This window comes from Anastrepha obliqua, chromosome 1 (genome assembly GCF_027943255.1).
Source record: "Anastrepha obliqua isolate idAnaObli1 chromosome 1, idAnaObli1_1.0, whole genome shotgun sequence".
Taxonomy (NCBI): domain Eukaryota; kingdom Metazoa; phylum Arthropoda; class Insecta; order Diptera; family Tephritidae; genus Anastrepha; species Anastrepha obliqua.
This window is the reverse complement of record NC_072892.1, coordinates 68,765,954-68,825,242: the sequence shown is the minus strand read 5'-3', so window position 1 is coordinate 68,825,242 and position 59,289 is coordinate 68,765,954. Positions and strand designations below refer to the sequence as shown.

At 33.2% G+C, this 59,289-nt stretch overlaps 2 protein-coding genes across 17 annotated transcripts; both read right to left on the bottom strand.

Annotated features, from left to right (window-relative positions):
• Positions 1–2,372: 2,372 nt before the first annotated feature.
• Positions 2,373–58,876, bottom strand: LOC129253342 (tropomyosin-1, isoforms 9A/A/B). Of its 16 annotated transcripts, none has more exons than XM_054891673.1 (10): positions 58,766–58,875; positions 48,560–48,713; positions 47,868–47,993; positions 29,996–30,129; positions 29,608–29,725; positions 19,790–19,860; positions 17,888–17,963; positions 16,422–16,484; positions 10,450–10,519; positions 2,373–2,956 (listed from the first exon to the last, which is right to left on the bottom strand). In XM_054891673.1, the coding sequence occupies exons 2-10, from the start codon at positions 48,671–48,673 to the stop codon at positions 2,871–2,873; spliced, it is 858 nt and encodes a 285-aa protein (XP_054747648.1). In that variant the 5' UTR covers positions 48,674–48,713; positions 58,766–58,875; the 3' UTR covers positions 2,373–2,870. The 16 variants fall into 16 exon arrangements, with proteins under 16 accessions (XP_054747648.1, XP_054747650.1, XP_054747647.1 ...); XM_054891675.1 differs by lacking the exon at positions 16,422–16,484 and adding an exon at positions 14,964–15,026; XM_054891672.1 differs by lacking the exons at positions 19,790–19,860; positions 29,608–29,725 and adding exons at positions 20,694–20,764; positions 28,225–28,342.
• On the bottom strand, positions 5,826–7,081 carry LOC129253344 (tropomyosin-1, isoforms 33/34-like). Its single transcript, XM_054891682.1, has one exon. The coding sequence runs from the start codon at positions 6,551–6,553 to the stop codon at positions 5,834–5,836; it is 720 nt and encodes a 239-aa protein (XP_054747657.1). The 5' UTR covers positions 6,554–7,081; the 3' UTR covers positions 5,826–5,833.
• Positions 58,877–59,289: the final 413 nt, after the last annotated feature.

Below are 59,289 nucleotides of genomic sequence, written 5' to 3'. Positions count from 1 at the left end.
ACAGTTAGAATTTTCAGATAATTGATTCTGTTTATATATACATTTTTTTTTTCTTAATGTACATATATTTAAAAATACACACAGAAAATTTAATATCGTTATTATTCATCGGTATTTTCCAAGTTACACGCAAATTTGAAAAGGCATTTCAGAGTGCTTGAAAGTGTTTTTCAAACTTTAAACCCGTTTTTCTCAAAATGGTGTTTTCAAAGTTCGTTACCAACATTACTCGAAAACGGCTAAGCCGATTAGTCTCAAATTTTAACACGAGCTTCTTAAATATATTTTTTAGTAATAATCGAAGATTTTTTCTAACCCATAAATATTTTTTTTATAAACAATTTAAGGCCGAAAATTTAGAAATCCACATTTTGTCAAAACAATTTATTTTGCTTATTCCTTCCATTAATTACCAGATTTAATTTAATTTCCGAGAATCCAGTTCAGAGATATAGTGGTCACCGCAAAACGTCTTTTTTAAGAGGAGCTCCTGGAGATCCGCTGTAGCTCTTTTCCAAATAAATATTTTTACTAATACTAAGTCTTAAAATGCAGTTCAAAGATAACATAATACATATTTATACAAATTTTTAGATCAATAAATTTAAAAGTTTTCTCATAAACCATTCTCAAAAATTCGCTTTTTTCGCCCTTCTAACTGTATATAACCCCTTAAGCTTAAAACATTGAAAATTTATTCTTTAATTAATTAATTCTTTAGATTGTAAACGAATTTTTAAATAAAAAAAATGGAAAAATTTGAAAGCACTCGAGGAGCTACCCCTGTTGTTGTTGTAGCAGCATAAACATTCCCCATACTTATGTACATACGGGGAATGCTGCTGGAGTGACAGTCCTTGGCCGGAATAAATCCGGGTCGTTTCGGTAACGTAGAACCGACTGTCGTGGAAACGAGGAGCTGCCCCTCTTAAGAGCTGGTTGTCATTTCTGCATACTTATCTAAGCAAATTTGTTTTCTTTGGTTGTATGATTATTTGGCTTATGGTTGTGCTTATAGTTATGGACGTTCCTTCAGCAAGCGAACACTATATACTTAAGCCGCAAAAGGTCGAATTCCACAGTCTCACATCATTTGAGACGTGATGCAGTGTTCTTTGGTACTTACAGGTACTTACTTTTCAAATATCTGTCTACCCTAGAAAGCACCTTTTAGCCCTTCCTTTATAACTAATTTGTTTACAAGAAAACACTTTATGTCCTTCAAATGCTTGCGAAATCTGTCGATGAATTTATTTCGCTTTTATTAATCAAATGTTTTTAAATACATGTATATTTGCAAATATAATATTATATGTTTTATTAAAACATTAATTTCCACACATTTTTTATATCATATCAATTTCATAGTTTCTTACTTTTATCTATGCAATATAAAAAGCGTACCATTTACATGTTTGTATATGCAAATATTTGCATTAAGTATTAAACTCAATTTTAATTAAAGACCTATATTCTTCGATTTTAATACAAAAAAAGTCGTTTGACTTCCAAGGGTTAGAAAATAGTCTAACAAGATTATATTTATGTGGTACAGCTTAGAAATACAATAGAAAAATATATAAGTATTTATGCAATTGTTGAGTTTTGTTCAAGTTGTTCGAAGTTTGTCAAGGAATGAAGAATTCAAAATCGTTTATTTTTACAAATGTAGGTACATATAGAATTTGAGATTAAGCACTTTTCAAGCAATGTCCATATCTGCTGACGTAAAAACATAATTGCTGAAGGAATTTAATATTATATGAAGGCTACGTGTTTAATGCTTAAAATAAATTGAGTGAATGTTTTATTATAAAAAATCGTTTATGACACCAATTATTGGTTTTTCTACTTAACTTTGCAAAAAGGCAGTTTATACGTTAAATAAATTTGTATCCTAGGTATTATTTTAACTTTCGTTTTGTAAGATTGAGTATGAGTGGCTGAAAATGGAATGTAAATTAAATGGAATTTATTAATTTTTTCTGTTTCTTGCTTTGCTGGAGAATCATTTGCAGTTACGGCGTTTCCATTTTCCACTTCAGTGGGAAAGTGTACTTTTTTATTATTTTCTGTTATATTGTAAGGGTTTTCTGACTGGATTTCTGTTGTTGGTTTATTACAAATTCTTCATACTATAAGCCTAGTAGTTGTTCAACTCAGCATACTCCAACTCTTGTGCAATGTTTTTGTACTTTTCCAGACCCTTGCTTACTTCGGCTGTAAATTCGATTCCACATGTGACGGAAGACAGGCAAGGCATGTAAAAGATAGAGAAGACTTTTCAGTGAACATAAAATAAGAATTTTCACGCTTTTACCATTTTTTAACATAAGATAACCATTGTTAAAACTAAAATGAAAACAAAATGCTTTTATTTCAACATTTATTTGCTGGTAAAAATTATATTCTTTTTAAGCTCTTTTTTTACAAGAGCGTGCGCATAGGTGTTATACCATATAAATGTATACGAATCTGTAGTAATAATTCAGTGGTGTAGAGAAATGAAAAATATGCAAATAATAAAACTAAATCAATACAAATACACAATCAAAAAGTTTTTCTTTGGTTAACATCATCAATGAGTTTCACAACTAGCCAAATACAACTACAGCTACGAGAGACTACTTAAATCAAATACAAGTCAACACCGCATGAGGTGGTAAGCAGAGCTACAAATATGTTATGTATTGAGAGGCATAGCACTGACTGCTACACTATCAGACAAATTTTTATAGACACGCAAATGTAGTTGAATTTCTGCGGTTTTATGACTTTTGCTTTCTGCAGCCGCTCTTGCTGTTTTTGTCGTGGAGTTGGTTGTTCTAGAGTATATGTTTTTGTTGTTGCGGTTGGATTGTTTAGCGACTCTATTCCTTGAGGATGAGCTCGACGAAAGCGGTATCGAGATCGTCTCCAATATCCTTGTAGCGTTCCTTCTCCAAAACGAGATCGTCTAATGAAGTTATGAAGAGGTAAAATAAATTAATAAATTGAGGAAATTATTAAAAAAAAGGAAATCAAATAATCGTGGTAATAAAACAAATGAGGACATAAAATTTAATTGAAATATATCTGTTAAAGTTTGACAAAACAACTTAAACCGACTCATCTTTCTCTAGCTGGTCAAAGAAAGTTGCAGGTTTCACTGCAATATTTAAACTGTAAGCTATTTACGCTTTAACTTTAAAATCCAACCTAATAGATCTCCATGAGAGATCAGAGTTTATTGCTCTAAAGTCAAAAATTTTGGTTTGCCAAATTCCACAGATACATACATTTGTACACATAATGCAAAATTTAAATAAATAAAATACACAAAGTAACTTATAAGATAAGACACATAAATAGGATCAGAGAAAAAATCACTTTCTAGAATCAGCGCAAGCCCAACTCACAATCAGCTAACTCGAAGTTTACTTAGCACGATTGAAATTTATTTTTATGAGAAAAGAACTTGTCAAATGATCTGCTAAACAGAGTTGATATTACAATGCAAAATTTACCTTTAAAGTTATAGTGCAGAAATGCGACTAGAACTACAATCGTCCAACGGCAAAATCAAAAAAAGTCCGATCTTGAAAAGTTTAGCGATAGTTTTTAAGATTAAATTGGCATTTACGAATAAATTAAGTGGGTCCACTTTGTCCACTTAACTGAAATTATGATTATCCAGTGATATTTTCAAAGATCTCATAGTTTAATGTAATTTTTATCAAAGATCCATAAATGGAAATCTTAAGAATAAATAAACTTTCTAAACAGTGAAGACAAATAAAAACTAAAATTAAATACACAAAATAAAAATTAAATACACAAAATAAAAATTAAGTACACAAAATAAAAATTAAGTACACAAAAAACCGAAAACAACGTAAAACAGAAAATTAAGTTTACCTTCTTTGCTTCATTAGACGGCGAAAGGCTCAAAAGCAGCTTCATTCATTGGCATTGGATTGCTGGCGTTGTTAGTGCGGCAGCCGCGTCACTTTGCGGTATTTGCTGTTATATTATTTAAATTGCGCTTTTTTTCTCAAAAAAAGTATGTATATTATTTAAGCTGGCAAGTTGCTGTTAGCGAAAAATAAAAAAAACAACACAAACAAAAACTTTTCGTTCCTCACAATAACGCAGCCACCATAAGGCTGAATATTTCCTTTCGAATAGCGATTTAAACATTTTTTTAGATTTTTATTACTAATAATAAATAAAGAACAGAATAAACATAACAAATGCATTGGTTTAAATTAAATAGGTATTTCAAAAAGAATTTTTGTTGTGGATCCTCTAAACTAAACGCGTTCATGCAAACAACTAAAACTGGCAGCTTTATGTAGCGGCTGTGTTTCGCCTATGTGGAATTCACGCCCAAAGAAGAGGTTGCCTTTGCACTCCAGGTGCTTGCGCATACACTTATATTATTACTTTTCTTTTTATTAGCGATATACCGCATAAATTAAGCTGTTGGCGCCGGTTCCGGTGCAGCCTCAGCTGCTGGTGCTGGAGCAGCTTCCGCTGGTGGCGCTTCAGTAGTAGGTGCAGGTGCGCCTGCATCTGGTGGAGCGACAGCCGCCTCCGCTGGTGCAACTTCTGTAGGAGCTGCTACTGGAGCTGCAGCTCCCTCTGCTGGAGGTGCAGCTGCTGCTGCTGGAGCTCCCTCTGCTGGAGGTGCAGCTGCTGGTGCTGGAGCTCCCTCTGTTGGAGGTGCAGCTGCTGGTGCTGGAGCTCCCTCTGCAGGAGGTACAGCTGCTGGAGCTGGTGCACCTTCTGCAGGTGGTGCTGCTACAGCTGGTGCACCTTCTACAGGTGGGGCTGGTGCACCTTCCACTGGCGCAGCACCTTCAGCTGCTGGGGGTGCTGCCTCACTCTCGGCTGGTTCCGCTCCTGGTGGTGGTGGTTCATAATTCTTCACGAATGGCACCTCAGCACCTTCGGGCGGTAAATCGATGGAGTATTCAAATGGTGGTGGTGGTGGCGGTGGTGGTGTTGGCTCTTTCGGTGGCTCAACTGGTGCCGCTTCTGCAGCAGGCACAGCGGAGACCCTTCTCTCAGCCCCTTCAACACCTTCGACACCGGCTTCTGCTGCTTCAGCGGCTGCCGCCTCCGCAGCCGCTGCTGCTTCGGCCTCTGCTTTGGCAGCTTCGGCAGCAGCGATTTCCTCAGGAGTGGGTGTTGGCAATTTAGGTGTTGGCGGTTTGGGATTGCGAGGCGTCCAGAATGGTTCAAGTCCGGGTATCAGATCCATGAAGGCCAAGTCAAGACTGTCGCCTATAAGGCAATAGCGCTCCTTCTCAACAATAATATCATCTTGACGGTTATTATTGGCATTTGATTGGCGTTTTGATTTTTATTTTTGTGATTAGAGATAGCATGATCGTTTGATGAGCGAAAATGCAAGAAGATAGCAAGAGCATGCGAGCAGTAAGAAGATTAAAAAATATAATAAAGTGCAATTTAATAAAAAAATAAACAAATAAAATTGCAAAACTTAAAGTAGAGCCAATTTAAAATAGATGAAAGTGTTAAAAAGAGCTATGAAGTGTTGAGTCTAATGAAAGGTGGAACATTTTTGGTTTGTTAGTGGGAATTATTTTCGTTAAACAAGCAAAAGAGAGTTCCCGACGTTTAAAACACACAAATGCAGCGGGTCATATCAGGCAACAAATCAGAAATCGACGAGCAAGTTGCGTATCCGAAACCAAATTTAATTTAGTTGAACGAACTAATAAATATTTGGTTTTAAATTTTATTTCTTTATAAAGTCGTAATCAATCACAGTATTCTATTTTTACAAATAAATTGTCCGGCATTTCGTTTAGGCTTCCGAAAAATTTTACACCGGCGGAGCATCAGCAACTGGGGCAGCGGGCGTTTCTGCGGGTGGCGCAGCTGGTGCGTCAGCGGCCGGGGCAGCAGCTTCAACTGTGGCTGCTGGTGCACTTTCCGCAGCAGGTGCACCCTCAGGAGCTGGGGGTGGTGCTGGTGCTCCTTCTCCCGGTGGAGCACCCTCTGCAATTGGTGCAGGTGTTCCTTCAGCTGGTGGAACACCATCAGCAGCGGGAGCTGGCCCACCATCGGCTGCTGGGGCACCCTCAGCTGGTGGCGCGCCCTCTGTTGGTGCCTCCTCTGATGGTGGCGGAATAGCACTGGGATCGAAATTCTTTACGTATGGCACTTCAGCGCCTTCTGGAGGTAAATCGATGGCATATTCGAATGGTGGTGGTGGTGGTGGTGGTGGTGTGGGTTCCTTCACTGGCTCAGGGACGGCTTCAGCGCTTGCAACACCTTCCTCACCGACTGCCGGTGCACCTTCAGCAGTACCTTCAACCGTTGCACCGCGTTCGGCAGCTTCAGCAGCAGCTTTGGCAGCCGCTTCTGCATCAGCAGCTGCTGCTTCGGCAGCAGCAATTTCTTCAGGTGTCGGTGTGGGCACTTTGGGTGTTGGTGGTTTGGGATTACGATCCGTGTAGAATGGTTCCATGCCCATCAGATCAACAAAGGCCACATCGAGACTGTCGCCTATCAATGCATAGTGCTCCTTCTCTATAATCATCTCATCTGGATTAGTGAACGACGCAAGTGTGTTGGTAGGTAAATTGTGCGTTTATACGTTTGTTTGGTTGTTGGATTGGTCATTTGGTTGGTTGGTTGGTTGGTAGGTTGGTTTGATTGAACGGATTTTTTGTGGTTAAGTAAACGATTATCAGTCAGTAAAGTAAACAAAGCGGCGAACGTGAGGCAAGATGAATAAAACAAAAAAAGACGAAATTAAATTAAGCCATTATAGAAGCCCTATAGCTGATATTTCACTACTGGTAACTGGTGTTCATGAATGATGCCTAAATGTTAACAATTAAGGCGCACGGAAACACAAAGTTCTAGGTAGCCAATAGAGAGTTCCTAATTAATTGGAACACGAATTGGATAAAACAGCAATAACACGAGTACAACGAGCGAGTACAACATTTAAGAAGAGATTTCTCATTGCATTCAACCGTCATTGCATATTCTACGTTTCGTATATAAAAGTATTAGTCAAAATACTTAGTGCATTTTTGGAAAAATACTTTATTTGTGCAAATTGCAGCTGAATCATATGTAAATGTATTTTATGTAAAAATTTAAATAATAAATTGCCTTCGTAATTTAATTCACTTTACGCAAATAAATTGAATTCAAAATGCATACATCATTTTTTTACATTTACTGGAGACTAAGAAATGAGTTTTAAAATTGTTTTAATTTAAACAACAGCAAAGTCAATTTGTTTTCTGGTTTCTTTGTTTGTTTACAATTTGTTACTAATTTTATTGTTGTCTGTGAGTGGATAATAGGAAGTGGAGTTTGAAAGACAGGATAGTGGGGATAAAGGCAGTAGGAAAATTCTTAAAAATTAAACAGATATTACACATAAAACGCTTGAGAGTTAAATCTTTTTCCTTTTTTTTTTGCAGATGTCTCTTACTTTACAATAATCAAGTAAATAGCATTAAACAGAAAATTACATACAAGCGCACAAAATTCAAAATAAAATAAAATAACTAAATTAAAATAAAATTATAAATTAATATCTTCGCGTTCAATGCAACAGTGCAATTGTTGCAATGTTATATTAATACAAATATTTTTTAATTTTAAACTTTTTTAGTTATGTAATTTATTAGCAACAAACGCAACAATCAGGAAGTATACGAGTAAAATAAATTAAAAATAAAATATAAAACTGAAATTAAAACACTTTATAAACAAAAGAAAAGCATATGAAGATATGTACCATATATTATATTGCAACGAAAGGACAATTTCGATATTGATGTCAGGAAAATTATAAAAAAGAATTGCTTTGTATACTATATTTCGTAATAGTTTTAGCACTCTTTGAAGTGAGAAAGTTATTCTAAGACAATGTGTATATAAAATGGGTTTTTTCTCAATAATTGGAATGTTCAAAAATGCAAACGTAAAGTTACAAATTAGTATTATGTTTCAATCGCTTTTTTTAATAAATTTATATAGTTATTTGTTTTTTCTTTAAGAATGTTTCTTTCACTCATAATTTAAAAATGAATATTAGTGGAAATATTTGTGTTTTTGTTTTGTTTGTTGTCGCTTTTAAAAATAAATAAAAATATTTCGTTTTAGCGATTTGTTGTTTTTGTTTTTTTTTTTGTTTACATCATTTGCTGTTGCTGTTGTAGCTCTAGTTAGAGTTTCACTGCACGATTCGCTTTGCAACAAAATGCTTTAAATAACTTGAATTATTTTTAATTATTTTAACATTATGGAAGGATACCCACTCCGCTGACTCGACATCAGGAGGACCATAGGCACCTCGTTCATAGGCAGCAAAGGCACTATCTACTATATTCTTGCATACTTTTGTATTTGTTACGAAGTTGTTGTTGTTGGTGTTGTTTAATGTAGTTCTTTCATTGTAATCGTAGTAAAATAGTGTGTATGTAAGTATTTATGTTTGCATGTATGTATACATGTTTAGGAGGAGGCCACAATCGAGCGAGTGGGAGTGGCAGTGGCGTAGGTGTAGTAAGTGGTATTCACATATTTTGAATATCATGCAGAGTGGCTTCCATTTCTTCCTGCAGCAGTTTGTTCTTATTGCGCTCGTTCATTAGATCATCTAATCCGAGTTTAAATGAGATTTTTTTTTACCATTGTTTAGTGTAATTGTTTTTGATACAAAATTATTGCAAATCGAACATTTTTTAAATATGTTATCATTATCATTAGGAAGTTTAAAAAATTTAACAATTAACATTTTTTTGTCAAAATATAAATACAAACAACAAGAAAAGTCAAATAAATGGTTTTCACAATTTTTTTAGTAATTTTATATAATATGTGTAAACAATATTTTGGCAGGCAGTGGCGGAGCAGGTAGGCGAGCGAGCAGGCAAGCACATAAAATTAAAAAATAATAATACATTTTAATAAATTAGAAGCAAAAAGAAGAGCAAATCGTCGCTAGACTCGAGTAAGAATACAAATATAATTAAATTAAGAGATAACAATTTCATAGTCGAGACGAGTAGCTCTAATAAACAAAAGTAAAATAATCAGTTAAAGCAATAATAAGATTTAACAAAATAATCAAAAATAAATATATGTAAATATTAGATATGTGGTACAATATATTATTAAACAGGCCACCAATAAGTTTTTTTTTCATATGCAGAGACGTTTCCTCATCTAACTGTACTTTTTTATTTTAACCGTTTGCACTCGAGAGCTCCGCTGCGGAGTCATTTAAAATTTGTTTTCAAACTCCGAAATGGAGGCAATACAAATAAGTTTCAGCTCATAACATAAGCACAGAAAGAAATCATATTAACTTCATTTAACTGTAATAACTGTTTACATATTGCAAAGGCAATTTTTTAAAAACATTTGTGGTATGTAACGGTACATGGAACTGTAATTTTACGCTTTACGTAAGAAATCTGAAGCAAATTGAAGTAAGTCCTGTTAGAGGTATTCGAGGAGCATCACATCTTGGAATTGAAATGGCTTCAAATGCAAAGGGTTAAGCTAATTGAAATTTGTTGTCAAGTTTAAGGGGAATTGAAATTAATTAAGAAGATGTAAATCAAAAATCACTTATACCGTCGTGGTCATTATTAGCCTTGAAAATAGTGGATTTTTACGCCAGTTTTGCCGTAGTTTCGGTCTTAGTGTTTTAAACAGTTGCTCTTTTTGCCCGGTTAGACAGTCACTTTATTTTGTAACTTTGTACAATATTTTTTTTCATTCGAAAATATGAATAAGGTGCGAAAATTTATATTTCGAAATTAGTTTCGTCATTTATTTTGCTGTACATTTCAAAATGTGAACTTTTACATTGAATAGGGAAACATAACGCAATAAAAGAATGATTTGTCAACTTATGTATTTTTTTACTAGAACTCGGGTGTTTAGATAAAAAAATGTAGCCTGCGAAATCAATTCATTATTATAAACTTCAGTTATCTTCAATTACACAATATCCTATTAGAAAATATTATAAATAAAAAAATCTAAAATAAAGAAAAACACAATACATAAATTAAAAAATATAACAACAATACTTGAACAATTAAAACTCACACACAATCAGAGCGTGTACATTGGAAAATACCAACAAAAGGATAAAGGCATATGTAAATAATTTGTAAATGCTAAGGAAATGAAGGGAATATACTTAAAATTATGGCTAATAGTTAAGAATATTGACAACTAAGCGCTGCATATTCAAGAAAACTAAAAAAACAAGAATATGGAACTTCAAATACCAGCTCAGATACATATTTTCAATAAACCATACAATGCTAGATTTATTTTTATACATACTACAATTTCATATTACTAACACTAGCACACTGCTTTCATAAACTATGTATGTATTTTAACTTTAAATACGTAGTAATAAAAGAAATAGATCTTTAAAGGACATACCTTCGAGCCTGTCGACTTCCTTCTGCAATTTTTGAACGGAACGTTCAGCGAATTCAGCACGGGCTTCAGCCTAGTTGTTCACGGTTTTTGTATAAAAGCGCAATTCAGAGTCATTGATGAAAATGGTTTTTGAATTACCATTTATGTGAGATTAGGAAAAAATTTAAAAATAAAAATCGATTAGTGTATGTTTAAAAAGAGAAGGCAGTTGTAAATAACATTTTTTTCAAAAGTTTTATTTTGGGAATCAATAAAAAATGGACATAGACAAAATTACAAAATATACAATGACAAAATTTGACGTAGATTTTTCCTGGCTATAATAATTATTGTCATTCATAAGACGTGCTTATGTGCACATTTTCATAAAAAGCAATTGCTTCAACACTTTTTATTAGAAATGAATTTTGCAACGGTTAAATTTTTTGTACTGGTATTTCGATTTTGTCATTGTATCTTCTGTCATTTTAATATTCTTTTCGAAGGGTTAAAGCTTCTCAAATACTACCAAAACCAGCGTTAATATGTACGAGTATTTATATCGAAATTGTTTACTGCGCAACATACTCGTCTCTTTTCTATTTTTTGGTTAATATTTACTTTCGAAATTGTTGTTGGAGAAAAGATTTCGGTTAATTGTGTTAAAATAATTGTTGAAACATTATTATTGATATTATTTTTTATGAATTGATTAATACTGTTAATGTTATTTGCGTTTAATAGTTAAATTTTCAAAATCAAATATTATTTTTAGTTAATCTTTTTGTTTACAATAAAGGAGTGCTAAGTTATACGAGGGCATATTTTGTATTCTCTACAAGAATAAGTAGGGATACACGAGTAGTACCAACTTTAAAGCTTTAATAGCCTCATATGTTGTCCAATTCATTTTGTTTTAAACTAAACAGATTTTAACAAGTTTCATTTGTTAAATTGCCAACTACAGTTGCTACAAATTTTTATTTTCGCCAACAGCAGCATCTACGATGGAAATAAACTTTTTGTGTTGGTCTATCAGAAAAAAACAGCTTCAACGGGGCAAAATCCAACTTACAGTTTCTAAATTAATTTTCATCTGAAAAATCTCCTTTTCGCTTTCTTTTTGTGCTTCACGAGCCTAAAAACATGGACGAATAAACACAGCAAACAACAACGTGATGATGGATCGCCGATGCACACAAACACAAAAGAAAAATATATCATTTACTTTTTTTTGTTTTTGTAGCATATACATATGTATGTATATAACGATTTATTCGATAATATTTGTAGAATCGTTTGCAAAAATTTTCAAATTTGGCACAAAGAAATAAAATATCTACCGAAGAGCTGATTTTATTGTATTCTCTTACTTGTATTATTTTTTTTATTAATTTTTTGATTTTTTTGTCGTTATTTAATTAAAGCTGAGGAAAACTAACACATATTAAAACACAAAATTGTTTAAGGCTATAAAAAAGAAAATTTTAAGTAAAAAGGTGAAACAAAGTAGGAATTGATGTGAATATTGCTATCAAGAAATAATATAGTGGGAACATCATTACAAACATTTTTTTTTCATATGAAGTTATAAAAAGGCGGCAACGCATTTAGACACATATATTTTGCACAACACTGTCGCAGTGATTTTACGCACAGTGCTGAAAAATATTTGCTTCATTTCTTTCAGGTACTTTTACTTTTAACTTAAAACCTTTAACCACCATTGGCAATCAATGCACAAAAAGTTGTTTTCAATTTTATGCAAGTGTACATTTTAGTCTAAATATATATATATATTTTTCAATTTAAAGTAAAAAAGTAATAGTTTTTGGGGAACCGTCTTGGGTATAATGAAATTATGAGAGATAATTTTTAAACTTTACATTTGTGTTTGAGGAATGTTTTTTTGTTCCTTTCTATATTTATTGTAGTTTGGTTTTCTTTTTCCTTTTTTTATTTTTTATTCTTTTTGCTACTTGCCATGATATATTTTTCTGTTGTGTGGTGATCGCTGTTGCTGTTTGGGTACATATCTATATCCGTTTTTGTTTTTTGGCTACACTGTGATTACACTAACGGCAACAAAAATACACTAAAAACTATATATGTATACATATGAATATAGATTACAACAAAAACCAAAATATAAGCTCAGGTTACGAATATTACAAAAATTTACATTGGACACCTTTGGCTTCTATTTTTTATGTATGTACATTAATTAAAATTGAGAATAACAATTTGTGCAATTCGATATTTAAAATTTTTTTTTTTCGTTCTGTTTGCATAAAATATTTATGCAGGTGATATTCACGCGTTTCGGGTTTTGGGACGCATAATAAAACAAAGGCGATGTACAAGTTCGATTAAATAAAGCATTTTGGAACTACACGTGAATACCATTTTTTAAAGCTATAAACGTTTTACAAAAGCAAAATGAAAATTATTTTATAAATGTAAGGAAGCGGTGATGATACATATTTCGACTAAGCAATCTTCTGACTGGGTGGAGTCGAACATATCTCATTAGGTAAACTAATGTAATAAGAACAATACGAGGACTTCCTCCAACTTTTATGTATGGATTATTCAAACACAAAATCTTACACTTGGCAATGAACTAATCATTGTATAAGTTTTATTTCGAGTAGTATCGATACCGCCTTAGTAATTCGATATCTCCTTACTTCCTGACATTTTTACTCACACCGGGTATAGAAAAATTGGCCGAAATCGAGTCGAAAATTTAATACTTCAAATGGTACCATCTAATTGAATATTTACAGAATTATCGACTTATGGAAAGAAGCATGAGTAGGTAAGTAAATAAATCTATAGTTGCGTTCGATGAAAGTGGCACTGAAAGTGTGGAACAGTGCCTGTCAGAGCAGTGTACTGCAAAAGCGTCAATACACGAAAACGGCGCGATTCTGAATAAAACGGTGCCAATTTGCACATAAAAGTAAAATGAACCGAAGGGATTTACTTGAAGAAATTATGGATGACTTGTTGCCTATTGGGACCAATGGTACTGCATCAAGTTATTCATCCCTAGAAGAGGAGCTAATCTATAAATTATATTAATACGAAGAGCAAAATTTTGTCGTACCTTTTGTTAGTATTTATAGTCAGAGAAAAAAGTTGAAACATATACCAATGGATAGCATATGTGAAGACGGTTTGCACAATGTATTAAAATAGATACATAAGTGAATAGGTGCAGGTAAAATAACCACACTATTTTACCTGTATATGATATATCATGTTATAATATGTATCATGATATTATATATATGTATCATGATATAAAAGTTGATGAAACAACTGTAAACTTATATATTGTGAATCAATACTATTATATTCAGAAATTATGATGGTCATGCATTAATTGATGATTGTGTTTTATTATGGTTTTCCAAAAAAAACTAAATTGTTTTTTCCGTAATACATCAAATTAAATGTTTCCAATTCATGAATAAAAAAAAATTATGATATTTGAAATACACAAATATAGGATCGCTTAATACATGTAAATACATTTTCACATTATCTATGTTTTCTATTTATATATGTTTCAACTTTTTTCTATGACTATAAATACTAAAAAAAGGTATGACTAAATTTTGCTCTCCGTATTTATATAACGTCGAATAACGTCGAAATTTCGACGTACGGGCGATCCTAGTCTGTATTATTTTGTGTAGCAGGGGTAATATGCTTTTTTTAGTACCATTCAATACATTGCCTATTTTATTTGTTTCGTTTTTTTGCATCATGGAAGGGTGTATTATATACATACATAGCTGGAGTGCTTTGTAAGAAAAAAAAAATAGCCAAGAAATTGCGCCGAAACATTCATAACGAAAACGCCAGCATCGGCACACAGACAAGGATTTGCAAATATATTTTATGGTGGATCTGGAACTTTTTTTATTCTCATGTGAAAATGCTTGAAATCAGCGATATATTAAAAACAAACTATTGATTAGATGGTTGTCACCTAAATTACTGAAATATGTATATTTTGAATAAAATCGCATGGAATATATATTTTTACTAATGCCTTCTAAGCTATTTTAATCTATATCACTCAAAAGTGAGTGAACCCTTCCATTCGGTGAAAAAACTTAATGTTTTTAAAATTCACACTCTTTTATTCAGTTTTTTTGCTGCCTTGCACTAGATTTGAAGCTACTGTAGTACAGTACAAAAAAGTGCGAGTTATTGCATACTCAAAAACGCAGTTCAAACAATTCAGTGCAAAAGGTTCATCGAGCATTCTTCTCTATACTTAAGTAATCTAGTTCATTCATCGAATAGACCTAATAAAATGAAGAATTCATATGGCAATTGCCACATTTAAATGGATTCCAATAGTTTGTATGTGTGCAATTGAGCTAATACGTCATAACCACTTGAACCAAAGTTTTGCTTAGTAAATATTCTACCCATGAACCATTTAAAAAATACTTGAAATTTACTAAATACAGAGCAGCATTTAGTGCTTTGATTAAAAAAATATTAATGAATACCTCTTTCAACTGATGATCCAAAAGTCTGATTTGACCCTCGAAAGTTTCTTCTTTTTGTGTGGCCTACAATACCAATTTTATGACATATTTTGGCGGCCAACAAAATCAACAATCCCGTTAATCCCCACCAAACCATCAAAATAAAATGTGCAATAATACAGTAGCATAATTTCGCCATGGAGAAAACATTAATTGTTGTCAATAATGAGGACACACATTTTAATGTTGTTTAACGGTGCAATCAGCATGTAGTCAATTATTTGGTTTTTTGTTTTAGTTTCCGTGGTGAAGGCGAACGAACAGTGACGTTGATTGGTTGCATTGATGTATTTTAGGTTAGTGGGTGGGCGTTTGACAGTAGTGTATTTTTTGTTGGTATTTGGTGCAAATTAAATGTTGCAAAAAATAAATAATATACGTAAAATACAACAATAAAACGTGTACAAGCAAGCAACAGTTTGTTTTATTTTTGCTTAGTATTAGTTAAATGCGGGGGGAATTGCAGTCGTTGGCATTTTTTGTTGTTGTCGATTTCGGCGTTTTTAATTTGTTGTTGTATTTATTATTTCCAGTCGATTATTTTATGATTTGGTTGTAGAATTCGGTGCATAATTGCCATTTTTAAATTGCACAACAACAAAGTTTAATTCAACAACAAGCAAGCGAGTAGTAAAACAGCAACAAATAAAACATGAAAATAAACGAAAAAAAGGTGAATATAATTGCTGGTTAACTGGAGTTTTAAATTTATATAAAATTTAAATAAAAATCAAAACAAGTAAAAATGATAATAAAAGAGTTAAAGATATACATATAGCAATAATAAAAAAATATATCGGTAGATATTTTATGTGTTGCAAAAGTATAAACATTTTAAATTTTTATTAGCATTGTTAGTAGCCATAAAATACATTTTACATAAAAATATATATAAGTATATAAAATATGTTAATTATTCACATTTATAAAATGTATGAAACCAAAGAAACGAAGAGCAGAGGTGCCAACGCGACAGCGCAAGTTTTGCATTTCTCAAATATTCTCTTTTAAATAAATGCATTTGTGACGAGTAGAATCACAGCGCCAACAATTCGATTCATTTCTCTGTTTGAACTTAGAACTGACAGCTTAGAGAAATTAACAATTTATTTTATTGTAAACAATTATGAGAATTCCCGTTGCTGAAGACACGCGTAAGGACATTTGTAAAAGTATATACGTGGTATATTAAAAAAATTTGTTATTTCAAAAGTACCAAAGTAACATTTTTACAACTGTCCAGCGCATTTGCTGTACATTATTCATAAGTATGAATGTAGAATTAACGCTGTTAGGAGCATAACTTAAGAATTCTTTTACTGGGAAGGTTTTCCTATTTATTTTGCTGTCATTTGTAAAAGAGGTCCATTTTTTATTCAATTCGCAAGATTTCCCTTTTTTATGCTGCTTAAAAAGTACCTCCTTTAGACGGGTGTTCAAGGTCTTGATTTGGTTCTTGTATTCTTCCTCACGTTGGTTGGCCTTTACGTTGTTCACGTTGGTTTTTTGTTTAGAAACAAATTTGCATTAAACCAAGGGATTCATCAGTTACAAGTGCAAATTTTAAGGAAAAAATTTAAAATATTTATTATGGGATAATAATATATGCATCTATTACTAATATGTATTTCAAAATGACTAAGATATGAGAATATTACAGATACTTAATATACACCTATGAATATACATATTTATATTTATATATGGAACGATATGTATGTGCAACCATAGAAATATGTAGTAAAATTTTGAAAGATGCGTTTAGAGGAAGATAATACTTCGTTTACACTTACATGGTTCTAAATATGTCGAAAGCCTCGTATTGTAATCTGTTTTCAAGTTTATAACGGTTAAATAAATGGTTACAGGACTTGAAACCACGACCAACTAATTTTAACTGCGTTAAAATATAAAAAATTCTTGGACGTTATATTGCAAAGCCTCTACATATATTGTACTTGCACATACCCAAACTATGTTTTACGTCTGAAACAATTTTTTGTTTAAATTCATTTGGACCGTTCACAATTGAATGGAAATAGTTTGGTATCATGGCATTTGCCAATTTCCGTGGCAACACAACAATTGTGAATTGCCTTATATATATATAAATATATATATAATTGGAGGGTTGTCATTGCCTGTCGAGGGGCAGCCGCTATTAGAAAACATTTTTTCTTCATTTTGGTCTTTCACCGTGATTTGAACCTACGTTCTCTCTGAATTCCGAATGGTAGTCACGCACCAACCCATTCGGCTAAGGCTGCCGAATGCCTTATAGTAAAACTAAATTGAGTTTAAAAGAATGTTCATACATTTTTTAATTTTTACATTCGTTCACTAAAATGTAATTGAAAATTAGTTTTGATTTAGTTGTTCGCAAATGGAAGCCGAACTATTTATAATCCGAATAAGTGGAAGTATAATACTTCCAAACTCAATGTTTCAACTTTGCACCGAGGGCAACAAGTTTATGTGACTGGGTCAACCCATGTTTGTGCGTTTGTCTCTATATGTAAGCACAACTTAATGGCTTTTTCAAAAATGTACATAAAAAATGTTTTTAGTCTAAATGGAAATAGAAATACATAAGGCGAGTTTCTCATATCATTCAATTAGTCCTACAACATACCAGAAATAAATTTTCGAAATCAAGTAAAAGGTAATTTAAAAACAAAAATTGTATAAAATATGTTTAAGGGCTCATGACTAATAGACAATAATGAAGCAAAAAGTACAATACATCTTTCAAATCTTATATTTTTATATGAATAAAATTTAAAATTAACTATACGATTAAAACTAAAATATACTAAATTATGTAAATATTTAATATGTAAAAAAACCGAATACTTCTTTTGTTAAAATATGTAAAAAGCACTGACCTTCTCTTCCGAAACTTCAAGGGATTTCAAGTTGTTACCAACAACACGGAGTTCTTCCTCAAGTTCCACAATTTTGCTGATGAAAAAAGTTTTTAAATAATAAATACAATTAATAATAGTATGTTTGTATGTAGTTAATATCATTTCAGAAATTCGGAGAAAATTTGAAGCCAATCTACGAAGTACAACTAATCGTTGTATTAAAATGCAAATTACTGTGTAAAAAGCACTTTTCGCAACAAACAGTTTACTGAGTGCATATAAACAAATTAAAAATTGCTGCCATTAACGACATTTTCTGCTTGCGGCCAACGTCAATAGGTTGTTCAAAGACACTAAAAAATGGTGTCAACAAATCAAATTCCTAATGCTGGCAAAAAAGGAGTAAATGAATTGCCCAATAACTCAAAATAAATGTGTACAAAATATTTTTATAAAAAAATACAAGTGAGTGTGGGATTTTTTTGGAAAGTCAGCAGACTAAAAAATCCACAAAATTTTAAGTCATATTCGCGTGAATGGTTAACAAAAAAATACAAAGCCGTCACTTGAATTTTATTTTCTATTTTGTGGACATGAAATGTTTTTGTTTGTTTGGCAGTGGTAGTCAGTGACTTTCAAATCAACCGACAACAAAAATAAATAAAAAATGAGATAGATTACAAAAGCAAAATGGAGACAAAAATTGTAATTCCGAAAAAACGACATCAAATGACTGGCAACTCTGCAGCAACTAACGAATCATCGCCAGTTGCTGATTATAGCAAAGTGTGTGTATGTGTATGTGACCAGGTAAATATTGAAAGTACATTAACGGGCTGATATTCGTTAGACCTCTTAACGTTAAAAGTTGGCGTCTTACCATTTCGGTTGTATGACAATAAATTTCACTTTCAAAAACAAAACAAAAAATACTATACAGTGCCTTCCCGATTATTGCGGCAACTAAATTTTTACGTCATGACAAATCAAACAAAAAATGATATATGTATCATTGCAGCCTCTGTAAATGCGACATCGACATTTTTTAATGCAATTGAATGAAGATCGACTTGATTTAATTATTGTTTTACAGAATTTCTTACCCTTAAATATAATTTAAGAGTAAATGCTAAAATTTAAATGGTAAATAAAATTTGTCTTTATTCTTTTAGTGAATTATACACGACTCTGGTGTTTATTGGTCGCGAATATCGTATAGTTACTTTAAATGTAAAGAAAAAATGATTGCATCGCTATGTTGGCATCAAATAAGATGACTGACGTTCCCGTGACGGTCGGTTCAACGTTACCGGAACGACCCTGGTTCATACCCGGCCAAGGACTGTCTCTCCATCAACATTCCGCATACATGTATGGGTATTGTTTTTGCTGCTACAACAACAACAATTATTTCAATAGAAGTGCCAAACTGAGTTACTGATTGTTTGTGGCTGGAAATACTTTTACTGATTCTTTTATTGAATAAACACAAAATACATCTTTCAAGTTACAAAAGCAACAATGAGAAAAGGTAAATTTTTGGCAAAGACGTGACTGTGAAAGATTGAATTGAAAGACGATTTTAGATATTTACAGCAGTGCAAAATGTCAGCAATGTATGAATGAATTATTGCCATTATTGGAGGCTCGCACATTTGTATGCAGCAACGGTGTAGTGGAGAAGCCGAATTGAACAGCAGTTTATTGAATATTATTTTCTTTTATTCATGCTTAAATGTGTATATATGGTATAAAACACTAGATTTATAAAAAATTATCTTGACATACTTTTAGAATTGGCTTCAAATTATCTTAAAATTTCTAAACTAATATATATTTTTTTTAAGTATGCATAGGTTAGTATCAGTAATCTGCATAACATAAAGTACGAACAATAGCGCATTTAAAAGCAACACAAACCTTTCGCTTAATTCAACTTTTTCCTCGGAACGTTCCAGATCCTGTTCCATGAGGACTAACTTTCTAGCGACCTTTTTACGTGTTTCCAGTTTCGATTTGCGAGCACAGAGCGAGCATACACAGGGCGCACAACAAAACAGAGGGCAACGAGCGGTTGTGTCAGTTTCAAAGGCAGCAGTGGGCGAGCGAACAATGTTAATGTTTGTTACAACGTTTCGTTTCGGTTTTTAGTTTTCAGTTGGTTAGCATTTAGCGGTAATCATACATACAGAGAGCGGTTTCAAATTGAGGAAAAAGTAAAAATTCAATTAGTTTCTGAAATATGTGAATTTTTTTGTGTGTATTTTTATGGCATATGAATGTGAAAAATGTGAATTTATGCAAAGTAGATGTACGCCTGGAAATGTTTACTAACTTTGAATTTAATTATGAATTTGAGTGATTTGGGAGTTTTGGTATATATATACATACATTTGTTTTATTTGCTATACAAAAAGGCGCATGCATTTCAAATTTTGCAAAATATTGTATTATTCACATTTTTCCAATTCATTTTGCAAACATATTCGACTCTAACTAGCTAGCTAAACGTGGCATTCAGGTTTAAATTAAATAATTTATAAACATTGGAAAATAAAAAATTGCAAAGTTTTAGGTTAGGTTTTTTGCGGTTTCGTGTGTTAGTCGAGTACAAAAAAGTCTGCTTGATAAAATATGAACAATTCATCGCTTAAAACTAAACATTAAATTTATTAGGATTTTTAATTTTTAACATAACTTTCAGCTGCAGACTTAAATAATATGGTAAGGAAGAAAACAAAAGCAACAACAATATGTTAGGGCTCCCATCTTTTTTATTGAAGACAGTGGAGCCAAACTGGATACATTCGTTTTGAAAACATACTTCTCTCCTTGCTCGGCGCGTTCCTCAGCACGTTCCAAATCAGCTTCAACCATGGCCAATTTACGGGCAACCTTTGGATTTTTCACGCGTACGTAGTATTGTGTTGTTGTTGTAGTTACATTCAGTTTTACATTTATTTATGTATAGTGAAAAATTGTCGTTGGAAATTCGGGAAAATCGAGATACAAAAGATATACATAAATCAGTACAAAGAATTTGTTTGTTTTCAAGTGCATTCATTTTTGCGTAGGCAATGGAGCGCAAAACAGCAAATGCACACAGATGAACAGGCAGGCAGGCAAGTACTAAACAGGCAGCACAAAAATCCAGTCCGTTTTAAGTCTGATGCATTGATTTTGCATATAAAAAAAGGTTTGCGAATTTTTACGAGATGTTAGTATTCCTTTTCTTTGGTTAACATTTTAAGACTTTTACGTTTGGCTATGTATGTGTTACGAGTATTAGGCTGGCCCAAAAGAAAAAAAAAATTTCTTGATGTTACTGCCAAAGATCTTAGCTATATTTTTATTTAATATTTAATAGTACCGCCAGCGATTGGAAAATTACCACTGAATTACCATACGGAAAATTCTCTTTGCCGTTTTTATTTCTCTTCAAAAAGGTCCAAAAAATCATAACACAAATAAAAATTCGAGATTAATACTTTTTTCAATTTTTTGGGGGCGCTATAAAAAATAGTTAATATTTTGTTTTAAATAAAGAATAGGGTAGAATTTTTTGTGAAGGAAAATTAAAAAAGGAAGTTAAGTAACAAAACAACTTACAGGTCGTTTATATCATATTTATAGAAGGATGCATTTTAAATAAAAAAAAAAATTAGGTAACTCATTCTATTGTTTTTTTTTTTGCCACTGAACAAATTTGGGGCGGCAGTATCAAGAAGAAAATATTATATACATATAAGTACATATCTTCATTTTTGGCCATCCTAATAATTTTGTATGAATGTACTTGTACTTATACTATTATTATAAATAAAACTTGTGCGCTTTAGTTGCAGAGCATAATAAACCGTTTAGTAATACTCGTATAATTGCAATGGTGAGCGCATCTCATTATTTCTTCGTTGTGTATTAGTGGCCTATATGGTTTTTGTATGGAATATTTATTAAAGTTCCTGAGCTGTTTATGAAAAGTTTTTATTAAAACCAGCGACGAATACTATACTATATATCTTCTTATACTAAGTTTTTATATGAAACGTTTGTAATTTCTCACAGTTTGGCAAAGCGGTTACTTTATAATAGTCGATAGAATTCTTTTAATATTTCTGCTACTACTGTTTTCATCTCAGACTCGAATCAATTTCTAAGAATGTATTAAGGTTTGCGTAAACAGGCGCGATATGGTACGGGGCGGTATAATCCCATCTGTTCGGTCTTTGGCATTTCCTTTAACCCGTAGGTACTTTAAATCCTGACACCTTCAAGTTCAACTTTGATGTTCACGAAAACCTGACTAGCTACATTAGATTAGTTTGCTCATTTTTAATAGTTTAGATGAGTTCACAAAAACTCCATTGTGCCTACTCTAGAACTTTAAACTGCATATCAGCTGATTTCTGTTTACAACGTTGACTACGTGAAGTTTTTGTCTGTTCTGATAATTTTTTTTTTTTTTTGTTTATTATATAGTATTTATATGATAAAAACTAAACAAAAAAGGAACGATATTATCACCAAAGGTAGAGAATATACCCAATGTGGATATGAAAATTTAGAGGGAGTTATGGCAGTGAAGATAAAAAGTAGAAAAAATACAAATGCCGTCGAAGGGAAAAAGGCTCTAAACCCAAAATAATTGTGAATACGTTTTTTTATTTTTTGGCCTTTTAAAATTATGTATATCAAAAGCTTTACAAAACTATTAAGGAATCCCAATTATGTTCCTTGAGATAATTCCTTTTTCCAAATTTGGACACATTTTTGCATTTCTTTAGTGAAGTATCACATTTGTGCATTTATGGGAAACACAATTATATAGAAAGTAGAGTTAGCTATTGGCCGACTTTCAACCTACAATACTGACCGACCTTAAATCAAGAGTAGTACCAACCTTCTTTAAGGCATCTCTAATTAATCAACCACGATATCAATGAAAGAAAAACTTCCTAATAATTTGGAATTAATCTGTGGGAACGAGTAGATTGATTGAGATTATCGTAATCTGGTGGGGCTAATCTTTTATACGTAAGTATAATATAAAACGGCATTGTCATGGGCATCACTGAATACCTTAGGTGATAAGAGATGTATGCACTATACACAGGGTTTGCTTGAAAAGTAATGAGCCTTATTTTTTTAAGCAGATTTATTAAACCTTTTGGCTTAACAACTAATATTCTTCAAAATAGGACCCTTGAGCGTCAATACACCGCTGGTAGCGGTCCTTCCACTGCAGGAAACATTTTTTAAACTCATCCGCCGGAATCGCCTTCAATTCGGCTGTCACAGTTTTTTGGATCGCCTCGATGGAGTCGAAACGCCTCCCCTTCAGCTTTTTTTTCAGGCGCGGGAACAAGAAGAAGCCCGGAAGGGACAGGTCTGGGCTGTAGGGAGGGCGGGGAAGCACCGGAACCCCCATCTTGGCCAATGCAGAGGTGCAGAGGAAGGCGGTGTGCGCCGGCGCATTGTCGTGATGAAGGGTCCAATTGTTGACGAGGTTGGGCCGAACCCGGGCGACGCGGTTTTTTAGCCGAAGGAGCACTTCTTTGTAAAATGCTGCGTTTACAGTGCTTCCTGGAGGTACAAACTCCTTGTGGACGATGCCTCGAGAGTCGAAAAAGGTGATCAGCATGGTTTTGACCTTGGATTTCGACATGCGCCTCCCGGCCTTTCTTGAACGACTTGTGCCACCGTTTTACCTCGGCACTGGACAGAGATTGGTCCACGTAAGCCCCCTTGAGTAGCCCAATGGTTTCGGTACTCGTTTTGTGTAGCTTTACGCAAAATTTGATCGAGTAACGTTGCTCCAACCAACAACTTTTAAAACAGCTTTCACGCGCGGAGCGATTTTGACTGCACCGCTGTTGCCAGCGAACTGGGACCGGTTTCTAGTGGAAGGGGAAGGTCCAACGATCATTTTCCCAAACCAGCCGATTCGGTTGATCGCTTGGCAGACGCTCCGCGCGGGAAGGCTCATTACTTTTCAATCAAACCCTGTATTTCAGAGAAAATTTAATTTTCTAGGGCTAATTTTCTAAGCTTAAAAATTTAGTAATAATTGAGCAATCAGGCTTTGGCAAAAAATTGGAATGCAAAAATAAAGTAGTTTAGATATAATTTGAAATACATATGTATGTACTGACGCCGCCGTCGATTTCGATGATAATGACAAAATATTTTAATGTTCAAAATAATAAAAAAAATCATCGTCTTCTTTGATCTCTAAACTTATTAATACATCATCATTTCGCACTTTCTAAATATACAAATAAAGCAAAAAACTGTATTTCATAGCTTCCACCAAATATGGCCAAGTAGTGAAATTATGAGCAAATCAAATAAAGATGGCAATCCATTGAATCACAATCAAGTTAAGAAATCGCCAGCAGCATGTTGGTTGTATATGTATGCAAGTAGAGAATATGTGTGTGAGCATGTGCGAAAATCCAAAAGCACATATTTTTTTTTCGTCAACATGATTCATCAATACGAAGGGTGAAATGGGTGCGATGAAGTCATCAGCAGTTTGCAGGAATTCAACACACTTCAGTACCTTTATAACGTATTGGAGGATTATTCATTCAACGGCACTTTCGTATGCATAACAGAAAGGAAAATATGGTATAACGAAAGATAAGGTTAACCTCATTTCTGAAAAATTGCTTTCCAGCGGAAATATTATATACATACATATATATACATTATTCAACTTTATGTGTTGGCGCCTTTTCGCCTAAGCAGACACCCTGTGCTGTTTTGATATGTTCCAATAGCTTGGAAACACTTTCCGTGAAGTTTTGATTCAACGACTATTTCGCTTTGCTGACGTCAAAGTTGCCTTGCGTACAATTTAAGACAGTGCTCTTATCTTTTGCAAAGGTACAAACATCAGTTTTTCGATACCATGAAGTTCGTTTTTGCTTTGTTAAACATTTTTAACTAAAACGTCTCGAACTCCAATATAATTTGCACAGGCGAACAGTTCCATATTGGTAATCTGACGCCACTCACTATGTAATCTTATCGCGTGTAGCTAACTAATCAATTAGATGTTATCTATCATATCAGTTTTGTTCCTCTTCAATACATAATTTATTCCTCAGTACTGCAGCTAACATACTGAACAAAAAAAAATATAATTTTTTATAAAATAAACGAACTTTTTAACGAAAAATAGAGACTGCGTTTCCCAAAATATATTTCATATATGTATATTTTGCTGTAAGAAAATTTTGAAATACAGTCCCGTGTAAACTAGGGATGTTAATCCCGTGTTCCCGGAATTCCGCCTTTTTGTGAAAAAATTACCGACACCCGCACACACTAGTTAGCCCGGATAAACTCATAGGGTTTTAACTAGCAGTTCCGAAACTTCGGAGTGAATATAGGGTGTTTTTTTTATCTGATTGAGAAGTATCGATGTCGATAACTATGGTTTGACAGCTGATCATGGCAAACTGTGTTAACATTTCTGTTCAGGAAAGTTTGGCAAATCAAGAATTTTCCTTTGAAAAAAAATAAATCTGTTCGCGAAGTTCATAAAGCACTGGCAGCATCATCGGTACATATTTCTTTCGAAACGAGGAAGGAGTCGCCGTTACTGTGACTCGCCATGCGGACTGTATTTATGTGTCCAACAAGACGGTGCAACTTGCCATACAGTGCGTTTATTGCAATATTCAAGCCACCATTGACGCCATACGGCCACGTAACTGCAGCGGACACATCCCGGATATTATATATAAAAGATAAGTGCCATTAAATTATGTACCGAGTCGATGGCCTAAGCTGCTTGTACTCTTTTTTTGACATACTACATTTAATAAATAATAATATCTACCAGAATAAAATGCATTCCAACAGTATTTCCGATTTGCTAGTAGTTCTGTTTAAGGAAGGTGAATTTTTTCCAACTATAGTGGCTATTATCTGCAAAAAGTATTTCAAGTTCTATCTGTAATCCAGCCAACAAGTTTTGAAGCGCAACGGTTTTTCTGATCTTCTGGCTTTTTATGCAAAAAAAATTTATGCCACGCTAGGAGTATAACTCCCACTGATCTATTTTTTTAAGGCCACACTTTAATCAAAACAAATAGTAATTTATTCGCAAAAAGTTGTTCGCTAGCATATTTTAAATACAACTAACTCTATATTTCGTTTCATTTTGTGACAGTGCCGGAATTCCGAAATTCCATGGGTTAGTAAAATACCGAAAGCTTAGGGCCCTAGTGGAAATAGTCTACAATGTCCACATATATACATATGTACATATAAGCAATGATTTTTCAAACCTGACTACGTTCGTTAACTGTATAAATATTTTCATGATTTGGATTTATTTATTCCTCCATTTTGTGATTTAAGCTCATTTAAAATTTCGAAACTCTATTTTGCTATACATTTGAATTAAAAAATTGCCTCAAGTACAGAAACCTTAAGAGTATAAAGAATAATTTGACAATCCAGAAACCTCTTTTAAAATTTTTCCATGTACAAAAACCAACAACGAAGAAGAAATGCTCCCATTGCTCCCTTTTTTATAAAAAACGACGTACTTTTGTTTCTATTATTTTGCTTTATATCAATTTAAATTTTATTTAGTATAATCATATGAATTTGAACAGAATTAAATAAATTTGATTTGCTGATAAATATAGAATTTGCAAATATAACAAAAAATAAAAGAATTTTCAATTATATGGACATTTTTTAGTCAGTGAAGTAAAAAAAGTAAAAGTAAATACTCACACATACTCGTGTGTATGTTTGCAGTTGAAAAATTTTACATTTACAAATTTGGTCAAATTAAAAGAGAAACATTTTTTGTTTTAAATTAAGTGTATGTGCTTGAGAATACGTATATTGTGTTTTAAGTTTAATATAATTTTCACCTTTTAACCAATTATTATAAAAAAATAAAAACGCAAAACGAACAGAATTCTTCCAAATATTTAATTGCATATAGTTGACCATTAAATCACTATGTATATGTGTTTATATGAAAATTATAAATTTCTTTAAAATGTAAAAAATTGCTTTAAATTTTTTTATGTATAGAAAAGGCAAGGCTAGGCAAATTACATTACATTTTGATTTTATGCTTTTTCTACACTTGTTTTTGCTGACTTTAACTTTATTTCTTGCAATTAATTATTTATTAATTAGTATTATTTTTTGACTTATTTTTTTTTAATTTGTTATGAATCTCATTCTGCAAAATTTTCAGCAAGTATGACAAACACGTGTTCATATTTATTTATGTGTTTATGTATTTATGCGTATATGCATTTATAACCTTTTTTATTTTAGGAAGAGTTTCTTTTTAGGGAAGTAACTTCCGGATTTGTTCGCTTCTTTTTCGTTTTTATTTCTATCTATTGCACGATAATAGCATGCACAGCAAGTCAAAAGGCAATCTTAATTGATTTTTTCTCTCCAACAATTTTCGTGTATATGTATACATTTTGTTTTTTGTTTGTTTTGCAAGTATTAATATATACCTATTTATTTTATGTTAATGTACATATTTATATTTTTATAAATTACATTTTTGTTTTTTCTTTCACGAAAGTACAACTTAGTAGCAGCACAAGTTTCATTATTTTTCAACAATTTTAATACGTTAGATAGTTAATAAACGTACATATAAAACTATTTTTGTAAACAATTATTTTTATTGTTATCTTTAGTTTCAATTCCTATATTTCCGTATCAGTTACAATGTTTCCGTTTCCGTCCGTGCGGAGCACTCAATCAACAATGCAACTGTCTATTTTGTGGCCGCACACAAAGCAACAACCAAAGTGCTAGGCGTCTCAAATAAAACGTCCTACAACAGGCAAGGGCCGCATTGTACACACACGCTTGCGTTGGTCACTACCTGCCTAATTAACTGTTCGTCATCGTTAAGTTCATTTTTGTTTCAGTTTTCTTCTTCTCAGTCAATCATTTTCTCAGTCAACTGAAGCACGTCTATATTGCAAGAATGAGGCGTTTTTATTTTTCGTCAATGTATAGTTTTTGTTGTTGTTGAGTTTAGTCACTTGTCGACAGTTGCAAAATCAGGTTACTTGAGTGGGCGTTGGCGTCGCTACTTTGATTTCACTAGCAACGCCAACAGCGTCATCGGGTGCGTTAGCGTTCAAGTCCGTGTCAATGCCTTCTACTACTAGATTTACATTATCACTAGTGTTAGTAACATTATTAATTGCATTTCCAGAAGTGATGTTGTTGATATCATTGTTGCTAGTGATAGTGTGGATGGTGTTGCTTAAGAATGAAGACGACTCAGCGATAGAACAACTAAGCTTAGCTAATAAATTAATGATTGGTTTATCATGTTGCACCTCATCGTATTTCTTGTCAGCCTCCTCAGCAAGGAAACGAGCTTCCTTCAATTGATTCTCAAGGGCGTCCATGCGTTCTTCATCGGCAAGGGCGCGGTTCTCAAGGATCTTACGAGCGCTGTTTGTTATAAACATTTTTTTGCATTTCACAAGGAAATATCAGCAACGTTATAAGTTGATTTTACATCGATTTCAATGCCCATAGGAGACCATTCAAGTAATGGTTGGTTGAAAAAACGGCGAGGACGCATTGTTAGCATATGTAGCATTCAGATGTTTCCATCGATACGTCGACCAAGTGGGTATTGGAGTTACATACGTTGGTTGATTGTTTGTAGTGGTACAACAGGAACCGTTTTAACAAGATGTCGACATAAAAACAGTTGGATAGCACATACGTTTCGTTGGTGGTATTGTGATTGTCGTTTAATTTTTGTTTGCATACATTTACACAAAAGGAGTAATTGATGTGTTTATTGTTATTTGGTGCAATCAATATAAATAGAGTTTATAGTTGCGATGTTGGCCATTTCATTGTAGTAGCGTTTTACCAGTTTCATATTTTTGAGTATATGTATATATATACATTTTTTGTAGAAAGTAAACAAGAAATTTGGTTGATATTTAGTTAGACGCAGCTTTTGCACGCTACTAATATACTTTTTAAAAATTAATATTATTAAATTCAAACACTTCTTTAGTTTACATTATCTAAGACTGTATGCTACTTGATACGTTAAAATATTGACATTAATTATTTAGTGTTCATCATTAAACGGCTGTTTTGTCCAAGTATAGCATAGGGTATTGCAAGTGCAGCCCTTCGGTAGTGGCGAAAATTAAATGCAAATACATTCCTTTGACGATCTAGTTATTTTAGATTGAAAATATTGAAATGCAAACTGAAGAAACACTTGAATTAATAGTTATAATTATTTATACCATATAAGTAGGCTAGTACGAGTTATAATAAAAATTTCATATAGCTTAGGTTATGTATGCCCACAATATTATTTTACTAATTAACAAATGTTTATAAAACTTTATTCTTAGTAACTGCAGCAATCCAAAAGATTCGTCACGATCCAGGCGCCTTCAGACACATTCTTAATGGTAAATCACAATACAATACTTAAAACTAATAAAAAAAAGTAATCAGATAAAAATATGCACTTTATACGCGCTGTATAAAGCAGGGTACGTTGGGGAAAAAGAGAGCATTACCCACAAAATTTTAGAGAATAAAAAAATAGGGAGCAAGTTTCCTAAAACTATTTTAATATACTGAAAATATACTTGACCTAATAACCCTAAGACCCTATCTATGAAAGCACGCTATTTAACGCGCTAAAAATTACTTTTGTTGTTATCTGAAAATTATACCTCTTCATATTTTTTATCAGCCTCTTCGGCAATTAATTTTGCTTGCGCTAATTGAGTTTCCAAAATAGCTACTCTGTCGTCTTCCATATTTGTACGATTTTCGAGAGCTTTTCGTATCCTGCATATGGGAATTTGTAAGTGTTATTATTGTTCTTACATATGTACGTAAATATGTACATAAATAGTTACATATGGTATTCATTAGACAATTAAATAGATACTTACTCCGATATATAGTAAATAATTGTTTCTAAATACATATTTAAATACTATAATGTAATAATGCATAAAATTTATACTAACAAGCTATACTTAAATACTTTGTAAAAATCCATAAATAGTAAAAAAAAAATCCTTTGCTGCAGTTCGCAGTCAAAGGTATACTAACCGTTCGCTCTCATCGGCAGCTTGAGAAGCTTCGGAAAGCTTGGCTGTGGCTGATCCCAAACGTTCCTCTGAACGTTCCAAGTCTTCTTCGAGCAATTGAATGCGACGGTTCAATGCAGCTACTTCTGATTCGGCCTGAAATTTCAAGTTAAACACCACACATTGGAAATAGAATTTTTTTTTTTAATAATTACAAAAAAATTTAACTTACATATGTAAATACATAGCCTATGTCTTAAAAGTAGGTATATGTATTCTTAAATCATAATTTTCCATATATATAAGAATACTCAAATACTCTTTAAAATGCACTTAAAATTAAATTCCATGAACTATTGGTTTCTCAAGGGTTTAAAACTATGTTTTTTTGAGGGAAATTTTTTAATGCCGAACTAATCTTCTTTTGCATTATAAAAATATTCCTAATATTTCCTGACAAATGCCTGCCTAAACTAAAAGTAGGCACTACATTATTTGTGGGTAAGCTCTCTTTATGCTTATTCATTTCATAAGCTGCAGCTTTTAGTAAACTCCTTTGGATCCGCTTCTTACTTCTGGTGACCTGCAAAAATATTTAACTGCGCATTGCGTTCTAAAATATGTGCAAATATATCTAAAAAAAACGTTGTAAACCCATTGTGGCAAAGAAAATTGTTGGACTGTAACGCTCTCTAAACAATCGAAAATATATTTGTGTTCCTAAAATGACCTTCAAAAAATGTTTGTACTAATTCAGTACACTAGCCTGGAGCTTTGAACAACGCTGTTAAAATCAAAACAACAACAACAGGATCAATTAAAGTTGAATGACATCATTGCGCACGAGACAAGAAATTCGTCAATCAATAGTTACAAAGCTATGAGAAGCAGCAATCACATAAAAAAAAAACGCAATTCTTGGGTCGAAAGAAAATAATTTAATAATTAAATGTGGAAGACTGAAAACCATTTTATACATAGTTTGAATTTTATGTAGTTAGTAGCTACATACTGACTCGACGCTTGTTTTCGCTGACAAAGATGATTAAAATCGCATACTTTATATGGCGAAGTGGGGAAAAAGTAGTATTTATGTATGTAGGTAATACGTGTATTTCAACACAAACGAGCAAAACACAATTACTTAAAAGGCAGTGCTCATTGACCAGTACCAGTACCATGCAATAGATACAATAGGGGCACCGGCTACGATAAAACCACCACCAAATATTCCTCAACAAGTTAGGCAAGTGTAAACGCTGAAATGTAAATGTGCAGCAGCGAAGAGACCACTGCCGAATTGGAAATTACTTGAATGGGAATTTTTAGACATTAAAAGTGAGGGAGAAAATTTAGATACAAGCTAGACAAGTTTTTTTGGTTCGGTGGCAACACAGCAAAGTTTCATTAATTTCGAAACGAAATGTAAGACCAGCAAACCTTTTTTTTTAATTTTTAAGAATGTATGCTTAAAAAGTACTCCATACCAGATAAAATTACGAAAAAAAAAAATAGAAAAAACAGCACATACACTCTATGCACAGTTGTGATATGAATTTGGACGAAGGTAAGCTTATGTCATCGCCCACCAGGCACACACACTCTCTTACACATAGACATGTACATATGTACATTGTACATATATCACACACCGAACGAAACCAGACCAAGCATAGACAACGAGAATTAAACACAAAATCCACGAATACGGGTGTGGAAAGGGCGAAAGAATTATAAAAAGTGATAAAAACGAACTATGTGTTAGATATACATAAATATCAAAACAAAGGTAATATAGTAAAAGCATTGCTAAGATAAAAACGGTAGAAGGCACACGTTTCTCAACTATGACAAACAAATATGTATTAAAACGGTCATTGAATTAGACAAAGTAAAAAGTAGTATTGTAAAGTGAAAAAGTTAAAAGTATTTAAAATGCAAGAACACATAGCTTCCTTTTTTATTCCAAGATACCAAAAATATCAAGAATTGCACATATAAAATGCTATAACCGCGTTGAGAGATTAACCTCATTTTAAGTGAACGAGTGGTGAATGTAGTAGAAGAACCACTCCAGTCTTGCAGCGAACATAAATCGACAAATGACCAAAAGTCCGTTCACATTTCTTTTTTCGCATTTTACGCAAATCTAACCTGAATTCTGTTGAGTTTAACTCATTCAAAACGCGCACAAAATTCCACAAATGTTAGTATGAATATTTTACAAATGTGCCGGTATGGCGACCGAGACATTTTCAGATTATAAAACAAGTTATGAATAAATTGAAAATCAGTGGAACGAATAACAACGAATGCGGCAGTAATCGGCTAGGTCATAGCATTGCATAGTTAGTTACGTACACTTATACCGCCATCATCAAAGTTTTCGTCATCATATTTGTTAATTACTGTAGCGGCATTTGTTTGGAATGCTATGAAAAACTGTCACATGGTGTTGTAAATGACAACAAACAATAATTGCACATACATGCACTCGTCACAATGTCCACGAAGTGTGTTAGCAACAAATGCAATGTTTGACGATCGTTTAAATACAAAGCATTAATTTATGGAAAAAATGCAATCACCCCAGTAAATTTACAATGAATTTTAGGAGGGTGTGCGATATGGTGAGTGATGTATGTTATAAACTCATAAATACAGCAACACGGATGCTTCTCCGCATATGTAGTAACTCAAACTGTAAAGTATATAGATTATAATGCAAGTGATTTTCAATTTGAACGCGATATATGTGATGATACTGGATTTAATCCACGGTCCGAATACAGAATGATTCAAATATTTTTTGGGATTGTTATATGCTCTTACAAAAAAAATCTCCAGTAGATAATTATAACTTGAGGGGAGAAATATCTAGCAATACATTTAATTCAAAGTTCCATACCCTTCAGCTTCGTTTAAAATGTATATACACGCGAGTTCTTCTACGATTTTCATTTTATTTTATGGATTAATAATTTTAATTTAATTTCAATTTATTTCTCATCCAAAATAAAAATAAAAATATTTAACGCGTACACATTTTTTGGGAGGAGGAGCTCCCTCCTATTTGTGGTGTGCGTCTAGATGTTGTTCCACAAATGGCTCAACGCTAGAAAGCAGATGTAAAATGATAAGAGCGGAAGAGGATATCTAAATATATGTATAGTTTTGGTGTGACATCATTCGTATTGTTATGACGTGCCAATAAAATTTGAGAAATCAGACCAATTGAGGTTAGAACAGGAAATATCGACAAAAATTCATGCTAGCTACACCGAAACGTCCGAAAATAATAGTGGATAAAAAAACGTGGATGGAAGACACTTTTTTAAACAATAAATTCGAACACAAAATAGGGGAGCTCAATGTCCAAATGAGCGAATCATTCACAAAGCAGCCAATTAATAGCTGTTTGCCGCCATGCACAACACGAATTAGCAAAATTCAGATCGCCAAGTGTATCAAACATTGGGAGTCAATTCTCTCTGTTGTAACTAGTACAATAGCGCTGATGAGGAGCCCTACCCTTACAGCTACTCTTCTAAGTAATTTCAAATATATGAATAGGTATTAATAATAGTGGTAGCTTATGCAAAACTTTGAATTCATTTCACGTAACGCTTAAAACGAATGAATACGAAAGAATAAATTTAAATACATATGTATGTACATATGTATAATAGCAAAGACCGAAGGTATTTTTATAACTCGTATAATAAATGCAATGATTTCAAAAACAGAGTTTGTATTCATATACAATATTATATGTATATTCTTCATCACATAATCATACACACATACATATATATGTATATCAATATGCACATGGTATGTGAAAAATATTTTCAGAATTTAAATTTTTTCCCCATCCCACAATTTCCAAACCAAAATAACTGGAAAAAATAGCATTAAACTCCCTTTTATTTACTAGAGGAACAGTGAAAATGATGAAAATGTTAGCTAACACTCCGAAAAGAATAAAGAGAATTTTCATATATAGTTACAATATCTACTAATATGCTTTTTATGTGTTCAAAGCTTTCTTTTTCGGACCCAAATATAATTTGTATTCACGTTGAATGCCAGCAATGCTGTGTTGTTACATGCGGCACGCTTTTTCTATTTGGCATTGTTTGTCCCCTCTTTGCGTCCTAAACTGCCAACAAAGAACCTACTATGATTATACAAATTGGAAATGAATAAAGAAAATACTAAGATTGTAACGGAAACTAAATTTAAGTTATTTTAAATGGTCGTAACTGTTAATTTTAAACCATTATTTATCTACCGATTAAATAGGATTATTGAAATCGAGAAACATGATTGTGCAAAATTAAACATCAAATTGCACGAATATTTTTTCGATAACTGTTGTCTCTCTACATACACCCCATAGAACCCCTTGGCCCACATCAAACAAAAAATGGATGCGCCAATTATGTATATGCACACATACATACATACACATAGTACAATACGAAGGTTGTTGCTAATTTAATAAGAAAAATAAATGCCGTAAAATACGTCAAGCTTGATAGTAAATATAAATGTAGATCACATACGAATAGAATTAGAATTCGAGGACAGGAAGGCACAGCCACTAATTATTATTGGCCCTAATTATTTTAAAAACGAAATTTCTGGTTGTCACTCTATGCAGAAAAATCGTCTTTCCCCATACATATAAGAACTAGAGATTTTTAATGTACGAAATCTTCACAGCTTTTGTATGTATTACGATTATTATAACCTCGTTAAAATCACGAGCCCGCCAGAAGTGAGTCCATTTCGTTCGCTGCGGCTGCGCGTTCCACTGACATTACCTACATTATAGTTGTGCCGGACTTACAGTACTACAAAAGTAGAGAGTTAACCGAGTATTGCCCGTTATGGCAAGATGTGCGACACAAATCTGACACTCCCAGCAAAAAAACCGAAAATCAATTCAGTTGCAGGTTAAATGAGATGCCTCAAAGAACTCATTCTGGCGGATCTATTAACTGCAAAAAATACAGATTTTTACGTTCTAACTATAATATTAGTTGAACCGATCTCCGACAATGGTTGAAATAAACACAACAATTATTTGTCTGCGCATGGTATGTGGAAATATACAGCTATATATGTACGTACAAATAGAGAGGCACAAATATTTCAAATCAGATTTACAAATCATCAAGGGTAGTAATTGAATGTAATAGAATATTGCCTAGTTATAGATATGGGTATATTAGCACAAATTAGTTCATGATTGAACAAATCTTAGAAGTATCCATGCATAGAAGGAATCGTTATCCCTGCCACACGCACAAGGAGCTTGATCAAGAAGTTCGCGAAGAAATTATCAAACACTGAGCAGTATAAATTAATGATACAAAATCATATCCTTGTCATATCAATCCCTTCAGAATAATTTTTATTTTTTCTAAAGCCTTAACGAGAAACCAATATTTTATGTTCATGGAAATTTATTATAAATATTCGACATTACAGTGACAGTTGCATCTGTATCTTGGCAAACACAAAATATGAGTGTGCACGAACCTCCCTAACACCCTCTATAGGAATTAGAGACCCACTTACTTCTTCACGTCGAACCACCTCAAGTTGCAAACGCTTGTGATATTCCTCACATTCATCTTTATATTTCTCCATTTCTTCTTTGGTCTGGCGCATTTTCTTCTTCAGCACATCCAAGAGGGTTCCTTGTGGAATGTTGGTCGTCATATTTGACAGCTTTTAATACGAGGTGGGGAAGAGAATGAACTACACTTTTTTGCACTGACACCACTAGTTTTGGCTCGATCGTTGTGGGTCGGTAACTTTTTCGACTTTGCCTCGCACTTCAACTGACGGCCAACACGCACAAAATGACACACAATTATTTCTTGAAACTGGAAAAAGATAAACGAATTTTTGTTTTGTGGCTTTTGGGTAACTTTTACTTATCGTAAAAACACCAAACAAATTCGATAATGCTTTCTATATTTGTATTATCCAACAATTTTCGTACTTCGTTTTGCAGCACCAAATGTTAATAAAAAATTTCTTTTCGCTCTCGACAAAATGAACACGACGGCGGCAGTGGTTGAAACGACAAAAAATATGACACGAAAGGTGGCGAAAAGAAATAGAAGATGTGGATACGGAACGCAACGAAACGAAACACACTACACGAACAATTTGGACCACCGGTTTTTCTGCTGCTATTCCTACCGTGCTTCCTTTTTCTACCTTTTTTATCTTTATCTTTACTACTTCTTATACTCTTAACTACCTTTTTCCTTTTTTCTTGCAAAGGCAGCTTACTTTGATGAATTTTAAATTTTAAACAAGCACTTTTCACGATTTTAACTCTCACTTTATGAATATTACCGATTCAAATTCGAACATAAAACAAGTATAACTAACTACCAAACTTCAAACTTCTGCAACTTTTGTCACTAAACACCACGTCTCGTATTTAAATGCCGCAGCGAGCAATTTATGACTTCAGCATACAATGAATTCGTATCGCAAAATGAAATCGTTCAAAAATTCGAATTCTTTGGAAGCGGCGACATCGACAACGAACAGCCAAAGATTACGTTGACAAGTATGCTTATTGTTGTTGCTCCAACTGGAAAATGAACGACCCAAAGAGAGAAAACGAAAACCATATTCTCTCTCACAAGCCTCGCCTTAATTTGTGAATGACTCAAATCGACATTGAACAAGGTAGACTATTGCCGTAATTAGTAAATAAATTATTTGACGTATGCTGTTGTATGAAAAGGATAGGTTCATATACAGCGCATGCAGCGCAACAAAAATGGAGATATAAGTTAGAAAATAGTTAAATTTGCCGACGAGTAGTAATTGAATAAAGTTGGCTTTTGTGACTTTCGAAAATATAAGCTAAATTTTATTAAAAGAGAAATATGATTGCACAATTCAACTAAAAAGAGCGTAATATGAAAATTTGATTAGTAGAAAGCAGTAAGCCAATTTCCAGTAAGAAAATTTAAGTACTCTCTTAAACGCGTAAGTGTTACCAGACTGCAATTTTTGAAAAACAAACATGCACCCATGGTCTAACAAAACAAGGTGATATGAGTAGAACGATATTTGCCAAGTTCGCCAAGTTTATTTCAATATGATGCCGGTTTGATGTACTTTATACGTATCTGGAAACTACGGTTTAGTAGAATATATTTTCCCCAGGAGAATTCGCACTGACATAATTAATTTCTCCAAATAAATAAGTAATGTTATATCACTTATACTGAATAGAAGTGAATCGGATTATATTGCAAATTTGACTTTCGAAGCACAGTAAGAAGGAAAATACTAATATTATTAAGTAATTTGGTAGTTACGTACTTTTACTTAACATAACTTAGTAGAAATACGCACGTACCAGAGTCACCAGAAATTATTATTACAGAAACAACTAGCCAACAAGGGTTACCAGAATATATTAAGAAAAATTATATTATAGTTACATCGTTATGCATTTAACATACTTATATTTATGTTAATTCAATTTTCAATTAGGTGAACAAAGATCTTCAGAAAATGTTTAACACACTCCAGAAAACGGCAAGTTCCACATTACTGTATCAAATTTATGAGGAATTATTAAATTAGTTCAGATCGCACAATAATGGTACGCTAAAATATTTACGTTGTGCATATATGTACATACATATATACATATAGATAGCTGTTTCTATGTACATGCGAGTGAGCATACGCGTAAGTTTTCCATTTATAGCATGTGACACATACAGGCACACATCGTGCATAATAAATAAATAATAGTTATTATTTAGTTTATACGTTGGCAATGAAAAGAAATTAAAAGTCGAACATTTTTTTTTCCTTTTTAAGCCTCCCCACATTTGCCAAATTCGGTTTTTAACGTAACGATGACAACTTTTATTGTCACTGCATTGACTGACGTCGATCGTAAGGTCGTTGATTCTATATGTACATATGTATATGTTGTTAGAGAATAGTGTGCAACGTGAGAATTAAATTTCTCAAAGTATTTATTGCAATTATGAAATTTTTTTATATCTGATATATGTACCTATTCAACTACCCGTAAGTTGTTCTAAAAACGTTTATTACAAATCATTTTTGGTCAAAAACCAACCGGGTGACTTGTTATAAACTGAGAGAGACTGGTAATGGTGAGCACAATAAAGCACCGGCTGCTTAATAGATTCAATCTATTTGTTACCATAAAAGGTGCTAATGACCACTTGAAACATTAACAAGCATTGAATGTCATTGCGTAGAAAATAAGCAAACGCCAGCAGGTTAAGAACGTATTTCTATAAAATCGTTTTGTGTGAATTCATTGAACAATAAACTGATAGCTTTTCTAGAGACGAAAAGCTTTGCCCGTTAAATGACTCAAAATTTTTAGTGTCGAGTAAGCAAGCCCCTAAACAGTATTTTGATAAGGAAGAAATTGTGTCTGAAATTGAAGTTAACTTGTATAAAAGTAAAATTGAAAGTTTTGCAAAAATTGCATGCTATGCGTATACTCGTACACGATTATTTTAAAAGGAGGTTAATTAATGTTGAAATATTTTAAATTGTTTTTATCTGGATATAATTACGTATTAGTTAAGTCGTATCTCTTTCGAGGATGATGTTTAATTAATGACAATGAAAGAAAAATTAAATTAAAACTCGTGCAAACCTCAAACAAAATACTTTTGATTTGCTATTTTGTTCGCTTTTTGCTGCCTAGCTTTGTGCAGCAATTTAATTTAAAGCAATATACTCGTAAAGAATGAGCTCAGCCCCGAATAACGCGCCTGCCAGGAAGGTCATCGTCTCGCTAAGTATGTGCAAGTGTGGCAAAAGAAATTCACAGCTCAACTTAAGAAAACGAAGCAAGAAGACTTGCGAATAATACAACAATCTGGGCCATTATCTATAAAAAAAATCAACGAAAGTACAGAAAATTGCAAATAAAAAAACCATTTACATATGTAATTTTACATGAGTACGCAATTGTTGAATTGCACGTTCTAATGTACATAAATATTGTACAATATAAAAGTTTATGTATATGTATGCATGTATACAGAGTATACGCGATACCCAAAGTGATCAAATTAAATATGCAAACAATGAGATGTATGCTATTATTACAAGAAAGTCGAAGAAATCATTAGAACGAATGTGAAAAAGCAAAGTCTCTAATAATCAGACACTTTAGAAGCGTGCCAACAAATATGAAACAAAAAGCTTTAGGTCAGTTATTGTTAAAATTTGGGTTGCGAATTTGTCAATCTATCTGACACACGATTTTTCGCATTGAAGAACAACAACCAACTCGAGAGTTAAAATTCAAAAAACTAGGCGAAACCTTAGGCTATTGCAACCTAATCAGTGGGACGCACCAACAGTCAACACGCCCTAATATAATATAATGTACTTAAATGAGATAAGCTAACTTAGGTGTTGAACGATGGACTACGTAATCATTAAAAATGCATACCAATGAAGAAGACATTTCTTTGTTATATATATATTCTAACAGCATAAACATTCGTCATAAAATGTTGGAGAATGCTGCTGTAGTGACGGCCCTTCGCCGGATATAAATACGGCAACATAGAATCGAATGTCGTGGAAATATTTATTTATCATTGGTGAACGTTGAAATAATTCGCAGACTAGATCACAGCAGTTTTCTTTAGTTTATCAAATATTGAATTAGAAATTTTTTAACACACTTTTCTAACATTCAAATTTCACAAAAGAGAATTATTGACAAGGTCTGGCCCTGAGTGTTTTTCGCGGCCGATGGAATTTGAAGATCGATGATTGAAGCCTAATCGGCAAGAGCCACGTGCATCAGTATACCCTGGTGTAATTAAATGAGATAAGCCAAGCCTAGCGTCAAGGAACTCGAAGTCATTTAAAATAATCACTCGGAACTTTGTCACTTGCTGTCAAACTATTAGAAAGCGTGGATACAATTTTAACTATACATAAGTACATATAAACATATATACAAAACTATGCATAAACTGGGAGATAACATCGGTTAAATTTCCTATACAAGTTTCAATTTTACTAAGAATTAATAAAAAATCATACCAGAGTTATGAAAAATGTCGACAAACGTTTTTCCTAAAGTACATACATATTTACACATATTTAGAACGCAAGGATTGGAAAATATGTTAATTAGTTTTTTAAAGTACTTAATTCAATTTAAAACACCTTTGCGGCGCTGTATACAATTAATTACCCTTTTAAGCTGCGTTTTCATGATGTTATGCAATTCGTTGCGTATGATGTTGAACTTCATCATAGTATCAGAGCTAAAAATGGAGCGTCCAAACGCAAGACCGGGGTAGTCTGCACATCGACCTTTATTGCGTCGCGCCTCTCGTTCCGCTACGATTTCAGCAGCTTCGCTGGTACATCGCAATTTCGCCCATTCAGCTGCTTGCACATCCTCATCATCAATAGCAATGCCTTCATCAGCGGCTGCATTAGCATCACCTGAACTTGTCATATTACCTTCTGCATCAAAACAAGTGGAAGCGCGTTTACTTTTATCCTTCTTTTTCTTTTTCTTCTCCGATCGTTCTGACTTTTCCGTTTTATCACGTTTGGATCTACTTTTATTTGATTTCGGTGTTACACTCTCAGCTGTGGTAGTGCTGGTGGGCGTTTGTGCGCTTACCACACCTTCATCCACCATACTACTGTCATCCGTGGGTGTTGGGCTGTTACTGCCCATTGAGGTGGTTACTGAATCAGTTAGTTGCAAATTGAGCATTGAAGGTTTTGTAAGTTGCAAATCCAATTCTTCTTCTGGCTCATCTGTATATTGTGAGTCTCCCATTGTGGAGGAAATAGTCTCCACATCACTACACGCTCCAGCACCGATACCAGTAGCACTCTCTTCTTCAACAGCTTGGGCTACTTGACGTAAATTGGTGAGTACACTTTGTGAATCACCGCGATAAAGGGCAGCGAGTATTTCTTGTACATTGGGAATATTAGGACGGCGGGTTCCTGAGAAACGTGGGTGATGCTGATGTCCGCGTCGTTTTAGTGAGGTAGGTACTACAGGTGATGTTCTCGTGGATGCAGATCCGGCGCCACTTGTAGTGGACTGCACGTCCACATCTTCGACATCTTTAGCTTCAGTTGACATGTCTGATTCGCTCCACACAATACTCCAGTCACTCTCGTAGTCGTCGTCGACGTCGTAATCACCGTCGTAGTAAAATTCTACTGACCTTTTGCGCTCACCGTTGCAATCGTATGCTTTGCTTATATTACAATTCCAAACACTGCAAACATCTTCCTCGTCATCACAGCAGTACAGAAGTTTCTCCAAATAATTTAATTGTTCCTCAATAGAGTCCCAACGTGATGAAATAACAGACTCTGCATAAGTGGTTATAGATTTGTTTGTCGCCGTTCCTTTCGGCTGATTTATTTTTCTGTTACTTTTACTACCTGCTCCTCCGCCACTATGGGCATTTTTCGCCGAATTTTGCAATTTTCTCTTCTGTTGGTGTTGCAGCTGTTGCTGTTTTTGTTGTTGCGACTGCTGACACTTTTGATGTTTCTTCTTTGTTACTGAGCAGTCACAGCTGTTTGTGTGACTATGACAAGTTTTGGTTGACTTCGTTTGACAGTTGACGTTTTGTTGTTTGCGTAAGGTTGCCGCACCTGCAGGCGAACTAGTGGTCGCTTGATGGCGCTGCCAGTCACAACCACCACTAGTCAAAAGATGTCGGTGTGCACGTTTAATTTGTCTGATTTCTTGATTTGCACGCCTACGCCGAACATGCAACAAGGGTGACTGTTGTCTATAAACGTGTTGCTGTTGTTGATGCTGCAAATTTTCTTGCTGCTGAGTTGGTACTTTGCCAACTTCGAGTGCGATTGTTTTTGTTTTGGCAACAGTGGGTCTTTTCTGCTTAACTGCTGAGGTAACACAAGGCGTCAAATTCTGTGTCGAACTTGTTGATGTGTTCGTCCTTGAGATCTTTCGCCTACTCGCCGCTGTTGCTCTCAAAAGCAAAACAGTCGTTGAGGGTTCTTTTTTTGGGAGCGAATTCTTATTTAACGTTATATTTTTAATTTGCGCATTTGATTTGTCGGTATTTCCACCACCTCCACCTTTCGCCTTGTGAAGGTTTTTTATTTGAGCTTTTTTATTGTAACTAACAATTTGCCATGCGTTTGTATTTGTTGTATGATCGCACAGTGTTCTCTGAATCATAATGAGTTTGCTCAGGGTTGAATTTTTTTAAATTCGCGCACAAAAATGTCAGGCAAATTAATTAATTTTACTTTTTCATGAAAATCCAGTGAACGCTAAATCGATGAAATTGTTAATTATGTATATGTTAGCAATTCCCGTGGTATTCCTTGTACAGTTATAATTAATCTTGCAGCTTATTACGTTTCACTGTAGTTTATTTACCCTCAAGCTGCTCTGAATATTTACTTATTTTGAATGTCAACGATTTATATCATTTTTAGTTTACACATTAGTTAGTATGTGTTATCTACTCGCCTACTTGCTTGTAATCAATACTTTTAAGGGCCTCATTAGATGAAGTTATCACTCTTAATATTTGTTTTGCTCCAGCTTTGTCTTGTTTATGCTAGTACTCTGGTTCCTGCGTATAAATATTTTGTTTTGATTTAAATTTAATTGTTTATGCTTTTCATTTCAAGATTGAAGCAATTATGCACTTTCTCTTTATCGCACTATTCCAGTACCTGCTGTACTGTGCGCCGTTCAGTAAGGGCCCGTTACAATTCAACACAGCATACTCGTATTTTGCACAATCATGCTATTTAAGTAGTTTTTGTACAATAATTATTATCGTAAATGTTTTCTTCAAGAAAATTTTACAAATATTGATGTTTAAATTGGCACCAAAGTGGATTTTTCCAATAATAAATTTACTATGCAATAATATGCGTGCATATTTACATATCCATATCCATTATTTATCTACATGTGCATGTACATATACATATCTATGATACTGACGCTAATATCACACCCGTTAACGAAGAGTTCGCGTAATTTAGTAATGGTTGGTTTAATTTTTTATATTTGTGAAACAATATATGAGTATACTCATATATGCATATAATTATTCAGTTATTTGTATAGGTAAATATCGCTGCTTCCGGTTGCGAAACTGTTTACGTCAATATTTGTAATTCTCACAAATTTCACTGCCTCCTCACTAAAGTTGTTTCTATTGCCTCGTATTTGATTTTATTATTAATAGTTTCTGCAAATACGCCAATTTGTAATTGAATTTGAACTCTAAAATTTTATTTAACTCACATTAAATAAAAATAGAGTTTGAAGAAATTTATTATTACATGAATGTAATTATCTGTGGTTTATTATTATTTTTTACTTAAAAGCTTTTCCTTAAAATCCCTGCATCAATTATGGTCGAATACAGTATGACTCTTCGATTTGATTATGCCGCATCGTTGGTCTCACTTCTACGATGATTTAATTTCTGTTTTTCTGCTGTTGCTGCTACTAACCACAGCTGCTGCTGCTACTACTGCCGTTGCCTTTTCTTCTATTGCCGTTCCCGTGGCACGTAATATATTGTATATGTATGAAAATGTGACCATCACACGCTTAATTACTCCTCCTCCTGTTCCATATGATCACCGAGCGTACTGCCGTCCGCACTCTCTCTTCACTCTCTATGTACGAGTATGTTAAATACTTCGCGCTTGACTCACTTGAAACACCCCCTACTATGACTCGCAACGAATTGTTGCGCTAAATACCGTACAACGGTTACACTCCTGGTGATCTAAGAAATAAGTTTAGTTGAGAAGAGATGCCAAAAGTGTATCTGCAGAGCATGTACTTATGTATATATGTGCAAATGTTTGGAAAACTTTCTAACTACTCTCTTGGTTCTCCCACTCTTTTGTATCTCTTATAAACTTTCCACTTAACTTGCCGGCTATAGCACACTACAATTCATGACCGTCGACCATCAACCCATCGACCCCACTGTGATCGTGTATCAGAATTAGAGGAGCGCACGCCCGCCCTATCGCTATGCAATGATATGTATGTGGGAGAGCATACGACTTGGCCATGTGCTTGTTTTCGCTGATATATTTGTATACATATGTAGGTAATGTATGTGCTCCACTTGCTTCCTCTCCATTGAGGTCGCAAGAAAAGAGAGTCTCTAACAATTTATTTCTCTGTGTCATCATGCGTACATTTTTATATTGAAGATTTTTTTGTAGAAACTTTTCAGTATAATGAATATTAAGCCAACAAAATGTGTACAATGGCTTCTCCTCTTATATTCCATTAGGCGTACACACACACAAGTGTGTTTTCGGCAATTGCATTACTCATAACACATACATATATAGGAAGATATGTATGCATGTCGGAATAACCGCACCGGTATGCAGTCATTTTTCATTTTTGTTGAGAAAAGTAATTTTCGTCCATTTAACAAAATGTTAATTACGCTTTATCATCGTGGATTTATAGTAACCAGTTCACAAAGTCTTAATGTTTGGTAACTACATCTACCAGATCTTAGATAACAGTTTTGTTTGTTAACACCATTATTACCGTTGCAGTTCTTGAACCTGCATGCGTATTACGCGGAAATAGATGAAATACCTTTCTTTCCACAATATGTGCGTACCATTTTTTGGCACTACTGTGAATTTACAAGTACAAGTTACACAATAGGAGCAAACTATCATAAAATTCTTTGCAGAAACTTGCGGCGTGCTAGGCACCGCCTCGATTTATTGGTTTTATTTTCTAATTTCTGTGAATATTTACGAATACTTTGAACAATCAGATGATCGATTACCCAATATATTAAAAATACTGGGATTTTTTCAAAAAACACTATATTGCAAAATTTTGGCAAACGGCAAAATAATACGGATTTTCTGTTTACTTACAAAACGCATGCGCTTATTATTCAAAAGAAGCAAAAAAAACTACATACATACGTATACTCTACTCTCTCAACGCGTATTTTCTGTGTTATTTGATATTTAAACATTTACTCAGAAAGCTTATATTGTTTCTACCTCTTTCCGCCGTATTTGGAAATGGGAGGTATATGTTTTTGCTCTGTATACACATATTTTGCTTATACACAAACATATATAAATATATGTATGTGAATTTTCCGAATTTACTCATACTGTCTCCCGATGAGGCTAGGTTTTTAAAAATAGAACATTTTCAACAGCGGGAAAACATTTATGCGGTTGGCAACGCGTGTCATGTCGTGCTGCCAGAGTAAATTTATCGATTATAAAATAATCACAAAACTCATTGCAATCATATGTTAACATCACATTATCTGTATTGACAGAATATGTTAATGAGATAAGTACTCAAAAAAATTTTATTCCTTCTCATTTCATTAACATTCTCTGGCAATAGTATGCGATTTATTGATGTTTTATTATTTGACACAGTGACTTCCAGTGTTTTTTGTATTTTTTGGTTTGTTTTGGTTTTCTCTCTTTGAGCAACAACGGAAAGAATAATAACATAAGTGGGACAAATTTGGGCTAATTTATTTTTGCTTTTAAATAAACAATTTACGCATTTTTAATACCTGGTTTTTAATTAAACCTAAAATCGTGAATATTCCTAAAACTATAAGAATAGTTTTTCCATTTTGGCTTTTCCCTTTTCTAAAACTGATCCTGATAGAGTATTTGAGTATTTCTTACATTCTTTTTGATTATATACATATACATATAACTAACCCTAGTGTAAATATTTAGGTAAAAAAATTTCTTAAATATGGGTCTTGATATAAATATTTCTAACTTCAATTTAATGAAATAAATTTATATGAATAGATGTAAGAAGCACCGCTTTGGAAAAAAAATTACTTTAAAAAGTTTTTTTGTGGTATATAAATAGTCCTTGAATTTGTATAGAAAAATTCAATATTTTATTTATATTTTTATTAACATGGGTCCTTAATAAATAAATATGATCATTAACCATTAGAATATTTAGTTCAAATTCAACTGATTTCTGCTTGCCAGTTCTATGTTTTAATTTATTTTTTCAAAAGTTTAAACAAAGGACGGATGTCAATAGTCTAAGTATTTCCCCTATAAGTCACGAAAAATTAAATAATATCACAGAACCATGTTAATATACTCTGTGCGATTTGAACAAAATTTCTTATGAAATGGTATATTATGGAGATTTCCTTAAAAATGGATACCTTTTGCGGTATTGACTCTTTTTGTATCGGGAAAACTAGCAAAACTTTTCTTCTTGCATACATTATGATAGATATGGTAAAAACAAATGTATATAAATATAAGGGATATACTTGTAGAATTGTTGGCCATTCAGGGGAAAATACACATATCTTATTGACACCAATCCTTTGTTTAATGAAACCTACCTTTTGTTTTAAATTATTAAATTTGAATATTTTCATTTTATATTTTTTTAATTCGCGAATTTTTCAATGACTGATTTTTAACCCCGTTTTATATATTAACTTTAAAAGAAAATTAACTATTCATTAATATTCTAAATATGTTTTTCCTTATAAAACAAACTTTGGCGGCCACGCATAACTTCTTATTGCACATTTTCAATCAACTAGTATATGCTCGCAAAAGGGAGAACACTTTGTTGCTCTGTGTTATCAATGTTATCAAATGACATTAGAAGGTTACACGTAGCCACCAGTGTATATACCTATGTATATAAAGATATACTTATTTTTAATAAAAAGATGAATATTTGAAGTAAAGCCTTTATAGTTGGACTCCAAAGTTGGGATTTACACAAAATAGTTTGCATCAAAAAATTTCTTTGCGTAACTCGGACAGTGTCTTCATGATCCTTGTACAATTTTTTATATTTTTTATTATAATATATTATTATATTATATATATATACATATAGTGTAAATATATATATTATATATATATGTATATTAGGGTGGTCCAAAAAAAATTTGTATGCTGCCGCCCCCCAAAATAGTAAAGAATGAAAAATAAAAAGACCCGTATTTTTTTTTTTTTAATCAGACCATATTTAATGGTGCCGCCGGGGCTTTGAAATATCCCATGTATTTTGCATGGGAAAAAAATACTTTTTCGTAGATTTCATGTAAAAACCTGGAAAATGAATATATTTCAACCGGATAACTCAGTTTCTCTTCATAATTGGTCAGGGAATAACAACCAATTATGAAATAATTAATTTTTTTTGTATTAACTATTTTCATAAAAGTAATATAAAATATTGTTTTTCGATTTTTTCTTAGATTTTCGTTTTATGGGGGCTTTTTGGGGTTCTATAAAAAATAGTTAATACAAAAAAATTAATTATTTCATAATTGGTTGTTATTCCCTGACCAATTATGAAGAGAAACTGAGGTATCCGGTTAAAATATATTCATTTTCCAGGTTTTTACATGAAATCTACGAAAAAGTATTTTTTTCCCATGCAAAATACATGGGATATTTCAAAGCCCCGGCGGCACCATTAAATATGGTCTGATTAAAAAAAAAATACGGGTCTTTTTATTTTTCATTCTTTACCATTATGGGGGGCGGCAGCATAAAAATTTTAATATAAATTTTTTCCCATGCATTTTTGGACCACCCTAATGTATATATATATTATAATTATTATTTTTATTATGTATATTGATGTTTTCTCTTCCTCCCCTCCTCCGATGTCCAACTTATACAGGCTTTACTTTAGTTAATTGCTTAACTATCATATCGGTATCTTCTCTCTGATATTATAAAACTAAATGATTATCATATCTAACTATGTAAATACTTAGTTGCATGAAAAACGCTAAACTTACATTCTGCAGAGCCTTGTTCTTTTCCTCCAATTTGCCAGTGACTAATGTGAGAGCTTCTTGTGTCTGATCCAATTCGTTTTCAACGGTCTGGATTTTCTTTTGCAATTGACGAGCCTCTTCCTCGGCCTAGGCAAATACGAACAAAAAACGAAAGCAATGAATATTTGCATGTGAAACTATAAGTATATGTATATCTAATATATATATATCTATATGTGTGTGTGTTTGTGGATATAATTTTTTTATTGATATAAATCTCAATTGGTAATGCTTTAAGAGCGTTAAGTTCCAAACACCAAGTTGCGATCCGTCAGTCGCAATTAAATTATTTGCTTTTGGATGATAGCTAATCTTTATGCATTGTTGACGCGGCATTCACGTGCGTGAAAGAATCACTAATTAAGTTTTCTTACAAATCCAACAAAAAAATAATCATAAATAATTTCCAACGATTAAGTTAAATCCACATAAGTATTACTTATTTGTATGAGTATCTTGTGTGGGAGAAAAAACTGTACAAATACACGCTCTTCATTTAATTTGTTTGAATAGTTGTAATAAATGTTAGCTGATTGTTGGTTAGTTGATCGGGCGGCTTTAATTTGGTTACATGTATTATAAAAAAACTACACACATGTACTCATACATATGCACAAGTGCATATAGGTACATACATAAAACTAATTACAAACCTTCTCGGCACGAGTGTTGGCATCGCGTGCTTGTTGCTCACAGACGAGAGCACGTTCCAATGCTCCATCCTTGTCGATTTTCATCGCTTGCATCTTCTTCTTGATGGCGTCCATGGTGGCTGGGTTTTGTGTTTGCTCTGTTTACTCGAAGAAACTGAAATTGGCACATGCGAAATGAAAGAAAAAGTGATTTAATATCATATGTGTGATTTATTGTTTTGAGTACAAGAAAAGAGATAAGTATGTAAATGCATATATCATAAAATATATATATATATGTACATACATACATACATTCTTAAAAGCAGTAGTAAAGTACAATCGACGAGTGTGGTGTAGGTGTGAGAAGTTCTAAACGGGCATTCTTACTCAATTTTGAGACGATAATAAAATGTTTGATAATTTTTTTTATTTGTAACATTATTTTATTTTCGTATATGAAATGTTTTTCACATCGTGCATATTGTTCTTAAGAACTAAGCGATAGTTTTCCAATGTTAATGTGTACATAAATATTAAAAGATTAAACGAGTTAAAGAAGTAAGAACTAGTTTTTGTACTATTCCTTAAGCTAGCATATATATGCATACATATATGAATATATGTATACATATACGTAAATAAGAATATACATATGTACATACATATATATGATTATATATGGTTTAAAGCGATATTTTTCTGGAATTGTTTGATGTTCCTCCTGAGTTGTCCTACAAAACAAAATTCTACAATTTTATGTGATGTTTCAAAGTCAGATATTTTTTATAAGAAGCTTTTCCACATCAGAAATGCACTCGGAGATTGCAATATATGTACGTATATATTTTTATTTCTATTTCATGTCTATAACGAGGCCGCCGTAGCCGAATGGGTTAGTGCGTGACTACCATTCGGAATTCAGAGAGAGAACGTAGGTTCGAATCTCGGTGAAAGACCAAAATAAAAGAAGTTTTTTCTACTAGCGGTCGCCTTTCGGCTGGCAATGGCAAACCTCCGAGTGTATTTCTGCCATGAAAAAGCTCCTCATAAAAAAAATCTACTGTTCGGAGTCGGCTTAAAAAACTGTAGGCCCTTCCATTTGTGGAACAGCATCAAGACGCACACCACAAATAGGAGGAGGAGCTCGGCCAAATACCCAAAAAGGGTGTACGCTTCAATTATATATATATATATACATATATATAACGAGGTTCGAACCAGGGGTCAACCAATCGATAGTCACACACAGATTTGCTTAGCTGTCTATAGTCACCGGGGGCTCCCAAAGGGATATTCTTAATTCTTTAAGATATATTCATTCTTCACCAACGACCCTTATGAGTTTTGTACAGTGAAGGTTCTTAATTCATCTAAGCCAAATTATCTCGTTACCCAGTTCTTTTAGTCACTTTATCTACTTCAAAACTCCACACTGTCTTTGGCATCTTCCATTGTTCATTGTCCATTTTCAATATCGGAGCCGTTACTTTGGCTAAAATCCCCGTAAGGGTCTTGTGAAAAATTCCCATAAATATTTTTTGACTTATATATTTATTCCTTTTCAAATTCAGTTTTCAAATTAGATTATCGGATTTTAAATAAAAGATTTGCCGGTCACCAGCCCATGCTGTTATGTGTATACCACATTTTAGGTGGACTACGTGAGGATAGTATGTATAGTATTGTAAGCGTTCCTCGAGACTTAAAAACTGTTTCCATACCAAATCCACGGATAAGTTATTTCCGCATCTACTCCAGAGTGTGGTTCTGATGTGAAAAAAATTCGCACGGAAAGAATTTATTTGTGATTATGGGGCATTAAACTCCTCAACTCGAGTAACTCGAACTAAACCTTGCAAGGTGATATGCTCCACCCTATCGTTATTAAATGTGTGTATTTATTGAGTATAAAAGCATTGTTGAATGCGAACTCTACATTTACATTTATCATATTTTAAATTTGTTGGTTACACCCATTTTACACATTAATCTCAAGCTAATGACAATAATAAAATAATTAAGACATAATCAAACATAATTAGGGCATACATATGTATGTAATTATGTATAAGTAATTTCGTTCTACTTCATTGATCTATAAGCGTTGATGTTAAATCAAATTTTGACTTGCAAAATGGCTTTATACATCAAACTCTTGGGAGCACGTGACTTGCGTGCCAGCATCAAGCGGTTGCTTTTACCACCATATGTGAATATAAACAAAAGGTAAGGTATTGCGTTTGAGACAAGTGACGTTTTGCATTTAAATAGATTAATGCTATTCATTTGCATAATACATACATACTTGTATTTCAAAAGCATCTTCTTCCCTGTAAAGCATTTCTGTGGAAGGAAAGTAGTATTATACGTCTACATACATGCATATGTATATATATAAGTTAGCATTAGCGCTCGAAATATTTGGGTTAAGCCGAAAGTTTTGTTCATTTTGACTGCAATCAATTCAAAGCACATACATATGTAGTATGCCGTGGAGTTACTGCCTGACGGTGTTGCAAAGTAAATAAATTTTGGTCATTGAAACTCTGCGCTGATTAATGAGCAATTTCTTTACGGTCACTAAAATAAAAGCACAGCAGATACTCGTATACATACACTACACATGCGTCAAAGGAATGTTTGTATTTTACTGTGCGTTGTAGCCGCCTTTGTACCTGTGGAAATGTGTACTGATGCACATGAACTGCAAAATATAGTATATCATATACTTGTATGTATGTATGTATATATGCGCCTCCTGACGTACGCATGCACATACACGCACATTATGTGTCGCGTGTGATATACGAGCGTTTGCGTTGACATTCTAAAACATGAAGCATTCCAAAAGCTTGACTCATATTGAGCTGCGTCAGTTGAGTCGTCAGCTTGTGTCGTTGTCCCGATCCCCACACACTCAATCAATAGTCTTTTTACTTTTCTGGTCAGCTGTTGCCGTTTGTTTACTTTGAATGAATCAAAAAACAAAATGCAATATACTTTTTGCTCTTGAAGTTGCTTTCTTGAAATCAGCAATGCGGGTCAAATCGGATTTTTTTCATGCAATGCATGCGATGAATTGTGTTCGTATAAGGAAAGAGTGTAGTGAGCACAATTTGCGTTTTGATAAAGCAAAATTTTAGGTGACTACATATTTGAGATGTGTGCGTTTATGTAATGTAAATATGTACATATAAAAATACGAGTATATATACAATATATATTGGAGCTTGGGTGACTTTGCATAGCTTATAAGGCGGTTAGTCCAAGGTCGTTTGTTCGGTTGCAATTTCTCAGATATGAATACTAAAAATCATAGGAAGAAGCTTTGGAATAGAAGTCGTTCTGCGAAAAGCAGAGACAAACCTTCAATTGCGTCACTGTCGTCAACGACTTCCCATATCTCCCATCGCCACTTTAAAGGCAGCATAGAAGAGATTAAATTATAGGTATACATAGATTTTTTAGCGGCCGCCGCAGCCAATGGGTTGGTGCGTGACTACCATTCGGAATTCACAGAGCGAACGTAGGTTCGAATCTCGGTGAAACACCAAAATTATGAAAAACATTTTTCTAATAGCGGTCGCCCCTCGACAGGCAATGGCAAACATCCGAGTGTATTTCTGCCATGAAAAAGCTCCTCATAAAAATGAAAATATCTGCCGTTCGGAGTTGGCTTGAAACTGTAGGTCCCTCCATTTGTGGAACAACATCAAGACGCACGCCACAAAGAGAAGTAGGAGCTCGCCAAACACCTAGAAGAGGTGTACGCGCCAATTATATACCATATATACATAGATTTTTAAACCAATATTAAAGCGCACACCTCAAATTTTATAAATAATTCGGTCTTTACCCATCAGGTTAAATTAGTTAAGAAAATATAGTCAGGTCATATAATAACAGAGCGATCATGCAATCTATTAGATCCTTTCCTTACCGACATTATATCCCTATACCCGAAGGCCAAGACACCTTCAAACCACCTAACTAAGGCTAAAAGATTCTAGGCAGTCTTCCTCTTAAATCTTAAGCGCGCTCCTAACAAATATGTACTTGTAGACATAGAGGTATTCATCTATCCTCACGAATACTAAAAGATCATTGGCAACCGCATTCTTAGCAAATAGAGGATAAACTAAACATTTCTAAAAAATAGTCAAGACCGGATATTCAAATAAAAGGTGTTGGCACACCTCATTATTCTTCAGACATCTCAAGAATAGTTAGCCCTACCTAACCGGGTTACGTAATTTCTCAAAAAAGGGTATCCAGTAAGAATCAGGGAATATGCACAAATAAATATGTATTATTTTATTATGCCCACATACATATGCACATACTGCAGTGCCCATGGAGTATGCTATTGTGTGCAAGGTGACTCCGGCTTGAAACATTCCAGAAATGCTGATTCGAAAATAACAATATTTATACTTATACACATGTGTATGTACATATACATGGACATATAACAAGCATGTATAAGTATGTATTTGTGGCACATTTTATGCTTAGTAATTTATTCGAAAATATTTGAACCTCCACTTAAGCGCTTCGAATGCTAAGTGCTTATGTGCAAAATGCACATTTCCATATACGAGCATACATATATACCTATATGTATATGTAGCTAAAAATAAAATTGAAGAATTTTGAACTTCATTCACAAGCCTTCAGAACTTCAAGCACAATGAAATAGTTTTACTCTTAATATTTATTTATGTAATAAATATGTAAGTATGAGTTATAGCTAAGCGCATACAACCGTGACAGTTTAAGGTCAGGCTTCTCCCGCTCCCACGTTTTTAACATTTCTCTGCAATTCGACATAACAGCTAAGTTATGCTTATTCTGAAAGATATTTAGAGAGAAATATTTTTATGTAGATTTTTATGCAGTTTTACTATCTAACATAAGAAACTCTATGAAACTGTTTGCGGTTTCGAGAATTTCATTATTGACCTCAATCATTCATTGCCTTTGCTACCTATCGAATAAGAGACAAAAAATCGTCGCTTCTCCACCAGTTTGGTAGTTGAAGCATAATACAAGGACGTTGTGCGTAACAACTTTTCGAGCTTCATAAAACACATTGTTGACAAAGATAAAGTAACCAAGAGTGAACCTTCATACACTCTGAAACCTTTTTAACCTTTTGAAATGCACTTTGCGGTCTAATTTTATAAAATTTTGTTATTGTGAAACTCAGTTGACTTGGAGTTATGTGCCTGGGTTGTGAATCGAAAGCCAAGTGAAAGTATGCATAATTTGTTGCTGGGGATATTTTTCCGGAAGTTTCACAAAAATTGCAAAAGAGTTTTTCAGTGTAAGTTTAACTCTGCTTTACAGCTAACTTAAGTTAGTTAAATTTTGCAGGGTTAAGCTCAATTAAAAATTTCATCACTGTTGAAATAGGACTAGGGTCACAAAATCGAAATTTTTTTCTTCACTCATCTTATAGTAAATCATTTCAAGAATGTTGTGTCAAAATTTTAAGTGGATCGGAGCAGAACTCTGAAAGTTATAGCCTTTGTAGGCACTCTACCTCGAATGCGGAGCATCGATAATTTTTCAGAGTCATTTTTTCAAACGCGTTTTTCCCGAAACGACTTCTTAAAAGTCGGTGCCAATCACAACTCCGAAACTATTCAACCGATTCTTTTCAAATTTGGCACACGTTTTTAAATCAAAAATACCCCCCCCCCCCCCCCCCCCCACTGTTTTTTTTTATTTTTTTTTTTTTTAAGGTTGTTTTTCACTTACAAATATGGCGAAATTTTTCGCCAAAAATGCTCGTTTTACGTTTTTTTGCCACCAAAACTACAAAAATGAAAAAAAAAAAATGTTATTAATGTGAGGGGGAGCATTACATCATACTTTAACTGAAAAATTCGACTTTTTTAGTTTCAGATGATTCTACGACGAATGCCGATTGGCACCGCAGAGCACCTCTCGAAAAACATATCTCCAAAAAAACTCTGTCATGGGCTTATTTGTCAATATTTTATTATTAATATTTTTTAAAAACTTATTGAAAAGATGTACAATAACATGCAACTGATTTTATTAAAGTATCTTAAGCCATATTTCTGTAAAAAATTAAAAAAAAAAGTGTTTTTTTTTAGCGCTAAACCCTACCACCCCCTTAAAAGTGGAAAGATCTTATAGAAGTGATTGCAAAAACTGCGTCGAACAGTACTTCAATTGAGCTCTATTTGTTGGTTCTAAAGTTAGACGTAACCTTAAATTTGGTTAATTGAAAGATTCTGCATCGAGAAACTGAGAGTAAGGCATCGTATGTTTCCACCCTTGGCCGCTGAGTTTCCTTCGGTTTGCCTCTGAGTACCTCCACAACTGTAAAAACTTTGGTTCCGCAAAAAAAGTCTACCATCTTATATAAATTTTCGATAATTAAGGCTAGTACACAGCTTTTGGGAAAAGGAATCCTCCTAGTTGTTGTTGTTGTGGTGTGCAAGTGTGGTGTAGTCACCGGTCGTTATCGTTTATCTCAGGGTTGGGTTTAGAGGGAGAGGGATGTTAACTGAATGGGTTTGAGGGTTATTCTACTTCGGTTATTCCAAACTATCATTTAGCGATTTTTTCTCTCTTACTTCGAGAAAAGCAGTAGTAGCTAAAAATAGCAGTATCCACATTTTTAGAGAAATTTGATTTTCATAATGTAGTAGGTTCGTCATAGTGCCGTTCCTGTTTGTAATTTAGATGTCAAGAAGTTTTTTCCCTGACATTTTTTCTATAGAAAGAAAAATTATGTAAATGCCTTTTATGGAGAAAGTGCCAGACGGAATAGTAGCCATTTAAAACCTACGTTGATTTGCACTAAAATTTAATGAGCTATTATACAAAACTGCAAACTCTATAAAATGTTAACAAATACGGTTTTGCGGTATTTTGTTTTTTGTCAGCTTTTCAAAAGATCTGCACTGAGTTTGTTATAATTTGAACTATATTTTTATAATGAATAAGCAAAGCAGGAAAGTATTGCAAAATAACAAAAAATATCATTACTATTTTCAGTGACCCTCGTGTACATATTTTTAATAAAATATCTCATTTATTAAGTAAAAGGTGTAGTTAGCGACTCAGTAACTGCATTACCGAAGAATTTGCTAAATTTGTATGTGGATAAATATATTTACATATACTCATACATACATATTTACATATGTATGCAATCGAATTAAGCATAGAAGAGGAGAAATCATTTACTAAATTTTCTCTGACTGCTGGCTGAATTTTTTTACGCAAACCATATAACTAAAAAAAAAAAAAATTTAAAACTCAAACCAATAAATGTTGGAATCAGCTCCCCAACAGAGTTCTTTTTGTTCTTTTTTTTGTGAATGCTCACAATCATTTCTAAAAATATACGCTCGAATTTTTTCTCTTAAATGTTCAAAGATCCTTAGAAGCTCGAAGAATTCTACTTAGATGCTGATACACGTCTACAAATATACAAATACACATTCTTCAAGTATATTCACATATGTTAGTGATCATATGTACATACATATGCACGTAATATGTCTAGAACGCCAACGCTAGCAGGCAGCTGTTTAGTGTTAAAATGTTGCCAAAGCACGAACACACCAACACCGTTATTATTTAATACTCGCATATGTATGCATATATGTACGTATGAGTTGGAGGAAATGTCTTCTTCTTTTAATGTGAAAAGCTTTTCCGTGTCTGATTTTTTCTCGTTGCGCACAAACTTGCGATCCTCGCGCACCTCGCACACCTCGCGCAGCTTTGTTTTTGCGAGGGAACCATAATCAAATTTAGAACATTGTTGAGTGGTAAAGTGAATAGTCGGTGGCCAACATCTGAATGCCACAGTAGGGATCGAATTACACAGCTAACTGCAAGTAATGTGGCATGTATTTATCTAAACCAATTGCGTGTATGTGTATGAATGCATGCATGTATGTGAATCAATCGAATTGATGCAATGTGTAGGAATGCCGCCACTTTGGATTGTGCAAATATGGCGAAAGCATTAATGCCCGAGCGGGTATAGGAAATCTGTAGAATTTGTATGCTGGAAAATTAAGGGGGTGTCTCGGGAATATCTACATTATGGGACGTTATATATGTTTATATATAACTTTATGAAAAATTAAATAATACCAGTTGTTAAACTTTAATTTGAAATGGGAAGGTTATATTGATAAATTTTGTAATTTTTTAATATATTTTTATTACCTAATGGAATTATACGTTTACATATTTGTATGCACGAATTTTCAAATATACTTCCTTAACTTACTACTTCTGCAGTCTAAGCAAAGATTTTATTTTAACTATTTTTCTTCTTATTAAAAATTTATGTACATATATTTGCAATTCTAAACGATTTTTGTGGTTTACTGCGCCTTCGGTTATACTAGACGTATGTTGAACTTTGTGGCTGCCACTTACACATACGTACTCATGTATGTATGTGTAACGAAGTTTTGCGTCTGTATAGGGGTGGTTACAAGTCGAAACATTTGGCAACGCAAATTGAAAGAAAACGGCTTTTAACCTCAAATGAATTGATATGTATGTATGTGTATACAAATGTATTGCCATTCATTACTTCAACAAAGTTTTCGTATAATGTGGCGCCTCATTGTTTTTTCCATTTAGTTGAGACCAGAAAAAGTTATGTATATATGTGCGTACATATGTATACGAATATCTATGGATTTGAACATGACTACTTTTCGGTTGGTCTCGGTTTCACTGTCCACTATGCACATGGAATACTTCAAACCATGAACAAAATGTTTTCAAACTTCGCCCTAAGGAAGGCATTTATGTCATGAAAACCAAAATCAATAAAAACTACCCAAAGAGGTGAGGGCGCATATACTATGGATAGGTGATAATAAACTTCCAAGTGATTTTCTGGCATAAAAAACCTTCTAATAAAAATTATCTTGTGTTTGGAGGAAGCATAAAACTGTAGGGACCTCCATTTGTGTGATAAAATTAAGGCGCACAACACAAATTGGGGGAGAATGTGGATCAAATATTTATAAAATACAGATTGTGTGCAAAGTAATAAGTTGTAGAAAGCTGGTAAAAATCCGATATAGTCTTCTTTCCAATCAAAAAAAAAAAAAAACAACAAATACAACTCTAATAATGTAACATGGAGAAGGCAATTGGGAAACTATCCTTATCTTTGCTTTATTTCTCTAAAATATATCTTTGAACTTTTGGCAAAATAACTTATTTGACTTTAACAGCTTTTGATCTTTGAACAGTAACTTCTGGACTTTTATAAAAAACACATACTATTTTAATTGAACTTTTAAAATATATATTCCAAAGGTACAATTATGAATTATTAGTTTGAATATTGCATTAAAACACAGGAATCTATTGCTCGAAAGGCCAATTGTACTACATTGGTTTAATTTGATTTCTCGAAAATTTTCATATGCATGTATAAGAGTTTTGATGTTTTACAAGAAAACGAATGCTTCGAAAATCAAAAAAATATTATATATTGAGAAAATAAGTAATAACATTCAATTATATTGTAGTATTATATTTTAGTGCTGAAATTTGTTTTTGAAAAAATTAAAAAATGAGTACTATTTTTTAGTTAGAATATATTTTTGCAGAAAAAAGTGAAGATCTTTATTAAAAACTTTCTTTTTGAAAACAATTTTTGTAACTTTTTCTTTGAGATATTGCACGAACTTATCGTACAAATTATAACAACCAAAGTAATGAAATATTAAATCCTTAGATTTAAAATACTTTATACGGTTGAATAACTTTATTTCACAAATAAAATTTCAAAGCTGAATATTAAAATTTTCTGAATACTCTAAATTATATAACACTGCGTATGCAGCCTCATTTGCGTAAACACATTTTTTAACTAATACAAATTTTTAAACGTTAGTTTGTTATTTTAAAAGATATTTGCATTATTTCTAGTGCAAATAATATACACTTTATAAGAAATTTCACTTTAGCACAACTTTTCAATTGAATATATTCTTAACCCACATTTTTCACCACACAACTTCACCACTTGTCCTCGTGTCGTTAGTGATTTAAATATAAAAAATAACGCTTTATCAGTTATAACAATTAGCAATTGATTAACTTCTCTTGCTTGTTTTTTTTTACTTTATTTTATAGCACAGCGCTCACTGAGTCAGTCAGTGACAATCAACAGTTAGTCAGTTGGTCAGTACTTACAATATAATTTTATCGGAGTTATCCGCGACTTGAACGGATTGTGATGTTCAACTGAAAATTTTGTGAAAACACTTTAGACGTTCTGCTCGAATCTGTTCGAAATGAAATGTTGCTGCCACCGCGACGGCCCAAATGGCTTGGTAGTGGTTTGCGAGAATGCGCGTGTATGCGTGCCGTTGCCGATCGCGCGCGGTATGTGCCTCCGTTGTGTATGTGTGTGTGTGCAATGCTTGCAAGGCTATAGCGGTGTATGTTTTATTTTTATTTTTGCTGTTGTTGTTTATAATTTGAACGCTTTTGGTGGCACCAAACCAATGTCGGAGCCACAGCCACAGCAACAGAGGCCGCAGCCGGCGCAAAGAAACATTTGCACGATCAGCAAAAGAAAAACAATATACTATGCTATGTACTTATACATACACAAGAAAAATAAAACATCAACCAAATGCTTTGCCTGCGAACACGAATGCGCCACAGTTGCTGTTGTTGTCTTCGATTTTTATTTTTATAAAAATATGTTTTTG

Bases quoted from the DNA above. Each gene is read 5' to 3' on its own strand.
- LOC129253342 (XM_054891668.1), bottom strand. From the start codon at position 42,238: ATGATTCAGAGAACACTGTGCGATCATACAACAAATACAAACGCATGG. The intron at 29,726-29,995 runs GTTAGTATACCT...TCCCATATGCAG, and splicing joins GCTGCCGATGAGAGCGAACG to GATACGAAAAGCTCTCGAAA. The intron at 19,861-29,607 runs GTATAATTTTCA...ACACGTAAAAAG, and splicing joins CTGATAAAAAATATGAAGAG to GTCGCTAGAAAGTTAGTCCT.
- LOC129253344 (XM_054891682.1), bottom strand. From the start codon at position 6,553: ATGATTATAGAGAAGGAGCACTATGCATTGATAGGCGACAGTCTCGAT.